Source organism: Anticarsia gemmatalis, chromosome Z (assembly GCF_050436995.1).
Source record: "Anticarsia gemmatalis isolate Benzon Research Colony breed Stoneville strain chromosome Z, ilAntGemm2 primary, whole genome shotgun sequence".
NCBI classification, from domain to species: domain Eukaryota; kingdom Metazoa; phylum Arthropoda; class Insecta; order Lepidoptera; family Erebidae; genus Anticarsia; species Anticarsia gemmatalis.
The window spans coordinates 19887899-19959987 of record NC_134776.1 but is presented as its reverse complement, the minus strand read 5'-3'; the positions used below and the strand labels follow the sequence as shown (position 1 = coordinate 19959987).

At 36.3% G+C, this 72089-nt stretch overlaps 1 protein-coding gene across 2 annotated transcripts; it reads left to right on the top strand.

Moving 5' to 3' along the window:
• The first annotated feature begins 27783 nt into the window (after window positions 1-27783).
• LOC142986282 (fatty acyl-CoA reductase wat-like) lies at window positions 27784-50618 on the top strand. Of its 2 annotated transcripts, none has more exons than XM_076134702.1 (11): window positions 27784-27813; window positions 34214-34395; window positions 37708-37798; window positions 37957-38079; window positions 38927-39051; window positions 41296-41454; window positions 42508-42617; window positions 44055-44122; window positions 46668-46854; window positions 48294-48474; window positions 48916-50618. In XM_076134702.1, the coding sequence occupies exons 2-11, from the start codon at window positions 34220-34222 to the stop codon at window positions 49283-49285; spliced, it is 1590 nt and encodes a 529-aa protein (XP_075990817.1). In that variant the 5' UTR covers window positions 27784-27813; window positions 34214-34219; the 3' UTR covers window positions 49286-50618. The 2 variants fall into 2 exon arrangements, with proteins under 2 accessions (XP_075990817.1, XP_075990816.1); XM_076134701.1 differs by lacking the exon at window positions 27784-27813 and adding an exon at window positions 29425-29613.
• Window positions 50619-72089: the final 21471 nt, after the last annotated feature.

Sequence of the window (72089 nt, the reverse complement as noted above, 5' to 3'; positions counted from 1 at the left end):
AAGAACACGTTCTTGGTGTTGATTAATGATATTCTTGCAACGAAGCGGAGAAGTTATTAACTTGCAGCTCAGCTTCTTGATACTTCAATATCTCCTTTTTCCATCTTTTAATACCCACGGGAATACGTTTTAATGGTGAATGTGTAAGGATGCTACTTACCTTTATATAATTTCTGGATGAAGATGCAACATTCAAGATGGTGAAAGATGTTCCAACGCCGAGTAGTGGGCGGCGGTCAATGAACCCACTTCAATAACAGCTAGCGGCTACCTAAAGGACTAAATACCCTTTAAAAAACCCAACGATTTTCAAGTAATTCCACACTGATTATTGCAATAATGTACGCGTGACGTCATCACGGTTTCTGTTCAACATCGCTGCAGCATTTTCATCTGTTGATAGTTGTTCAAGAACATGTTCTTGGTGTTGATTGATGACGTTCAAATTGTTATTCAGATTTATTAAATATTTCTTCTTATGAATTCAGGTTAAATGTTGACACTTATGATTGTACAAATTTCTTTTCGTGAATCGATTGCTACTTTCAACATTTCTGCTGTATTTTTATATGTTGATAGTTGTTCGAGCACACGTTCTTGGTGTTAATTCATGATATTCTTGAAACGATGCGTAGAACTCTATCAATTTGTTTTAAAATTTTCTTGAGATTTAAATATCTCAAATATTGATCACATTTTTTAACCATTTCGGTTAAATGCTGACACTTGCGCGTAATTTGTGTGTTGAGCGTGAATCGATTGTCAGCTTAAATATAGGAACTATAAGAAGAGCTGTGAAGAAACTCGTGGCCACTCTTAACATTTCTACTTCAAACTTTCTACTTCTACGGTCAGACTTTTAGTTGAAACTATGACGGGACGTACGTGTGACGTCATCACGGTTTCTGTTCAACATCGCTGATGCATTTGTATGTGTTGAACGTTGCTCAAGAACACGTTCTTGGTGTTGATTAATGATATTCTTGCAACGAAGCGGAGAAGTTATTAACTTGCAGCTCAGCTTCTTGATACTTCAATATCTCTTTTTTTCGGAAGATTTATATATTTCCAGTGTTTGCACTCAAAGCTTACTTCCCTACGGGAATACTTTAAGCCAGTGAATCTTTAAGGATGCTGTTTACCTTTGTATAATTTCTGGCAGAAGATGCAACATTCAAGATGGTGAAAGATGTTCCAACGCCGAGTAGTGGGCGGCGGTCAATGAACCCACTTCAATAACAGCTAGCGGCTACCTAAAGGACTAAATACCCTTTAGAAAACCCAACGATTTTCAAGTAATTCCACACAGATTATTGCAATAATGTACGCGCGACGTCATCACGGTTTCTCTTCAACATTTCTAGTGTATTTACAAGTTTATATCTCGTCGTTTTGTATCGTGGTAACGTCTTTTGTTTCTCTGTGAGGAGAAGATCCTGTGTCAGGTTCCCGGTTAGTTCTTGGATATCATTTTTTACTACTGACAAGTTTTTTTGAAACTGGCGTTTTAGCGTTTCAAATGTATATTTAGATGAAGGAATTCATAAATCCATTTCTATCCTGGTCAGATCTCTAGTTGAAACTATGACGGGGATGAATGCGTGACGTCATCACGGTTTCTCTTCAACTTTGCTGCATTTTCATATGTTGATAGTTGTTCTTGGTGTTAATTAATGATGTTCTTGCAACGAAGCGGAGATTTTATCAAATTATTATTATGATTTCTTAAATATTTCTACTTATGAACTCAGGTTAAATGTTGACACTTATGATTGTACAAATTGCTTTTCGTGAATCGATTGCCAGCTAAAATATACGAACAATAAGAAGAGCTGTGAAGAAACTCGGGGCCATTCTTTTTTTTTTGTCAGGAAAATGCGTTACTGCATGTCCCGTTCCAGGGAGGTAGCGGGGGTCTGTCCGGCTTTCCCGCCGGCTAGGCGTTCCGGCTTTTAAATTTGGGCATACCGACTACAAACCTGACGGTGTTCCTTCAACAGTCACCATAAAGTGGCCAGGACGCGGTACCTCCAATTGGATACTCCACGTCCCGACTCTTAACATTCCCACTGTATGTTCATATGTTGATAGTTTTTCAAGAACACGTCCCTGGTGTTGATTAATGATATTCTTGCAACGAAGCGCAGAAAAGTCAAAATCAAAGACAAACTTGCTTCAGTTCGTAAACTTTTAACTAGTATTTGAAATCTGGATAACATATTATCCATCACGGTTTTGAAAAGGCTGACGCTGGAACTGACGGCTTGGTTTTATCGACTGCCGATTTTTTCAAGGAACAATCTCAAATTAATCATTTTAAACCACTACAAAATATAAATAATAAAGATGAATAAAAATTGAAAGCAAACTAATAGCTTCCCAAATAAAAACAACATACATAAAAATTGTTAGTACATTGTTTTGAAACAGACTTGGTAGAAGCAGCACAGTTTCAAGCGAACAGTGTAAACTCCGGTTAATGAATAACGTTACTGTTGTTTCGTATCTCGCTCACATCTGTAGTGTGAACTATAACGAAGATGTCCGCGTGACGTCATCACGAAGTCTCTTCAACATTTCTAGTGTATTTACAAGTTTATACCTCGTCGTTTTGTATCGTGGTAACGTGTTTAATTTCTCTGTGAGTAGAAGATCCTGTGTCAGGTTTCCGGCTACTTGAATGTCGATCTTAACAACTGGCAAGTTTTTTTGAAACTGGCGTTTTAGCGTTTCAAATGTGTATTTAGATGAAGGAATGGTTTATGCTGTTCGTTCGTCGATTTATATTCTGGTCAGAGTTGAGATGTACGTGTGACGTCATCACGGTTTCTCTTCAACATCGCTGCAGCATTTGTGAATGTTCTTCTTCTTCTTAGCGTGTCGATGGCAAACAAATTATAATATTAATTTAAAATAGTGTATAACACTTTCTGTCTTGCTATACACTGCCAGCCCAGTATTCAGCTACGTGTATAGCGTTTTCTGTACAGCTCATAAGGTCCTGGTATGAGCAAGAGTCAGGGCACTCCGGGCATGACAACATGTGGGCCATGTCCTCTGTGGCTCCACATCTACAAGAAATATTTGACCTGTCGAGGAAACCCCACCTGGCCATGTTCTCCTTGCTGCGGCCTACCAGGGTTCGTAGCCTATTGAGGGATTTCCAGGTTGACCACGGCATATTGTGTCCTGGTGGGAGTTCCTCGGCCGGGGGGACAAAGTCTGGAGGTGGAGGGTAGTTTTCACGCCAAATTGTGAGCCTTTTTTGAGACGCAGCGCTGCCACTTAATGGTTGGACACACCTAACAAAACTGTTACGGCTTTTAAGTCGTTGAGGGACACCTTTGTGCCCATTCAAGGGGTGCCGTTGGTCTGTTTCCATTTTGTGTCGTTCTCTGAAAGCAGCAACCTGCCTGCGCACAGCAGGTGGAGCTATTCCGGCTAAAGGATATAGCATTGGTACCGGGGTCGGTTTGAGGCAGCCAGTTATAATCCGGCACGTGTCGTTTAATGCTACATCTACTTGTTTCGCATGAGCCGATCTACTCCACACTGGGGCGGCGTATTCCGCTGCTGAGTAACAAAGAGCCAGTCCTGTGGTGCGCAGAACATGGGGTGAAGCTCCCCACTTGGTGTTGGTAAGGCGTCTCAGCAGGTTATTACGTGCAGTAACCTTGTGCTTCACATGTTTGCAGTTCTCTTTGTAATTAAGTGACCTGTCTAGAATAATTCCCAGGTATTTCGGACTGGAGCAGTGTTCAATGTAAATGTTGAACGTTGTTCAAGCACACGTGCCTGGTGTTGACTCATGATATTCTTACAACCAAGCGTACAACTTATCAACTTGCAGCTCAGCTTCTTGACACTTCAATATCTCCTTTTTTCGGAAGATTTATATATTTCCAGTGTTATCCTGTTCATTAATCCACTTGTATTCTGGTGAGACTTTTAGTTGAAACTATGACAGGAATGTACGCGTGACGTCATCACGGTTTCTCTTCAACATTTCTACTGTATGTTCATATGTTGATACACACATATATATATATTGTCTCAAGAACACGTTCTTGGTGTTGATTAATGATATTCTATTTATATTAAAATGAATGAATGGTTATCATATTTGGTACTCGATCCGTATTTTGGTCAGACTTTTAGTTGAAACTATGACGGGGATGTACGCGTGAAGTCATCACGGTTTCTGTTCAACATCGCTGATGCATTTGTATGTGTTGAACGTTGCTCAAGAACACGTTCTTGGTGTTGATTAATGATATTCTTGCAACGAAGCGGAGAAGTTATCTACTTGCAGCTCAGCTTCTTGATACTTCAATATCTCCTTTTTCCATCGTTTTTAATGGTGAATGTGTAAGGATGCTACTTACCTTTATATAATTTCTGGCAGAAGATGCAACATTCAAGAGGTGAAAGATGTTCCAACGCCGAGTAGTGGGCGGCGGTCAATGAACCCACTTCAATAACAGCTAGCGGCTACCTAAAGGACTAAATACCCTTTAAAATCCCAGAGATTTTCAAGTAATTCCACACAGATTATCGCAATGATGTACGCGTGACGTCATCACGGTTTCTGTTCAACATCGCTGCAGCATTTTCATCTGTTGATAGTTGTTCAAGAACATGTTCTTGGTGTTGATTGATGACGTTCAAATTGTTATTCAGATTTATTAAATATTTCTTCTTATGAATTCAGGTTAAATGTTGACACTTATGATTGTACAAATTTCTTTTCGTGAATCGATTGCCACTCTCAACATTTCTGCTGTATTTTTATATGTTGATAGTTGTTCGAGCACACGTTCTTGGTGTTAATTCATGATATTCTTGAAACGATGCGTAGAACTCTATCAATTTGTTTTAAAATTTTCTTGAGATTTAAATATCTCAAATATTGATCACATTTTTTAACTATTTCGGTTAAATGCTGACACTTGCGCGTAATTTGTGTGTTGAGCGTGAATCGATTGTCAGCTTAAATATAGGAACTATAAGAAGAGCTGTGAAGAAACTCGTGGCCACTCTTAACATTTCTACTGTATGTTCATTATATATGTTGATAGTTTTTAAATTTTTCCTATTTTTGTAACATTTTTTACTGGTTATCTGCTCTTATTGGTCGTAGCGCGATGATATATCTTATCAACTTCTTCTATAAATGGGCTACTCAACACAAAAGGATTTTTTCAATTTGCACCAGAAGTTCCTGAGATTAGCGGGTTCAAACACACAAACAAACAAAAAAACAAACTTTTCAGCTTTATAATATTAATATAGATTTAAATGTTGGTCAGGTGTTGTCAGTAATTCTTGTGACTGTCGCTTTGGACAAGACCATCGTGAACCAATCATGTTCGAGGACAGTATCATCAGCTTCACTTTCTATCTCTTCGAGAATGATCGGTTTACTTTGATCTAACGTGAGATGTAACACATCGCTGTCTTTGTAGTCAATCGAGATTTCTATTTATTTTTATGATTTTTCTATGAATTATTCCAATTTTTTTGTGGATTTTTACGTATTCCTATGGATTGAAATACCAGCAGTATACAATAAGTGCTTATAAAGGCTACAAACGAACAAATTGTACATACTAACTACTTCATAAAAACCTTCATACGTGGATGTTAGACAATGTCCAGTTATATACAATATAGCTATATATGACCATATATAAAAAAAGAGACTAAACCCTGCAATGTAAAATTATTTTATTCATAAAATTCTCGCGTCACAATGTTCTTGTACTCCTCCGAAACGGCTTGACCGATTCTCATGAAATCTTGTGAGCATATTGAGTAGGTCTGAGAACGGCCAACATCTATAGGTATTCCATACCTCCCTGTGATGAGGGTTGCACACCAAACATTTTTTTATTTATATGGCAAAACAACATTTGCCGGGTCAGTTATTGTGTAATAAAATTGTAATAAATCTTAATATTATTTTGTGGTTGTGTGTGTGTTATTTTAAGATATGTAATATAAAAATAAATAAATAAATATAACCCATTTATGTCCCACTGCTGGGCAAGGGTCTCCTCCCGTAATGAGGGAGGGGTTAGGCCTTGAGTCCTATATGTATGTGTGTATGTATGTGTATGTAATAACTTATTGTAATAAAATAGAGTGTGATTTCTTTCTTTTATGTAATAATATGGTTTTTATGTCTGCAATTGTTTAATATTTTCTTCTGAATATTATAAGTGTGGTGTTAGGTTAAGATTTATAGAAATAAAACAATTTTATTATGTATTTAACTGCATTTTATTTTGACATAAACCTACGAGCACATCTACACATATAAAATATTTTTCTTAAACAGGTTCGATTCCTGATTAGGACTATACAAAATCCCAGTAATCACAAGTTACATTTAATTTTCACATAATAATATATTTGCTATTTTACACACATTTAGTTTAAACTTATTAACTACAAATCCCGAAGCCCAAGATTCGATTTCTGGGTCGGGAAAAAACTTACAATTCATATTTATTTTTATTTTTATTATAATTTTAATATTGCATTACAAATATATCAGCAAAAATTGATCTGAAATTCGGATTCAATTTTTTTTTGTAAATTTATTTCTTACATTACAACTGCAAAACTAGATGTGATCCACATCACAAAGAACTGGGTTCGATTCCTAGTTGGACTAGAAAAATCTCAACGGTATCACGGAGTGGGACAAGAAGTTCTTTACACTGGAAATATATCCTCTTATGAAGAGAAATGTAATAGTACAAATCTTTCTACCTATTTCTAAACTTAAACTTGTGAAATACTCACAAATATGAATTTGATATAAAATCTCAGAATTGAAATTATTGAAGCCAATTGGAAGCAACAGCGGTTATGACGTCATCGATGGAGACAGTATAGTAAGTAAGTACAAAAGTGTGTAAGTATAAGTTTATAAAAAAACTATACAATTATTTGTTCCATAGCCTATGTCTTATTTTAGTATGTAATAACACCACAAATTCGTTTAGTTGTTTGTGCGTCACAGAGTAATAATATACATCTAATGACAACAGCACTTACAAACTTTCGAATTGATTATATTATAAGTTAAATACGAATAAACATCAATGAATAGAACATCAAGACTTATGTATGCAATCATATAAAGACAAATAGTCTTGTGCTTAAAAGATATTTTACACAAAAGAAAACGTAGTCTCCTTTGTTAGGATTGATTTTCTCTTACGCTGATTAAAGGCGCTTACGTCGCTGCGTCGGTCGCTTGTTATACAAAAACATCTGCCTCTCAAATCAGTGTCACTGTGCAGTGTTCCATAAAACATTGTGTACATTATACGCTCGACCGAGCTTAACGTTGGAGAAAACCGAAATGAGAATATATTACACATATAATAATTGCTAAGTTAGAGTAAACATCTTATTTTATTAACATCAAGTCTTTATGTATATCAGTGGTCGTCGCATTGTTTTAATAAAATGCAAAGCTTTGCTGTGAAATAGTAAATTATCTATTTAAGTGAGTGGTTTCGTAGCAAAAAATTGTTTTTGTTATTGAGGGAGTGAACAAAATTATAATAGAAAACGGGAATTAGCACCCAGTGAAACTTGCGCCGATGCATCAGGCATTCCAATTTGAAATGGATTGAAAAGGGCCACGTTTGACGAAGACTGATCTATAAGAATATATTATATAACTAAATTATGTAAAGAACAATATCGGTTGAACAACGTTGACGATGCATTCGTGGCACGCTAGTGGGATTAAGGCCTTAGTTGCAATATAGTTACAGAAGAGGACCACTGAAATAAGTCAATATTTACTAACACACAGTTCACAATAGTCTTATTATAAACATTTAATATACCTCTAATAATACTTTGTAAATATGATAAAACACTCACAAATACTACAATAACGACCAGAAATATTCTGTCATATTTAAAATCGCACTTTTTGTACGAAAAATATTATATTATTTATTATTTTTACTGTTTTATTATAAGTATAGATAAAAGTTTTTTTATAGAGATAAATAGTCATTGTAAAATTACTCGGAAGTTTATAAATAGTAATAATTTCAGTATTTACATAAAAATTAATACTGTTGAAAATGTGATAGTTTGTACACAAGGTGCCTTATAGCCGTAGTCCTAAAATATTAACAATAAAGACATATTTAAAGAAGATATCAGTATACGTATTTTACTTCTGAGCTTGCTTCACACGTTGGCCCCAATATAGGCCCCAACGCTATTCGTCCAACGTGTGGATCTAGAAAATGGCATTGGTCCCAACGTTGGGGCGAGTGTTGGTAGTTGGCCGGCTCGTATCAGATTCATCAAAGGAATCTGCGCCAACGCTTGCGATCTAGCGGAACAAAACTAGTTTATTATCTGAAGTGTGTTCGCCGAGTTTGCAGTCCAACATTGGTACGAGCGTTGGGGCCAACGTGTGAAGCCAGCCAGAAGATAGTTTTTAATCTCAGAAAATAGTTTTTAATGTCAGAAGATAGTTTTTTTTCTCAGAAGATGGTTTTTCATCTCAGAAGATAGATTTAATCTGTCAGTTCAGTCGATGTGCTGGCGCACTCGTCACTGCTTGTCCCGGCGATGACTTTAATCTGCGTCAGATGTTTCATTCGAATTCTTCTTTGCTTCTGATATTTCGTTTCCCGCGGCCTTTCCAACATCTTAACTAAGAGTGGACAGATGTTCAAACTGAAAAATTTTATAAAATAAATATGGACGTACTCAATAATAATATCACCTGTTACTTTATACTCTGTACCCGATATTGGTGGCAACCTAATTTATACATATATTTTTTTCTCTTTATGGTAAATGTATTTAAAAATGTAAAATTGTATAAAGAGTATAAATCATCTGTTATACCCGAAGGTACAGGCAGTATGAAATATAACCGCGTTTTGCCATTAATGGGCAAGCTAATTGCTGTTTACCGGGCACATTACCAAACTCAAAAATGCTGTAGAGAATATATAAATTAGAAAAGACCTATAGTATCCCGACCCAGGAGTCGAACCCGAGACGTCATGATCAGCACGGTATCACTACCGACCGCGCCATAGAGGCATCGAAAGAAAAATACATTAAATTAAAAAAAAGACACCTTTCCTACGAACTGAGCTGTTTGGTTACAATACTAAACTCTCTGTTTAGTTTCTAACCCGAACACCGGGTGTTAACAAAATATATAATTTATTTATTAACTTCGGCCTATGACTTCGTTCACGTAATTATGTTGGGTCAAGGAAAAAGTCTTTGAGTTTTATGATAGTCAAGTTCTATGAACTTGTAATAAATCTCTTCAAGAATCACAAATGAGTACACGGTTCATTAGGTTTCTTTCAGTGAGCTCGAGAGGTACCCAAATATCGAGCTGTTTTGGTTTTTTGCTTTAAGGTCATACATACTATAATGCGAAAAGACTTTTTTCCCGAACTAATATTTTCCGAGATAAAATGTATCTTATCTGTTGATCCCGGCTATAAACTGTCTGTGTAATAAATTACATGAAAGTTTTGAAACCTTTAGTAGGTTACGTAATTAAATAACAATTATCCAACTAAACATGCAAGCGTATATGTATATAATAAATATTTTATATATATTACTAGCTGACCCGCGCAACTTCACTTGCATCACATAAGAGAGAATGAGTTAAAATTTTCCCCGTTTTTGTAACATTTTTCACTGGTACTCTGCTCCTTTTAGTAGTAGCGTGATGATATGTAGCCTATAACCTTCCTTGATAAATGGACTATCTAACACTGAAAGAATTTTTCAAATTGGACCAGTAGTTCCTGAGATTAGCGCGTTCAAACAAACAAACAAACAAACTCTTCAGCTTTATAATATTAGTATAGATTAGGATATACGTTATAATAGTATAAGATAAAACGTGTTTCTCACCTTTTTAAAACTAAAACCAATAACTTCTTCTTACACCCGAATGAGTAAAATATTACTACTCCTCGAAAACTATTTACAAAATTTATCCAAATATGAACATTCCATGGCATATTGGGAAAATACTCTATGAAGCATGCCATGGCCATGAATGTAAACACCTTGGCGTATATCGAAAAACTGCAAAAAAAAATTTTTTAGATCAAATCAATTATTTTTATTTCAGGTTACAAAACCCGAAGATATATATCTTAACCTAGGAATATACAATAAAAACACAATACTACTTTATCATCATAAAATAAAACCGGCCAAGTGCGAGTCGGACTCGCGCACGAAGGGTTCTGTATAAAAAATAAACACGTTTATTGTGTGGAGACATTATATTTTATTTTTCTCGAGGCCTAACCCCTCCCCTATTTCAGGATTCTTGCCCACCTATAAATGGGGTTAAAATTTATTTTTAATGCTATTTGTTATCACTCATTCCAATTTGGTATGGGTTAGGCCTTGAGTAAAAAGCAATGTACAAAATAATTTGCCGTGTAGCCGAAAGCAAAAATGAGTATGCTGTTATATACAATGTCATATTTTTAACTTTAGGGTATTCTTAAGAAAACCCCCCCTCTAAGAATCCTCTCGCTCATGTGTTGCAGGACTTTATACAAATTTCATCACAACCAGACTCGAAATAACTATTTGTGGATCGTAGTACAAATAATTGTTACGTTTGGGAATCGAACCCACGCCCTCCCTACGCAGCGGCCGTGGCGAAACAGGCAGAGGTTCCCCTTACCGAGTAAACCCAATGAAAAAAAGATAAAATCCTAGTTTAACTATCTAGCTTATATACTGTACATTGATTTTTTACTACAATAATGATGATTAATTCGTTATGTAAAAGCAGCAATGTATTGTACGGTGCCTATAGTCTGACAAGTTAATAGAGGGATTTACAATTTATCTAAAATATAAAGTAGCTGTATTGAAGAGACAGATTTTCCCTACATACATTTGTGGATCGGAGATGTCACACCTTGCATAAGAGGCTCTCTGCTAAGTTGTCAGACTATATCAAGCTGACGTGCACTAATTGTCAACTGTACACTATAAGCATACAAAAGCCCGATTCTCTACAACTATTGACTACCGACTACCGGCTAGCTATCGACATGTAGAATGTACAGCAAAAAAAGTTTCTACGACGCCCGTCTGAGGCGCTGATCGGATTTTCATACAAAATTCTAGATGGCAGGTTGATAGTAATAGAGAATTGAGCTACTGATAAGCGCCTCTAACGAAAGCCTTGAGAACTATTTTGGCTACTAAATGTCAAACTCTCGATACTCGACAGTATCGACTGGACAGAGAATCGAGCGGCTACAGTATGTTGAAAATAATTGCGACGATTACCGTAAAGTATCCATTTTTCCAAAAACATGTGAATCCTTGATGCGTCTCAGTGATTGTTTTACCGAATATATATAACCGGTGGTTAACATAAGAAAAACTAAGTTCACGAAAGTCATAAAGGCAATTGGTACAAACGCATACGATGATGGTTCTGGAAAGGTCATAAAACATGTCAGTCATATGGGTACTTGACTATAACAAAAAATTGTTAAACATGTAATTGTAAAAGGTTCATCTAAAATACTTAAGGTATATAATTTCTCTGTAAATATATGAAATTGTAAGTAAATAAATACTGAAATTTTATTAGACACTTATTTTGATACAAACAAAATTGTGACTCAGAGGTGAAAGCGTAACAAACAGACCGACAGAGTTCCTTTCGCTTCTAAAATATTATTAGCAAAGTAGGGACTAATATGGGAACTTAATTAACAAAATAAAACATCATAATTACAACTTACCTGCAAAAAAATAAGTGGCATGTTTATTGTTTAACAATGAAGGCAAGAATATGTCGATTAATACCATTGTAATGGTCGTGAGTATGGGCACGCCAAACGCTATGTAGCAATAGCGAGTAAACTTAGCTATCTCTCGTCTGCGAACGAAAGCAGGCCTCATGCGAATGTCTCTGTAGAACAAAAAGTAAATTAAATAGGGCTCTGGTTAACAGTATGTGATTTTTTTTAAACCCATTACTGTCCCACTGCAGGGCAAGGGTCTCCTCAAAAAACGAGGGGGAAGGGTTAGGCCTTGAGTGCACCCCAGCGTGGTGTGTCACCCAAGTGCGGGTTGGGGACAAATTTTTGGCATGCCAGGTTTCCTCACGATGTTTTCCTTCACCGATAGAACAAGTGATAATTATTTTTAATACACATAACTTCGAATAGTCATTGGTGTGTTGCCTCAGGTTCAAACCTGCGACCACTTGCGAGGGAGATGCCAACTTAAACCACTCGGTTATCACTGCTTTTTTACTTTTAATAAGTATCAGAGTTTGTGAATAAGTATCAGATAAATCAGACTACTAGGTGATAATAATAGATATCTATCATTGGACAACTCACACGCGGTCATATGATTCCAAACACTTGGACCTAGTACTTGGACCGGAACCACTACTGCCTATCCCCCAAGCACAAATTAAATCTTGGCTGAACAGAAACACCGAAGCGAAACACCTAAAAGAATGGAACAACAGCAAAGGTTGCAGGCAAACTAAGGCTGCAGTTCCGGTGGCACCTAAGAATCTTGCCCGCAACCTTATCAGTCTAAAAAGGGACAAAATACGCAAGGTAATAGGAATCCTAACCGGCCATTGTCCCCTAAACAAACATCTATGTACAATAGGCGTGACGGACAGCCCTCTGTGCAGAGGATGCATGGAGGCAGAGGAAACACCACAACATGTACTAGTGGAATGCAACAGCGTGGCGGACCAACGAGCGCGAACAAAAATATTGACAACAACACTCCAGGAAGCCTGCAGCAACTTGCAAAAGCTACTGAAGTTCTGGGAAGAACTAGGATGGCTGGAGTGAGGGCGAATCAACGCAACAATGAAAGAGGGTAGATACACGCACAAAGGCCCATTTAAGAGGCTAAGTGCGGAAAAAGCCCAGGAAACCTAACCTAACCTATGATTCCAAACAAACCGGAACTAAAACATATTTCGTAAGCGTTTCGTAAGCGAGATGTCCACACACATTTGAGCAAGTAAATTTTGTGATTCAATTTTCGAATGATTGTCAGTTAATTGTCTTTGACTACATTATTTGAAAATAAATTAAGTATTTAACTTAATTCGATGTATTACTTTAAAAGCCAGATACGCTTGAATAACTGTCGATATCTATAAATATATATACTGTCGATATTAGCCACCCAGTAACGCATTATTTCACGAAAGGAATAGTATGAAAATGATTCTTCTATTATAGCTTACCTTATGGTCGACCATAGGTCAAATCCCATAACGGACGTCCACAAGAAACTAGCCATTAAAAAACAATACATCAACGGATCTGAAACAAGAAGATTATTTACACCATGACTTTAATATGTACTAGAACAACATAATGATTGAACATTGTGAACATTATCATTCAATATTAATGGTTGTTTTAAAGGTGTAATGATACATTTCAACTCGGAAACGGATTGTAATCGTATCAACTCGAGTCGTTTTATTATTTTATTTACTAGCTGACCCCCCAAACTTCGAAGCCGATTTTTAATAAAAAGAATAATGATTTTATAAACTCATTTCTTTATTTTTTTTCTGTTAGAACCATCTCCGTACTTATTATACCAAAGTATTATAATAATAGTATAAATAATAATTAGTGAAATCGATCCAGCCGTTCACGCGTAATGTGACCGAGGGGAATAAGGATAAATTTTTATATACAGGGTGTGGATAATCCTTTACCAGCGGATGGACAACCACACAGCACCACCACCACCACCCGACAGTTAATCTTTATATATATAATTCTTCTGTAAGTGTGTATGTCACTGAACTTCTCTTAAATGACTGGACCGATTTTGATGAAATGTTTTGTGTGTGTTCAAGGGGATCTGAGAATGGTTTAGATTCACAATTTTGTCCGCTGGACAATGTTTTTTTATTTCATTTTTATGGCAAAACAACGTTTGCCGGGTCAGCTAGTAGTTTATAATTATAATGTTACTGCTTTCTATTGGGATAATCCTGTTAAAATAGTTACAAGCATAAATACATAAATAAATAAATAATTCTGTAGTATGCTATAGTTTTTATAACAAACATCATTGTCCTTGCACTGCTAGTCTAAATGTAGGACAATGAAGGCCAAGGATTTTGGAAAACCCTCCATATATAAAGTTATTTGAGGGGAGGGAGAACGCATGCGTGTTTTTGGGGAGGAGGGACCGCCTAAGTATGGAATCCCCATGAACCAATCACATGGCCACCATGAGTGTGAGTGAATCAGTGAGTATGTTGTCAGCCATTACCATTTCGTTCTGTTACATGATTGTTAGTTCTATGTGTTCGGAAGTAAGTCATTTTATGTATGGATGTATCTATGTTGCGGTCCTGTATGGCATGATGAAAGGATGTGAATTAAACAAGGGAAGTTTGTGAATGTCGTATTAAGTCGCGGTTTCTGTTCTCTGTCTTCCCCTATGGGCGTATTTATTTTTGTATGTTTTTGAAAAAATTGGCAATCTATACTAATTACTAATATTACTAATCTATACTATAATATTATAAAGCTGAAGAGTTTGTTTGTTTGTTTGAACGCGCTAATCTCAGGAACTACTGGGCCGATTTGAAAAAATATTTCAGTGTTAGATAGGCCATTTATCGAGGAAGGCTTTAGGCTATATATCATCACGCTACGACCAATAGGAGCAGAGTAACAGTAAAAAGTGTTACAAAAACAGGGAAAATTCTGATCCATTCTGTCTTATGTGACGCAAGCGAAGTTGCACGGGTCAGCTAGTTGATTAATAAAGTTTACAATACATAAGTCAAGCGTAAAGTCGTTTAACAACTTCATACTTTTAAAACGTGGTTTTTAATCAATTTTAATAGATATCGATGCAAAATCAGTTAGAAAAAATAAGAATTAAACATTTCAATCAACGTCAAATGTTTCGATGAAATAATATGCATACTTCAGAATTATTCGGAAATGCCGAAAGATTGATTTGTTCAGTGACTTGAGTAGCTCAACAGTAGTCATAGTGTCAATTTAGGTTAAAGTATTTTATCTAAATTCACTATATGTTATTTATATTGTGTTTTCGTGCTAGAACTACAGTACCTCGATTCTCTACCACTATCGACTACCGACAACCGGCTAGCTATCGACATTTGACATTTAGATTGTACTGCCAGAATGTTTCCTACAACACCCGTCAGAGGCGCTGATCAAATTTTCATACAAAATTTCTCGATGACAGTTCGGTTGTCGGTAGTCGATAGTAGTAGAGAATCGAGCTACTGATCGGGATGATTAAAAATCGTAAAGAAGCATGGGTGTGATTGAAGCAAAACTGTGAGGTGTGATTAAATTAATAATGTATAATTTTATGTAATATATGTATGGTTATAATTGTTTGAACTTACTCATCACTCGAACAGCCAGGTCATTGGGTATCTCGATCAGTAATTGGATCGCTTTCAAGCCGAATGTTGCCATAGTGCTGGCGACATAAGCCATGAGAACCATCCCGGCAACGTTCCGCATTTTTCTTACAATGCAGTAGGCCATAAAAACGAGGCCCATAAGCACGAAGGACGTTAATAATGCTGAAAATAAGATTTATAATTAATACCGGTTTTAGGGCTTTCAGCATGCGTACTATGTATCTCGGTTGACAACTAGCGCACGTCAATTTAATAGCGGCCAACGACCCATGCCATGATTTTAAGAATGAAAACATTGTACTGCACTGTTGGTAGAAAGTAGTTGTCAACTGAGACACACTATAGCCCTCCAGGTGGGTTATCACATATCTCAGTAGACCACCGTTGAAAGCCACTATGCTGTACATTATTTTCTCCCTTAGATTATAGTGATGATACCGTTACGTTATATAAGCAGCAAGCTTCACGGTGGCATAACTTTTGTATCAGCGCTTCCAGTCTCTATAGAGCAGTGTTAACCGAAAGACTTAAGTTGCGCCTCCCACGCAAGTGGTCGAAGGTTTGTACCCGAGGCAAAACACCAATGACTTTTCAAAGTTATGTGTGTATTAGAAATATAATAATATTATATATCACTTGTTACAACGGTGAAGGAAAACACCGTGATACAACCTTGCGTGCCTGATAGTTCTTGAAGGTATGCAAAGTTTGCAACCTGCACTTGGCCAGCGTGGTGGACTCAAGGCCAGACCCCTCCCTCATTCCGGAAGGAGACTCTTGCCCAGCAGTGGGACATTAAAAGGTTAAATTTATTATTTAGTATTATTAAATCAGAATAGTCCAAGTACTTTGAAAAAGCCTTGTGTGCAAAGTTTTTGGAATTAAGGTATACAAAATCAAGAATCTAGAACATCAGTGACCCGCAGTCTTATGTAGCTAACGGTGGTCTATTTCATATTGGTATATTAATTTGTGTAATCTAGATTTAGCGCATGCTAGGACTCCACTAACTCCCGGTTTCTAAAGTATATTTAAAGATAGTTTATCTATTCAATAGCGTTTTAACTCATGTAAAAAAACGCTATTGAATATATAAACTACCGTGAAATGTACTCAGAAACCGGGAGTTAGTGAAACCCTAGCATGCGCTAAATCTAGATTACACAAATTAATATACCAATATGAAATAGACCACCGTTAGCTACATAAGACTGCGGGTCACTGATGTTCTAGATTCATAATTTAACCGAGGGTAAGTGGTCTTAAGCTGTAGAAATATGTGGTTCAGGTTGTGAGAAGTAAGACATTTATATATTTACCAAAAGCGGTCATATAACGACCGAAATTATTGCCCTGGCCGTTGAACTCTTTCATGAATAAAGTACATTGAACCATGGTGATGTCTTTTAAGTTTGTTCTATGAATTACGAATAGTCCACACAGTAGGACTCCTGTTTATATTCCGAACAACTGACTATGATGATCCAGTCTGAAAATAAGAATACACGGTTATTATTCAGTTCTCATGATACTTTAATTAAAGAAATACTTCAAAGAAAATTTATTTATTAACGTGAATTAAGTACAAATTTTAATGTGTCTTACAATGACTAACAATAAAAGAAATACACCAAATTTACGTATAAAAAAAACAAAAGAACAGAAAATCAAAATCATTTATATGTTTGTAAGTTAATTGGTAACTATACAAGCTCTGTTTAGCTTGGTATAAGATGATCATTGTGATTTGTCTAAATTAAATTTATTTATTTAAATTATACCCAGTACTGTCCTGTATGACAAGATGTATGGATGTGAATGAGGCAAGGGAAGTTTGTAAGGTTCGTACCAAATGGCGTACTTTGGTCTCTGCCTACCCCTGTGAGAAAAAATGCGTGATATTATGTATGTATGCATGTGTGTATGTATCAATATTTCTATTTTTTATACATTATTATTTTATTAGATTATTTGTATGATAACGAGTCTTGGGACTGTGCTGCTTCCACTAAGACTATATCAAAATAATGTATTTACAGTTTGGTGGTACATGTGAACATATTAGTTTTCTTTAGATTTCTCATTATATTATTTTTATTATGTATTAATATTCTGTGCTTTTTCCTTTCTTCTCAATATATTTTTACCATTTCAAATACTTGTTAAAGTTTATGAAAGCATATTTGACTTTGTCTTAAATTGTAGATTTGATCAGTACTTAAGATTGAAATTATATTATTATATTTATGTATATTATAGTATTTTAGATTATTGTTATGTATTTGTTTAAGTATATATTTAGAAGTATATTTATAAGTATGTTTATTAGTTATTTGGTTACCATAGTACAAGCTCTGCTTAGTTTGGAATCAAATGTCTGTGTGTGGTGTGTCCTGCACGATCCTGTGTCCTGTCCAATAATATTTATTTATTTACATTAACTTATTAGCTGATCTGCAGTATATTACTAAACCTACTTATTTAATAAAAATAAAATAAAACCATACATTGTCATATTTTGGTCACTTGTTAGTATGTAAGTAGATTATAAGTTAAATGTATAAGTATTTGTGTTTTTGCTTTTGTGTTTATTATTTTATTTTTTGTTTTTAGTAAGATTAAGATTAAGCGCACTATCGAATTGGGTTTACCTTTTAATGATAGTTGTAAGTTGTAAATAAATAAATAAATACTGTTGTTTTACAGTGACTTTGCATTTATTGTTTACAAATAGAAATGATTAAATTGATATATTAGCTAACAAAAAATAAATTGAATTGAAATATTGTCTTTATATTCATATTTTGGCTACGATGTTTCTTGTATAAGCCAGAAATATAAATCTGAACAATTTGTTACTTAAAAAACTACTGGTTAAGATAGAAAAAATCTTTCAATATGTAATTGTCCACTTACTCACGAAAGTTACAAGTTATATATCATCACGCTAAGACTAATAAGAGTGGAGCAACAATAAACAATATTGTGAAAAGAAGAATATTTAATTCCACGCGGGCGAAGCCGCCGACGGCTTGATTGAATTAATTTGACACCTCAGATTTATAACCAACCCTCGTTTTTGTACTTAGATTTGAGATAGGGGTTCAAAAATGATAGCGTTTTGTATGCAAACAAGCTGTTGAAACTCTTAAGACATTATGATCAATGTAATTATATCAAACAAGTTTTTTTATTTAGATATGCTTTTGAGATTAAGAACGTTTGGTAAGCAAAATTTTATTATATGGATAATGTGATATGGGGATTATCGCAATCACTTATTTTACATTAAAATGCCACAGATTTCGGCCTAGATTTAATTGGCCGTGGTTGCAGACTGACTAATTAAACATTGATAAACACCTCATATTAAAAATCACCCCTCGTTCTTGCACTAAGATGTTGAGATAGGGGCTCAATAATTATAAAGTTCAGTTTGCAAACAAACTATCCTAAAACTTTGAGACACTAGTCATTATGATCAATGTAATTATACCAGTCAAGTCTTTCTTAGCGTGCCGTTGAATTGTTTTACTCTAAGTGATTCTTTTAGATATGCTTTTGAGATTAAGAACATTTGATGAGCAAATTGTATTATGTTGCATTTATATGATTAGCACTCATTTTACAATAAAATGTCACACGTTTCGGCTCAGATTACATTGGTCGTGGTTGCAGACTGACTAATAATTAAACATAGATAAACACCTTAAAATTGAAAGTCTCCCCTTGTTTGTGTACCGAGATGTGAGGTAGGGGTTCAAGTATGATAACGTTCAGATTGCAAACAAACGGTTCTAGAGCTTAGAAACACTTAAGGCATTATGATCAATGTAATTGTAACAAACAAGTTTTTCATTTAGATATGCTTTTGAGATTAAGAACCTTTGATGAGCAAATTGTATTTTCGGCCCATATTACATTGGCCGTTGCAGACTGACTAATAATTAAACATTAATAAACACCTCATATTAAAAATCACTCCTTGTTTTTGCACTAAGATGTTTAGATAGGGGTTCATAAATGATAATGTTTAGTTTGCAAACAAGTTATCCTAGAATTTTGAGAACTTTAGCCATAATGATCAATGTAATTATACCAGTCAAGTCTTTCTTAGCGTGCCGTTGAATTGTTTTACTGTTCAGTGATGCATTTGTAAGCTGCCTTGAGATTAAAAACGTTAAATGTATAAATTGTATTAGATATTAGGATATGGGAATGAACGAATGAAAATGAAAAACGTTTATTACAGTACAAAGTACAACAAGATACAATGAGATAAGGAAATCATGCTAATACTAGATTGTACAGTTGAGTATAAATCTGTGGTTACCGTGGTCCCCACACTAGGCATGTCTGTATCGCGGGCTCCCATCTTATTGAGTAAAATCACCCAGTGTATCCAGCACTGTTCAGTAACAATAAAGCTCATTTTTCTTTAAAATGCCAGACGTTTCGCCTCAGATTACATTGGACGTGGTCACAGATTCATAATAATTAAACATAGAACATCACCTCAAAATCACCCCTCGTTTTGGACAGAGATGTGAGATAGGGGCTCAATAATTGTAATGTTCAGTTTACAAACCAGATATCCTAGAACTTTGAGAAACTTTAGTCATAATGATCAATGTCATTATAACAAACAAGTCTTTCTTAACGTGCCTATACGTTTACTTTAAGTGATTCATTAACCCCCGGTTTCTGAGTACATTTAACGGTAGTTTATCTATACAATAGCGTTTTTTTAAGAGTTTGAACGCTATTGAATAGATAAACTGCCGCTAAATGTACCTCAGAAACCGGGGGTTAGAGCTGCTTTGAGATTAAGAACGTTTGATGAGCAAATTGTATTATATAATATTATATGATTATATAATTTGCAAACAAGCTATCCTAGAACTTTGGGACACCAGTCATTATGATAAATGTAATTGTAAGAAACAAGTCTTTCTTAAAAAGCCGTTAAATTGTTTTACTGTTCAGTGATGCATTTATAACCCCCGGTTTCTGAGGTACATTCACCGGTAGTTTATCTATTCAATAGCGGGTTTTTAATGGGAGTTTAAACGCTATTGAATAGATTAACTACCGTTAAATATACCTCAGAAACCGGGGGCTTGAGCTGCTTTGAGATAAAGAACTTTTGATGTATTATATAATAAGATATGGGACTTAAGACAAACACCCATTTTGCCCTAAAATGCCTGACGTTTCGGCCTAGATTATATTGGCCGTGGTCGCAGGCTGACTAATTAAATAAATTAATAATTTATCACCTTTCCCTATTATATAATAAACATTCAACAAGTTATGCAATCATTGTAAATACTTATAGCCTTTAAACAGTTTTATTTTACAAGTGCTCGTTTTTAAAGACATTTTAAGAACAATATAGGTACAATATCAACTGGTAGGATTAACTATTTAGTTTTTGACCTAAGTTCCTTACTTAGCCTACTTGCAGTGGTCACAAAAAAAATTCACATACAGTTGGTTCGTTTGAACTTGCTTATCTTAGGAATACTGTTCTGATAAGAAATAATACTTTTATGAGGAATCGTCCACTATCTAAAGAAGGCTGTATAGGCTATATAAGAAGGTTTTCAACATGAATATAATAATATGTTTCCTCATGTGTGCTACCTTATCTTTTATAAACCGGTGCTTCTCATATGATCTTATTGCATCCCCATGGGATGAATCGTTTATGAAATGTTATAGGTAATTTATGAAATTTAAATTACATATATTAATTCGATTTTCTTTTATAAAACAAATGTTGGTACCTAAAAATGCCTTACGTGGTCAGCATGGTCGATGAAGATAATTATGGTCACTTTAGATAGGTGATGCTAAGTTAAGACCCTCGTAGGCGTTGGCCGAGACGAAAATGACTCAGCAAATTTCACATTCACTTGAGACCAAAAAAACAAATTTCACGTTTTATTCACTTCAAAATGAATGTTACGAAAGGCTCGCAATATAAATTTGGCTAGATTTACGTTGATAAATAAATATTATGTAACCGAAAATAGAGTAGGAGTACCAAGTATTCGTAATTACATGGCCGAAAGAAGAGGGGATCATATCTTTACGATAGTCAATGTATAGTGGTAGACGATACACAATATTATACACAGATTTAATATTATTTACATTGCAAAATATTACTTACCAATAATCCAGAATTACAGGCACAATAAATCAAGCTTTCACGACAAAATCGGGCAACGAATGCACATACCTGAAAATCGTGAGGATGCTAGGTAATCAATAATACAACATGGGCGGAAACTTCATGAAGTTATGCACTGAGCGAGAAAGAGACAGCGATACGTACAACAAGGAGCAAACACGCGTTACTATAGTAAGACAACTTAGTAAAAAGCTTTATCGTGCACACTATACATTTAGAATATAATTAATTTACTCTAAAAACATTATATATCAAAAATAGAGTAATAAATATACAAACCTTGGTTGCCCGAGCTGACGACTGTCATTCAAAATTCCGTATTTTGTTTCTCCGTCCCACGCAACCACAGCTTTCTAACTAGTCGGGTTATAGAACGAATGAATGAACGAACAGGTGAATGAATGAACATGTGAGTGAATGAACATTGAATGAATGAACACAGGTTACATCACGTTATTCTAGAGAGTTCTATATATTCTTGTTTTAGAATATTGTTGAAATCATGGCGTCCATTTTACTTTGCATCTCTTAGTGCGCAGTCTCCATTGCAGTTTGAGAGAGACAGAATTATTCTTTACATGTATGCCCACGTTAATATTACTGTAAATGTCAAAGGTTGGATGCTTATATGTATAGATTTTATCTTCCCACGCAATTCTAAATGGAATTATGATTAAATAATATTTGATACACACTACATATCTATGACTTGGGATTCTAGCGCGTATCTCAGTTGACAACTATTTGAAACCCACTATGCTATACATTGTTTTCTTTCTAAAGCATTACATTTACAAACAGAAAAAGCATATTGAGTATTTTTCTTAACATATGTTTCGATAAGAAAAGGCTTAATGTAGACTTTTCAAAGCTCCCAACTCCTGGCAAAATAGCTATATTTAATATGGTCGCAGGTTCGAACCCGAGGCAACACACCAATGACTTTTCGACGTTATGTGTGTATTAGAAATAATCATAATTATGCTCCAACGGTGAAGGAAAACATCGTGCCAAACATCTGCCACTGCTAAGACCCCCCCCCCCCTTATTTAATAAATGGATTAATTCATTATTTTAAAATTCAATCTTTGTTAGAAAAACGAAAATTACTCTTAATTATATAGAAGCTGTTTGTTTTGAGTTTGTAACGGCCAGGTTTTTCAACAAAAGTAACAGCCAAAGTATAGGATTAAAGTATAAATGACAGTTAAATTAGTTTCTTTACGAATTTACTCATAGTTTTATTAAGAAACAGATTTCCCTTAGTACATAAATCTATACTAATATTACAAAGCGGAAGAGTTTGTTTGTTTGTTTGATCATTTGAACGCGCTATTCTCAGGAACTACTGGTGCAAATTGAAGAATTATTTTACTGTTGGAAAGCCTATTTATTGAGAAAGGCTTTAGGCTATATATCATCACGCTACGACCAATAGGAGCAGGGTACCAGTGAAAAATGTTAAAAAAGACCCATTCTCTCTTATGTGACGCAAGCGAACCAGTAGTTCCTGAGATTAGCGCGCTCAAACAAACAAACTTTTCAGCTTTATAATATTAGTATAGATACCCCGGCGGGATAGATAACCGATACGACCGGTGAGAGGTCAGGCACGTGTCTTACGGGGTTAACACGCTCTCCAAAACCCGGTGACTGCTTAGGACGCTTGACATAAAATCTATTTTTATCCGCTGCAAGCTGCTTTTAGATGCACATAACATTAAATTACTACGAGCAATAACATTGTAGTTTCAAATTTCCATCCAATTAATATGCGAAAAACGTGATCATTTTACCTAAGGCATCATCCACACTAAGGGCATTATTCCGGTCTAAATATATTTTTTTTAAAAGACAACTCCGGCACTAAGTACTGCTCTTGTATCGCGAGGACTTCTACAAACAACAAACACAAAGTACTATCAGACCCGAAACAATGACTTGTGGATTGCACAAATAATTGTTCCGTGTGGGAACCCAGGACCTCCCAACGCAATGGGTGCGACGTGGCAACGTCTACGTTGCGCGTTCAATTGATTCTTAGTGTTAAAATCCTATACACACAAAAGCGGTGAAGGATCTTAGAGGTTAAGCCATGCTTACCGAGAGAGTCCTGTGTTGGGTGACCATATTTTACGAATTCAACCTAGTTGGAAGAAAGGCTAGGCTGATTGATACACAAAAACGGTGAAACCACAGCGGTATATATAAACTGAGAATATTTGAATGAGAATATGCGTATGTTTGTTACTCTTTCAAGAAAATAGTACTGAAGGGATTTTAATAAAACTTGATACACAGGTACTTTATAACCTGGATAAACACATAGGGTACTTTTTATTTCAGAAAACCTTTTTATGCGGACGAAGTCGCGGGCAGATGCTAGTGAACTTTAAACACAGGCCGCCGGAACAATGTACTTGACGCCCTAACTGCTACCAATGATTTACATAAAAATAGAACAACAACTTAATTTATTCTTGTCATTAGTATGCCGACGCATTAATTTGTATTACCATATACAAATCAAAAATATATTTAGAATTCGCTGAATTTATTTTAATTAACTTATAAATAAATACATTTAAAGGCCCCTTTCACCTATTACTTGCGACATTGCCAATCTTTTTAGGCATATGTGTTTATGAGTGTTTTCAAGGAAATATATTGACCGTATTTTGGTGTGATATGCTCACATCGTTAGGGAAGGTTCATATCTGACGGAACATGCGTCGGGTATTATCGGTCGCGCAACGCCAGAACAGACAAATGTATACAAAAACACTCAACCGATGATGCGTCGTTGCGAATCCCATACTATTTAGGCTACGCCCGACGCATCTTTCCTCAGATGTGAACCGTCCCTTAGTCTGATCTTTAACACTTACTTACTTTCCTTTAACTACGGTATGAGGCGTTTGGAACCATGTCCTAAACCAGATTTCTATCCTTGCCGCACTGCTTCTGGTGCCCGGTTTTTGAGTACATATAACGGTAGTTTATCTATTCAATAGCGTTTTTTTATATGAGTTTTAATGCTATTGAATAGATAAACTACCGCTAATAATGTACCTCAGAAAGGGTAGGTCCTGTTGCGCACCTAACGTGTTTATCGTATAATTATATTTTAGAATTCTAAGCGTAAAGTAGAAAAGAAGAGTCATATAAATATCTTTGTACAAATTACTTTAGATTATAACATTAAGGGATTAGTGTCTGGAAATCTAAAACGACTGTTTAAATTCCACCCACATTCTGAGGCCTATCCTCAACAGTGGGTAAAACTGGGCTGAATAGATAAAAAGTGTTTTATCTATCCAATATATACAATATCTACTTTTATTTATATTGATAATGTTTCATCGGTGAAGGAGAGCATCGTGATGCAACCTTGCATACTTGAGAGTTCTTTAGAATAGTTCTTGAAGGTAAGTAAAGTCTTCAACCCGCACGTTACCAGCATGGGGGACTCAAGACCTAACCCCACCCTCATTACGGGACAAAACCCTTGCCCAGCAATGGGTCTTGTTTAAAAAAATCTATAATAGGAAGTGACAAACAATTTTTTCTTCGAAACTGAAAAAAATATATTTTGAGTTACAGCACTCTTTTATAATTAGTGCGTCTTTATAAACAAAAGTCATTGATATTGGGGAGTGTCCCGCAATTACGTCAAACGTTTAATTAAAAGAATAGTCTGTATATTGTCAACACGTGACGCAAGTCACCTTTCAACTGTTTTACACGAAAACATTTAAAAAGATTAAAGTACACTAGCGGACCCGACAGACGTTGTCATTTCTAAAAAATTAAAAAAAACATTGTCCAGCGGACAAAATTATGAATCTAAACCATTCTCAGATCCCCTTGAACACACACAAAAAATTTCATCAAAATCGGTCCAGTCGTTTAAGAGAAGTTCAGTGACATACACACTTACAGAAGAATTATATATATAAAGATTAGCGGACCGGCCCGACTCCATGACACTCTCTGCCTACCTCTTTATGAACAAGCCGTGATTTTATGTATGTAATGTTGAAATTAAAATTATTACATACTGTACTAATAACTAACTGCACGTTGGGCACAGTGGTTTAAGCGCTCACCTCGCCGCTACAACCGTCGCCGCGTGTGGTGGGTTCGAATCCCACCCGGGGCAAATCTTTGTGTGATGAGCACGAGTATTTGTTCTGAACCTGGATGTTAATTTATCTATATAAGTATGTATTTAGAAGTATATAAGTATGTTTATCAGTTATTTGGTTACCATAGTACAAGTTCTGCTTAGTTTGGAATCAAATGACGGTGTGTGAGTTGTCCAATGATATTTATTTTATTTATTAGGCACCCAATTCCAATTTCAAACCCAATTTCGTATCTTCGTAGATTGTGACTTCACCAAGGCGTATTTTTATACGATTTTGTTTAAGACATTTCATAAAGAGTAACTGATTTGCCTGGTCGTGCGTCGTTAATTTATCGGGCCTGCCAGACATTCTTCTACCTGAACTTATAAATATCCCAATCGTCTAAAGCGGCAATAATTATATCATAAAGTGCCTCGCTAATATGTACAAATGTACATTTTGGTTGTTTCTATAGATATATAGTTGTTGTTGATGTTTAAAATGCAATGCATGCTTTGTTACAATGAACCTTACCTGTAGACGTGACGAAATTTAACGAACAAAATTACACAGTCACGTGCAAACCTATTGCTGTGATACAATAATGTTTTTTTCAAGTTAATAAAATATTTTTTATTTTTTAATAAATAAATAAAATTATTTAACTAATCAATGTCCCATTGCTGGGCAACGGTATCCTGTCGTAATGAGGGAGGGTTTATTCTTTAAATCCACCACGCTGGCCAATCAAATTTTTCAATAGCTGTATTTATTATCCTGTTCGTATCCAAAGAATAATTAAATCTGTCATGTTTGAGTTTTTACTGATAAACACGTGACACACTAAATTGTTATGAAAGAAAAATCTCAGCCCCCATTTATAAAACTCGCTCTTAGAGGGGTGCGTAGCTAAATTAAATTTTGTGTAACAGAAGAAGTATCGAAGACAATTAATGGAAAATTTTAGGGGCGATTGCGTTTTGCTTTGGTAAATTAATTTAACAGGCTTGTGACGTCACGTGCTAGTATAAATGTATACTTAATTCTGTATAATATTTTAAGGCAAGGCAATAGGCAGAAAAATGCGGTAGTATTTTTCCTGGGTCTCCTCCCCTTAATGGGTGAGTGGTTAGGCCTTGAGTCCACCACGCTGGCCGATTGTGAGTTGGGGTCTTTGTATACCTTCAAGAACTGAATAAAGAAATAATACCTTAATATTCAACATATTTGATATATATTTTTACTTTACTTAAAGCATTTTTTTACCTATAATCAATCGCGATATTAACCGACGCAGATAGCACAATGATCTATCGTTATTTGCGAGTCCATCATGGCGGGATATGGCACAGGACAGATAGATTAAGAAAGAAAGAGGTAAGGCCTTTTTCCAGCAGTGACTGTGGGACACATAACGAGCTAACAGAGAATATAAAATCGGGATATTTAACTCTTTATTACTTCACAGCCTGTCGCAATAAATACCCTTTGACCGCCACGGTGGGCTATACTCGACAAATCATAATGTGCTCACGACGCTATATTTTTGTCGACAATTGCCGACGAAAGCGTCGCCGACCAATCACTTTCTTTTAAAATTGACTGTTAACGCACTATTTTATTGATCAAAACAAACATTATAATATGCTAATTTTATAAACTAAACTAGGTAATTGCGGCGGTTCGGCCCGTAAACCTGGCCTACGTATAAATAATTGACATCGATCATGTATATTTTGTCGCGACCAGCTATGTGATGGCAATACAAACACACTGCCAAAAAGCAAAATCTTTTTAAACATATTAATTTAAACAAGAGTAAAATTTTATTAACACGCTCAAACAGACTCGCGGAGTATCGTTAGTATGTTTAGTAAAAACGAATTTTCCGTTACTTGCTTACGACAATGGTGCATAGTAATATATAAATAAGCGAATGTTTCTTATCTTTGTTCAGTTCTGTGCCATTTTTCACGTGATTATATTGTAAAAATGTAAGTTTAAATTTTTGTAAAATATTTGCTATGCCTACTTTTCCCCGCGACTTCTTAAACGTGGACAAATCCCGGAATATAATGTGTTAAACTAGGTTATAAATATATGTGTGCTATTTAATCAAAATATTTTTTGAGTGATAGTCTAGCCAACCTTTGGCATTTATGATAATAATAGAATATGAATTTGGTTTCTGCCTACCCCAGTGGGAAAACGTTTCGTTATTATGTATGTATGTGTGTAGAAAGTATCATCAGAATTATTTTTGTTCTGTTACACTTACAAAACAAATAAAGGTGACTATCTTAAATCAACCCTTACACCCTTTTTTTACACTCCCAATATTTTAAATATCTGTATTCACCCCATCTATAAAAACAAGTGCATATTTCATTTCTATCATGCTGTGCGTTATATTATTTGGAATAAAAAAGAAATCATTTTTTTTTACAAAATATCCCTTTGGCAATAACTGTTAGAAGAGTACATGCATTAAGACTAGAAACTTTAGGATTTTGAATAGTTCAACTTCTGTATGACAAGATGTATGGATGTGAATGGAGCAAGGGAAGTTTGTAGAGACCTTAGCAAGTGACGATTTTGTGAAACAAAGAAAGTTTGTAAGAATCGTACTGTGCGTTTTTTGGTCTCTGCCTACCCTTTTGGTAAAAATGCATCATGTTATGTATGTGTGTTGAATAGTTAAACTTTTTAATAGCTTTTATTTTTTATAAGTATACTAGTATTTTATCAAAATATATTAGCCACGTGTTTTTTTTCGTTACGTAATCAAATTATGACAAAACATTTTTGCGTAATGTCACAAATGACGACGCATCGTGGCTTAGCTTAGATCAAAGTACGGCGAAATTGTTTCTTAATCGCTAACTTTAATGGGCATGTCCTATTTTTTTCAAAACATATCATATATTTTTTGGGTCTAATAACACAGTTATGCAGTTATTTTTGGTAATATTTTATGAAATCTGATAGAATATTGATTGTTAATTATATTTATAGTAGAAAATAATGATCTTAATTATAATCTTTACATCAATGCCACAACCGTAATTTTTACAAAACAACCACATAGCAGACAGAAAAACTATAGTTTTATATGTACTAAAATCTTATACTAAACTAACTCTCTCTAAAAGTCTCTACCTAATACTAAAAGTATGGCTACAAACAGTATCTCAACTCCCGCAATCGATTCCTGGTATAACTTATTTACAAAATCTTATTTTGTTCCACTCGCAATCTTAAAAATAACATTATTAGTTATTTAAAAACAAACTATCTACTTTTAAAAAACTTGTACTAGGTTATGACGTCACTAATGTAGTGTTTTAGTAACAATCAAATTATTGACTAACAAGTGGCTTCTGTTTATAACATACTAACAATTCAATATTTTGATTTAAATTATTGAACAAAGCTTTATTAGGCTGTATATTTTATTCACATAAGACTTAGAAATATTTGTTAAGTCATAAATAGGTCCTAGGTATTCTCGTAAACTAACGGATAACGTCACGGGATCGATGAACGAATGACATCGTAAAGACCGAGAAGTGAGCGGAAACATTGCGTTGCAAAATTGATGTCGTCATAGGTCTGAAAATTGTATTCACGATTGGTATTTTAATATTGAAATTGGTTATAACACATAAAAAGATCTAGTTGGAAGTGAAGTACATAAGCGAAGTTGTATTTTCCCGACGGCGACTGGTAACTGTAAAAGGCTGTGGGGGAGGCTAGGCTAGGAGGCCTACTCAGCGATGAGGCGAGATCGACTGGTAATATATATTTCAAATTACGAATAATTAAGACGATATTCTAATCTGAAATAACTTTGATTGAGTTTAGAATCGAGTGGTATTATTTCTAAATTTAAAGAAAAAAATATTTTTAAATTTAATATTAAATTGATTTAGTTTTCCACCATGACAGTTTATTCAATTATATAATAAAATATTGTTTTTCAAGTAAAGCCGATTTTACAGTATGCACATTACATGCTTAATGGCTAAAAAGAAAATGGTGAAAAATATCGTTTTAAAAAATAAATACATACATATTATATAATTCTTATATAAATGTTCAAGCCTGTTAATATCGCATGATAATTATTCGGTGAAAAAATAAAATTATGCATATTATTCAAAGGAATTATTTTTTAATTTTTTTATAAAGTGGACTTAAATTTTATTACAATTACATATTTCAATAGATTATGAAATGCTCTGTCTAATTTCGATTGATATAACGTATTGTCAAACTTGTTACCATTTTATAGGCATTCTCAATAAAAAATATAAAGCTATGTAAATTGCCATTGAATCTTATGAAACACCAGTTGCTATTCTACTATTTAGTCAAAGATGTAAAACAAAACTATTTCTAACAACTCTCAGGAATGAAAGGATTCTAAGTCTTTTACTGGCAGTTGGCCAATGTGATGACACACTTAACTCTTCTCTAGGTGGGAGGGAGAAACTTTGAATAGCAAATTATGGTACTAGAGTTTGCTTGAAAAGTCCTTTTCGTTATAATAGATGTTTGTTTGTCGTATGGTTAGTGATCAACCTTGTGTCAAAGTTTTTCAAGCCGCCCAAGAGGCCTTTGACATGGCTTAACGACTGTTATCTTAGTAGACAACAGCCGGGACCGACTTTTTACGTGCCCTCCGAAGCACGGAGATGCCTAGCTCAAATACCACTATGCGGTCACCCATCTATGGAATGACCGCGTCAACGGTTGCTTAACCCACAGATCGCTTACCGACCGGTGAGCGCAACTGGCTATGGGCGCCTCTGTTATAATAGATTATTTGCGTAAAATATGGTAACAAAACATGATGAATAAGATTAATAAGTAGGTGTGTACAGTCAGGTCCAAAAGTCCCTAAACATATTTAATCTTTCGAAACCCTATATTTGTAGTATTGCATATTATTCCATCGAGAAAACATCTGACGGTGATGGAAATGATTAATTCGAATTCTACCTGATTTTGTCCATGTATTTATTAACATTTGGTGATAAAGAGGTTTTGAAAATATGAAGGTGTAAGCGACTTATGTGGCTGACTGTGCAAGACATATTTCGCCATTTACAAATATGTTATAATAATTTACGAATAACATGCAAATATACAAAAGGTTCTTTGAAACAGGGTGATAGCATTGTCATTACTCCCAAGGATCTCCTCCCGAACGAGGGAAGAGATCCCATCATCATTCATCATTATACAATAGAAATTACCCACTCATAAACGTGTTTTATAAATAAAATTTAACCACTATCTTATGTCAAAAGAAAAGAAAATGAAGTTATTTAATAATTTAGGTCAAATATTAACACATAAGATTCGTTATGATTACTTCCACGACAAGCTCGGAAAGGGGAGTATAGCCTTATGAGAAGAGCTACCAAGATACTCACGGCCACTCTTTTCAATCGCCAAAAGATAATACTATATAATACCGTTAATTATTTGATACTAGCTGACCCGCGCAACTTCGCTTGCGTCACATAAGAGAGAATAGGTCATAAATTTCCCCGTTTTTGGAACATTTTTCGTTACTTTTTCGCTCCTAATAGCCCTAGCGTGATGTTATATAACCTCTAGCTTTCCTCGATAAATGGGCTATCTAACACTAAAAGAATTTTTCAAATCGGACCAGTCGATTCTGAGATAAGTGCGTTCAAACAAACAAACAAACAGACAATCAAACAAACAAACTCTTCAGCTTTGTAATATTAGTATAGATAATTATCTGTTATCGAGGTTGCTAAGATGAAATAGAGTCGATAAGAACCCACTATTACCCTTTCCTGACTCCAAACGAGTAGGGTATCTTTCAAAGATTACCCCCTGGTTAAATAGAGGGTTAAAATTATAAACAGCGGTAGGACAGTAAAGAGTTAAAATTAATTAAATACTAACTAAATATTTTGCATTTAACAACAATGAGTTGCGATACATAATGTTAATTGTGAACAACATTTTACGCCTATTGTACTACAAACTGTGACTACATACATTATTTAAATTTACCTAGGGTCTACTAGCTGACCCGAAAAACGTTATTTTTGCCATATAATTAAAAAAAAACCGGTGTCGCTTAGGGGTATGAAAATTAGATGTAGGCTGATTCTCAGACCTACTTACTATATGCTGATAAAATTTCATGAGAATCGGTCAAGCCATTTCGGAGGAGTTCGGTAACTAACATTGTGACATGGTATACTTTAGATTACAATGTTTCACACGATTATTTCAATACGGGTATTTCCACGAATAACTAAAGTTCCCTCCCTATTTCTTCCTACTCACGTGTTTTAGCCCACCAAAACATATATAAAATTTTATAATCCAGACAAAACGTGATAATTATTTATTCTAATTTTCATTGGAATAAAAAGTTTAATAACATGACCAGTAGTTGACAAATCTTGCCTACTATAATAGTAGGCAAGATTTGTCAACTACTGGTCACCGATATATCTACCGACACCTTTTGTCATAATAGGCGTAATCTTAGCACTTGGCCGGTTATAAAAAACTAGCCAAGTGCGAATTACCCTCGCTCGCAAAGGCTTCCAAACCATCCATATTAACTCGTATAAATGTAATATCAACATAAAAATAACATATATTTTGGTGTATAGGAGCCCTCTTAAATATCTATTAGATTATATTTTTAGTATATTCGCTGTTATAGCAGTAAAACAATACAAAATGTGTAACAATTTCAACCGTCAAATTATCACGGTTCATTTTATACACCCTGGTGACAAACAGATAGTGAAGACTCAGTAATTAGGTCCCGTTATTACCTTTTAGGAATGGAACAATCATGGTTCATGAGATATAATATAGCCTGGCGACAGACTGACAGCGAAGCTTAAGAGGTAGGGTTTATTGCTCTTTAGGTAAACCTTGAAAATAATATGAAGTTTCAACTACATTAGCCTAGCCTTTGGTGGAACCAAAGATACATATGATTGGTACAGGCTGATGGCAATGTTGCATAGTAACTGAGTAAAATATGAGATAGCGACAAACAGACAAACTAATTTTATGACATCATTCGCTTAGACTTTCTTCCTTTCGTTGGAGTCGGCTTCCAGTCTCACCTGATGCAGCTGCATACCAGTAGTTTACATGGAGCAACTGCCTATAAAACCTTCACAACCCATGGCTGTGCAAGTCCACAACCTGGGTAGGCAATGTTGTCTGTTTAAATTGTTGTAGTGAAATTCCAACTAACTGTAACAATCTAAACAAATTTATTCAGGTCGAAAGGCAACCTGAATAACACATTGTGAATAACATGCAATATTCATGTTAATTTACTTAACTTAATCGTTACAAAATTATAAAGTAGGTACGCATTTAAATATACTTGAGGCCGCCTATTGAAATTCGACTTTAATTAATTTAAATTATAAGTTATTTAATCTATGCCTATGTCAGTGCTCTATGTATATATTATAGGCAAATGTCAAATGCGTGGTAGTGTGTGTAATGTTTTATTTATTGATTTAATGGACTTTATAAGCATTATTATTAAAAATATCCTACCTATCCTATCCTCCTACACATAAACTGTAAGTGTACCAAATTTCATACTTCTGGGTTCGTTCGTTTTTCGTAAAAAGGGGTCCAAAGTTTTTGCTTCACGTATTAATATATAAATTACTTTGTTGTACAGTTATTTTATTCGCTCATCAATAATGTTGAAATTTTAATTCTAAATAGTAGTCGCTCGGAGTAAGGTAGTGTGCTCAGTAGTTCAAAGTCTCTGTAATATAAGGTAAATAAAACTTAGAAAATCCTGACTTAAAACAAGTACCTATAACCCATTTATGTCCCACTATTAGGGAAGGGTCTCGTTCCGTAATGAGGGAGAGGTTAGATCCTGAGTTCACCAATACATAAATCTATAATAATAATGTTTTTCTTTGCCTACCTATCGGAACAAGGCGAGATTTAATGCATGTATAAATAATGGTTAGATAAAACTAAAAATTGAGGACCAACGTGCTTAAAATAATTCAAATAATAAAATCACACTGTTTGTTTGTCGTATGGTTAGTGGTCAACCTAGTATCAAAGTTGTTCAAGCCGAGAGGCCTTTGACATGTCTTAACGACTGTTATCTTAGTAGACAACAGCCGAGACCAACTTTTTACGTACCCTCCGAAGCGCGGGGATGCCCAGATCAAAAACCACTATGCGGTCACCTATCTATAGAATGACCGCGCCAAGGGTTGCTTAACCAAGAGATCGTTTACCGACCGGTGAGAGCAACTGGCTATGAGTGCTTTTAGTCACCGATATCAAATACATATTTAATATAATCACACTTTTATTAATTGTTTGTTACAGTTCAGGATGAGCTTGGATCCAGCGCAAGTGGTGGAGCAGAGAGGTCTTCGTTACCAGAGGCATATTAACGATGCGATAGAATTCGGAGACTCGGACATCCAGATGTTCTATAAGGACACCACCGTCTTTGTGACTGGCGGCTCCGGCTTCATCGGGAAACAACTCATTGAGAAACTGTTTAGGTAAGGATTTTCACTATGTGTCTATCCGGTCAATAGAACATGAGACAACTAGTGTACGTCAAATTGATGATCACTATTCAGTACATTGCTGCTTCGACGTAACGTGTTAATCACTATATTCTAAAGAAGAAAACAAAGTACGGCATAGTGGCTTTCAAATAATTCCTCAACTGAGATGGCTTAGATAGTCAGCAACCGACCGCGCTACATACACACCCAGTAGTTGTCCTGGGTCTGAAAGTACTTTGTTGTTTGTATGTTTGTAAAATTTCAATAAGACTCGACTAGTACTCAGAGTTTTTAGGAAAACATGTTCTGTTCAACAAAATACTGCGAAGCGGATTTAAAAAAGGTCTTTTATTTCGAAGAAAGGTTTTTATTTAAATATCTTATACTCAATGCGTAAAAATCGGTGTACTGAATTTTATTGAATAGCGACCATTTTAGATATTATTATGAACGTCCTAACGGCTTTGCGTCCCTTGCCTATAACATGTATCTCCATACACAAATGGTCACCTTGAAAGACCCCCTAAATAGACCCTTATGTATTCGAACAAAGAGTAAATAAAGGCCATCCCGAAATCTCTTTAAGGGTTGTTTGTACATAAGGCATGTTTCGGAGGGGATCAAATTTCCACATCAGAGGGTAGAGGGTATCACACAAACAAATATTTCTTCTAATTTATTTGCAAAACCCGTATTAATATTATGAACGCGAATACCTGTCTGTGTAATTTTATTTATCGATGTACTACTACTAGGCTTTTGAAAAAATGTAGGCGGCAGGGTGCAGTATTAGATTTATTGCAATCTGATAATAATATGTTCCTATTTAATTTATACGTGAGATTTTTTAACCCATTGCTATCCCACTGCTTGGCAAGAGTCTCCTATCAAACGAGGGAGGAGGACTATATTTCAAATAATTTATACAAACATTCTAATTTTGATAATGTCTAAAAGATAAGTTCTAGAAGTGTTAAAACTAGGGCTTAGGATGTAAAGCCTAGGTACTTTTTTGTCCTCAAAATGTGGAAATAAACACAATAAATTTCATAAAATAGTTATTAGTAGTAAACCTAGTCTCAAAAGTTCTAATCAACTTTCATTTCAATTGTCAACTAACACGGAGACGTTTACCTCAAATATCAATATGCGATCACCTATCTATAGCATGTCCGCACTAAGGTTGCTTAGCTCGTAGATCATTTACCTACCGGTGAATGCAACTGGCTAGTGAATCCGTAGAGCTAAGTAAAATAAAAACGCAAGTAGATCCGCAAGTGTTTGCTAGTCTTACCATACAGCTCTTCGTATAAACATCACGCAAATTTATTCGTCGCTATATTAAATTCCTGTCTATCTGCAAATTGAATTCATCCCTTCGATCTTGGGGGTGAATTTAAGTATATGAAATTTCACCCCAAATTCGACAAATCTATGATTTGTATAGCATCCGTCTAGACGTGGAGGCACGGGGGTCGTGTTTGGTTTCATCAAAGGCACAAAGGATCGGGAAATTAATTGGCATCAGATTTACCTGTACAAATATTTCTATAGGACTGTGTTGGGGTGGAACTGTCTGGACAAACATGGTTTCCAATCGATGATAGATACTCTCTTTAATCTGTAGTATACAGGGTGTAAACATTATGGGCCTGCCAACTCAAGGAATGATTTTTTTAATAACAATCTTTATGAAAAAGGTCCATTCTTACATTACAAAGAATTCGTGTTGTTATTAAAACTAGGTTAAGATTTGAATAGAATGCCCAAAATCCTCAAGACCAGCAATCGTTAACAATAGTCAGAAGCTTGAAAGTCTGACAACCAGTCTTGCCGAAGGGTATCGTGTTATAACCCAGGTAACTGGGGTGTGGAGGTCGGATAGGCAGTCGCTCCATGTAAAATACTAATTTTTAACTGCATCTGGTGAGACTGGAAGCCTACTCCAGCACAGTTTGGAAGAAAGGTTTAACTAATGATGTAATAAAATCAGTTAGTCAGTTTGTCACTATCTCTTATTTTACTCAGTTACTATGCAACATTACCATCAGCCTGTACCAATCACATCTACCTACCAACAGTGAGACTCTGCCTGTCCATAACAACGAGGGTCCATTAGCTACCCCTCTGATCACATCAACGAAACACAAATAAATCTATAGAACTTCGAATTGGGGTGGAATCGTCTCGAACATCATGGCAGCCAAATATTAGAGCGAGAGATCCGATCGCCCATCTCTTTCTGCCAACAGGGTTTTATGCCCTTCGTTGCTAGGGCAGGTAAGGGAGGCTGTGGACCCTTCGGTATAAATTAACGCTACAGATGTAGTCTGGCGATATTGATTTATGAAGCCACGCCCATGTTTTAGGGGAGCTTAAATAGGGCCCTTTGATGTCTTCCTCTTAATATTTAATGAAAAAATAATCCTTATGAAAACATCGCAGACAAATAACCAGAGTGACTTAATTGAAATAACTTTGCAAAGACATATTGAAATAATATTAACATAACAATAAACAAACATTTAATAATTTAAATTTATTGTACAATGTAATTAAAATAAACAATATTAACGAAGAAAGTATTAAATGTTAAATGCATTTAAATTGAAACTTTGTATTTTCATAATGAATTCACATGTCTATATTAATAATAATTTATTACGATGATACGACTCTACTTATGTATTTACAACTCAAATCAACATACAATATAATTTTGTATAATGACCTAATCAAAAACCTAATCTATACTAATATTATAAAGTTGAAGAGTTTGTTTGTTTGAACGCGCTAATCTCAGGAACTACGGGTTCGAATTAAAAAAATATTTTACTGTTGGATAGCTTATTTATCGAGGAAGGTTATAGGCTATAATTATAAATATAGATTTTTTTCGGTAAAAAAATACATAATAAATATGTATATAATACTAGCTGACCAGCGCACATATACTTGCGTCACATGAGAGCGAATGAGCCATAATTTCGCCCATTTTTGTAACATTTTTTACTGGTACTTTGCTCCTGTTGGTTGTAGCGTGATGTTATATAGCCTATAACCTTCCTCAATAAATAGGCTATCCAACAGTAAAATATATTTTTTAATACGCACCTGTAGTTCCTGAGAAAAAGCAAGTTCTACAATTTTATAATATTAGTATAAATATGCTTATATAATATAGGGTTATATAGAATATAGGTTTTAAAAATAATAAATATATTCAACGACTTACAGAGCGATTGTTCATACATTATTGTAACGAACCTCTCTCTAATTAAAAATATATAATTTCTTTTACAGAGCATGTGACATCGCAAAAGTATATTTACTCATGAGACCGAAGAAAGGAAAGACAGTGGAAGAGAGACTCAAAGTTATTTTGGAAGATCCTGTAAGTAAAATTAAACTATTACCCTCTTATTCATAAACACACTATAAACCTATTTTAGTAAAAAACTGCGACAATACGTTTTTTCTTTCTCATTTCGCTAAAGAGACCCCTGCCCAGCAGTGGGAAAATCTATTCAAACCCATTTTGTCATTTTTCAGGTTTTCGATTCGTTACGATCGAAAAAGCCAAAGTTCGCAGAACGCATAGTGCCCGTGACCGGCGACGTGGCCGATCTTAAACTGGGCCTCAGTGACAATGACTGGAATTTGCTTATGCAAGAGGTACCTACTACTTATTTCTAAAGCCGCACTTAGAAGATCAGAGGGTCGGTTCAAATCTGACAGAAAATGCCTCCCGTATTGTCGGTCGGGTAACATTTGAACAGAAAAATACATATAATACTATAATGCAACGGGCTGACTCTCAGCCCGTGACCACGGTCTATGTAATTCGATCAAAACGTCGGGTAAACAAATAAGGTCAAATTCAAATTCAAATCCAAATTATTTCTATTTGCCGAAAATATGGTACTAGAGGTTTCCTAACCATTAATTTTCAACTGTGTTTAAGACCCGTTGCATAATAATATTATGTGTACAAGTCGCAAGAGCTTAAAAACGAAAAAAATAAAAAAATACATATATATTAGTTCAACCTTACACATTTAACTGATTTTGTGTTGATGCAAAGACCCTACGAAAACGCGTCGACAGACGCGTCTTCCGTTAGATATGAACCGATTGGTATATCGCACAAAATAACGTATAAGTATTATATTATAGACCGTCACAGACAAACGTAATGACTTTCCGAACAACCTAATATTAGGGTACTTGCCTACCATTAAAATCAGCTTCTCTTTATAAAATGTCAAAAACACATTTTAGTACAGAAATACGACGTAGTGACGTCACTATGTCTTATTTTCGTTGGTATCAAATCATTGTCAGTGTCTCATTAAATATTTCAGTCTGTAATAATTACAATTTCAACATTATTTACGAAAAAATAATTAAGTCTGAGCATTTGAGATTAACCTTTTACGAGAACGATTTTAATAATTTTTCATTAACCCAGTCACCCATTTAGAAATGAATAAACCGGGTCTTTATCTTTTTAAACTTTCAGGTGAATGTAATATTCCACGTGGCTGCCACAACTCGGTTTGACGAGTGCCTCCGAGTGACAACGTTGATCAATGTCCGCGGTACGAGAGAGGCTCTCACACTTGCTCAGGCTTGCAAGAACCTGAGGTTAGTAGTCACTGCTGCTTGCTTGTTGTTTGTCGTAAGGTTAGTGGTCAACCTAGTGTCAAAGTTGTCCAAGCCGTCCGAGAGGCCTTTAACATGGCTTAACGACTGTTATCTTAGTAGACAACTGCCGGCTTTTTACGTGCCCTCCGAAGCACGGAGACGCTCTCAAATACCACTATGCGGTCACCCATCTATGGAATGACCGCGCCAAGGGTTGCTTAACCCACAAATCGTTTACCGACCGGTGAGCGCAACTGGCTATGGGTGCCTCAGGTAGTCACTATAATTATCGTATCATTATCAAGAACTAAAAGGACGATAAGTCGTGTGGTTTAAGCATTTGTTTTTCATACAAGTGTTTGTGTCTTTGAACCCGAGGCAAAACGTCATATAACGTGTGTTAGAATTAATTATTACTTGCTCTAACGGTGAAAGAAAATATCGTAATTTAGGCAATATTACTAGCTGACTAACTTTGCTCGCGTCACATAAGAGAGAACGGGTCATACAATTTTTCCCCGTTTTTGTAACATTTTTTACTGGTACCCTGCACCTGTTGGTCGTAGCGTGATGTTATATAGCCTTCCTCAATAAATAGGCTATACAACAGTAAAATTACTTACCTAATTATTTAAATCAATCAAGCGCGTTCAAACAAAAAAACAAATTCTTCAGCTTTATAATATTAGTATAGATTATACAAAGCCCTCGGACTTGGCTATTGCCCGGTTTCTGAGGAACATTTAGCGGTAGTTTATCTTTTCAATAGCGTTTAAAAGCGTCTGAAATAAACGCTATTGAATAGATAAACTACCGCTAAATGTACTCAGAAACCGGGGGTTAGAGCTAGCTCTCATGCGAGAGCAATTGCCCGGCAGTGGGAGAATACCTATTAGGTATTGTAAATGATCTTTATTTAGTAAAGTCTATCGAAATATAAAATTTGCAACGCCAGTAGCCCGATAACTCGTGCAGCGGACGGTCGCTTATTTACAGCGTCTGGATTGCTTGCACGTATGCGGAATTATAGTACAAGTTTACCGCCCGCGACTTCGTCCACGTGAAATGGTTTCCCGAAGCAAAAGTATTGAGTGAATCTAGCTTAATTTCAGATTAATCAGTCGAAAATTTAAGAAGATTTATACCAACTTTAGCCCTCTTATGGGTGGAATTTATCAAAATCTTTTCTTAGGTAATGCTTGCACCATAGTAGCTTTATACATGCAAAGTCTCAGCCCGATCAGTTTGAAATTAACAAAGTTTCATACGAACTCCATCCCCTATTTTATCCCATCAGGGATGAAAATTTATCAAAGTCCTTTCTTAAGGGCAGTTTACGTTAAAATAGCTTAGTACATGCAAAGTTTCAGCCCGATCGGTCAAGAATTGACATAGTTTCAAACTTTCATTAAAAAAATATACAAACTTTCATTCCCTTTAGGGCTATTCATATTTGCCGTATTTCTCTAAAAACAACTACCTTTTTTAGTATTTTATTCCGAAAAATGTACGCTAACTTGGCTATTGTCCGGTTTCTGAAGTACATTAAGCGGTAGTTTATCTATTAAATAGCGTTTAAAATCATATAAAATAAACGCTATTGAATAGATAAACTACCGCTAAATGTATTCAGAAACCGAGGGTTAGACCTAGCTCTCATGCGAGAGCACTTGCCCGGCAATGGGAGAGTATTGTACTTATTAGGTATTGTAAATGTTCTTTATTTAGTAAATCTATCAAAATATAAAATTTGCATCGCCAGTAGCCCGATAACTCGTGTCTCCTACACATTTAATTGTAGCTGTCCATCACTATCGACAACCAAAACCAAATTAAAATGTTACATAAAAATATGATAAGCGTCTTTAGTAACCCCCGAAATAACTATTTTTGCAGTAAATTTTAAATGGCTAATCTCATAAACTACTTGTGCGAATCGAAAAAATGTTTTTGTGTTGAATAGAACATTTATTGAGGAAGGCTTTTGACTTTATAACATCACGCTACGACCAAAAGGAGCAGAGTACCAGTAAAAAATATTACAAAAACGGGGAAAATTATCCAATTCTCTCTAATGCGGTGCAAGCGAAGTTACGCGGGGCAGTTAGTATTATAAAATTGTAGAGTTTGTTTGTTTGAACGCGCTAATCTCAGAAACTACTGGTGCGAATTGAAAAAATATTTTACTATTTATAAAAAAATGTTTCATCCTTGATATAAAACTAACTTCCTAATGTTTCACAGATCTTTTGTGCACGTGTCATCAGCGTACGCCAACGCGAACAGTAAGAACCTGGATAAGGAAGTGATGGAGCAGTTCTACCCAAGTCCTGTGCCTCCAGATGTGCTGATAGGTCTTGTGGAGAACGTTGATGAAGAGAGGATCAAGGAGTTTGAGGATACGTAAGTACAATTAATACCTATGCATTTTTTTTGGTTTTTTTGTATAGTTACATTCTTCTTCTTCTTATCGTATGGTTAGTGGTCAACCTAGTGTCAAAGTTGTTCAAGCCGCCCGAAGGCTTTTGACGTGGCTTAACGACTGTTATCTTAATTGCCAACAACCGGGACCGACTTTTTACGTGCCCTCCAATGTACGGAGACGCCCTGTTCAAATACCACTATGCGGTCACCCATCTATAGAATGACCGCGCTAAGGTTTGCTTAACCCAAGGATCGTTTACCGACCGGTGAGCGCAACTAGCCTCATTGTTATAATATTGGAGGGCTAGAGTGCGAGTGGATTCGGTGGTGTGATAGCAGCGTGTTGTCCGTCTTACCATTAAGGTTGACGAGTTTTCAAATCTAGTTCGGTAATTGGTTGCTAAATGATATGAAGTCTTCTACCACCAATGATATGATAAATATAAAATATAAATTCATAAATATAAAAATGAAATCCGTTTTCCTTGGTCACGGCATCACGCGTGAATGGCTGGTAATTATTAGGAGAAGGTTTTTACGGTTAAAAATATTAAGAATATCTCTCAGAAACATTGAAAAATAGACATTTAATTTTGTATATTTTAGGCGGTACGAAGTTCGCCGGGTCAGCTATAAAGGAGTAAAAAGGGGGCTTTTTATAAGTCTTATAAAAAGCTATGTAACTGGCAAAGAAATAGTAAGCAAAAGTTTCTCTCCACTTTTCGTACTAACGATAAATTTGCTTATTGTTACTATGTCAGCCATTAGTGTCGAAATTTGACTTGGATCATCTTTTATCACTAGGTACTTCTAATTTCTCGACATCAACATAAAAAACGTAGATTTCCTTAAACTTTCGAGTTGGCAGCAAATTCACTAACTAGGTGTAACTTGTAAGATACAAGTGCAAATGTTTGGTCTAAATTAAAAAAAATGTTTTTAATTATTTTTCATCTTTAGGTACTCCTAATGCTTTTAAACCACCTTTGCTCTGTTAGAAACCCATTAATTTTACAATATATACAATTTCAGCTTCATCAAGGGGTACCCTAACACGTACACCTTCGCCAAGGCCGTAGCTGAGGAGGAAGTGAAACGATGGGCTGAACGAGTACCTGTCTGCATCGTACGACCAGCGATAGGTAAATCTATACTAATATTATAAAGCTGAAAAGTTTGTTTGTTTGTTTGTTTGTTTGTTGGTTTGAACGCGCTAATCTCAGGAACTACTGATCCGATTTGAAAAATTCTTTCAGTGTTAGATAGTCCATTTATCGAGGAAGGTTATAGGCTATATATATCATCACGCTACTACTAAAAGGAGCAGAGTACCAGTGAAAAATGTTACAAAAACGGGGAAAATTTTGAACCATTCTCTCTTATGTGACGCAAGCGAAGTTGCGCGGGTCAGCTAGTATTTTATAATTACGCAACTGTTAAGACCGGTGGTTCCCAACCAGTGGTCCGCGGAAGTTAAAATATGGCCCGCAATTGATTATAAAATTTAAAATTTTCAGGATGATTATTACACTTTATTTAATTGGAATTAATCCAAAAAAACATCTAGTACAATTAAAACAAAAGTTTAAAATCTATCCAAAAATAATGTAAACAAGCAAAATTGTGTGGATTACGTCATTTTTAGATTCTTTTTTGTGCAAATCACTATTCACAAACAACACGAATAATTAAAAAAAAAAATACCAGTATCAATTTTATACCAGTATACATAAATACTAATTACACCTTAATTAGTTCAAATTCTATTTAAATTGTAGTCTTTACATATAACATTATTTGCTGTTTATAAAATACTAACGTCACACATTTGCAATTGTTTTTAAAACAGGTTCAGCGGGCTTATCACGTATCTCAGTTGACAGCTAGTATACGTCAAATCTATGGTCATTATTCAGTACATTGCTGCTTTGATGTAACGTATTAATCACTATAATCTAAGGGAGAAAACAATGTACATCATAGTGGCTTTCAAATGTTTGACAACTGAGATACGTGATAGTCCCCCAGGCTACTTTTCCTTCTATTCTAATACTATGTTCATTGCTTACATACGAAAATGCTTTAGCAGAAATTTCTATATTTTTCAGTATCAATGTTATACCAGTATACAGAAATACAAATTACTCCTTAATTAGTTCAAATTTTATTTAAATTGTAGTCTTTACATATAACACTAGCTGACCCGCGCGACTTCGCTTGCGTCAAATATGAGAGAATGCGTCGTAATTTTCCCTGTTTTTGTAACATTTCTCGTTGCTACTCCGCTCCTATTGGTCGTAGCGTGATGATATATAACCTATAGCCTTCCTCAATAAATAGGCTATCTAACACTGGAATTTTTCAAATCGAATCAGTAGTTCCTGAGATTAGCGCGTTCAAACAAACAAACAAACTCTTCAGCTTCATAAATGGATTACTTGCTGTTTATGAAATACTTACGTCACACATTTGCAATTGTTTTTAAAACAGATTCAGGCCTCTTTCGTTCTATTGTAGCTAATATTATGTTCATTGCTTAAGTCCGATAATGCTTTAGCAAAATTTTATATGATTTTCAGTAATATCATCGTACAAGGAACCTTCACCCGGCTGGGCCGACATGAGCTGCGCACACGGAGCGAGTGGTGTAAGTATCTATATATACTAGCTGACCCGGCAAACGTTGTTGTGCACTAAAAATTAAAAAAGAAATGGTGTCACTTAGGGATATGAAAAAAAGATGTTGACCGATTCTCAGTCCTACTCAATATGCTCACAAAATTTCATAAGAATCGGTCAAGCCGTTTCGGAGGAGCATGGCAACGAAAACTGTGACGCGAGAATGTTATATATTAGATAAATAGGTAATAGGCTATTAGAAAGTGAGATAAGAGATGAGATGAAGATGAGCTAGTTCTTGTTGCCCAGGCTGCCCGAAACGCTTTTTCTTCTTCTCGTATGGTTAGTGGTCAACCTAGTGTCAAAGTTGTTCAAGCCGCCCGAAGTGCTTAACGACTGTTATCTTAATTGAACAACTTTTTACGTGGCCCCAGAAGCACGGAGACGTCCCGTTCAAATACCACTATGCGGTCACCCATCCATTGAATGACCCGCCAGCAGAATCTGCTATCCACCCCATAAATAAGACGCGCTGCCTAATAACCCACAATAATGTCTTTGTCGCATTTATTAGGGTATTTACGAAGGGGTCGTGGGTTACATTCCCTTACGACAAGAATATTTGTGACCCATAAATTCTTGATTCAGAACTGGTTTCTTTCCAGTCACATTTGTACTCGTATCTTTATAAATGTCTCGTTGTGACCCAAACCTCATTTCCAACGCAGAAATATTCTTTAAAATCTTCATTCTGACCGTAATTCCTTCCATTCCATATTATTTGAAACCATCCTTACATGAAATAAGCATTAGGATCAAATCATACGGAAGAGGGTGCGGATAAAGAAACGAGAAAGATATTAACTACATTTTCTATTATAACTAAGTTTACAAAAGACCTTTGAAATCATGTTTCTATGAATATCAATGATGTATTTTTTTCGTAAGATTTTTATCTTATGCCGGATTTATGTTGCTGTTAAGCCGCTTTAAGCCAAATTCAACCTTATATTGTTATAATAAGGTTCAAAATGCTAAGATAAAGAAAAATACTTTGTTGCTATTTGCCGCTTAAAGCAAAATTTTATGTATTATACACGTATACAAGGTTCATAATGCTATAACAAAACAAAATTCTTTAAAAGGAAATTTGATTCTAAAGATACTGGTCTTTGTTCAGCGATTTTCAGCTCAATGGATTCTTTTATTCATACAAACAGTCATTGTAGCAGATAATCCTGTGATTATTTAAAATTGAATAGTAAAGTAAGGCTCAAGGAGGGTTGGTTTAAGTAGTTTCTTTTATTTTGATTTCAATAGAAGATTGCTAAGGTCCGCACCCAAAGGGCAATACGCCTATGGCTAAGACTCCGCTGTCCGTCTGTTTGTCATCAAACTGTATCTCATGATAACTAGACAGTTGAATCTCGTAGCACGATTCTCTACAGTCATAACAGCTGTTGAGTATCGATAATTTGGCATTTAACAATAAGTCGGTACGGCACCCTCTAGGGCGTTGATAGGTTTTTATTCAAAATTTCTCGATAAGTAGCCGGTGGTCAAGGGCTCCTGTGTTGTCGCTATTACAATTAGTAATAAAATAAATTTAAATCCCGCCATGCAGCTCACACGCAACTTTTGTTAAACCATTTTTTATAGCTGATAGTACGAAAGTCTTCGTGTGCGAGTCCGACTCGCACCTGGCCGGTTAGCGTTGCTAATGCCTCCGATATCTCTACCTAGCATCTTGATATTTATTTTGTCTTTATTTAAAAACTATTTAATTGCACGTAAATAACACACACGAGATTTTTATTTTACCTATTTTATTCTAAACGTACATACATAAAATCACGCTTTTTCCCATAGGGATAGACAAAGACCAACGAACGTCATTTAGTGCGATACTTACAAACTTCCCTTGCCTCACTCACATCCAAACATCTTGTCATACAAGACCGCCGGTTACGAGTATTATGCACCTGTAGCGCTACCATTAGTTGGTAACCATAGTCTCCCGGAGACACTGTAGTTCTCGTAAAACTCGAACAGCGCCTCTAGCGGATAGTTAAGGTACCAAAATTGCTACCATGGGTCGCCATATTTAATAACGTGTAGTTAAATTAAACAACAGTGAATGTAGATTGGCTTTGTCGTTCATTTTTTCCCTATTTGAGCCCACTATTGTAGTTGCGTTCTCACGTTAACTACTCTAGTTTTTAACTACGCCAACTCATGGTACTGCTCTTTTTTATAGACATTGCCAATATGATCAATTCCTTGTGATACTTATCAAAAAATTATAACATTAACTGCATTTCGTGCATAGTTATAGATCCTCCAGTTGTCTACAATCAGCAAAATTACATACATTTGTATAAGCTAATTATCCAGGTAATAACAAGTAACGCGGCAAAAACGTCAGGCATCCTAAAGTAAACTGCCTGTTCTCTTTATTTATTTATATATAACAAACATGCAATGGTTACGGCTAAGCTGGCACCAGTATAAGTGCTTCCATTTTCCTTCCGCTCATGTAGACACGTCTAAAACATAATTTATTTTCCTTTCAGCTGGTCTTAGGTCCAGGCACGGGTCTAGTACACGTGCTCTACATTCAAGACGATATTCGTTGGAGCTTCGTGCCCGTAGACTACGTGAACAACGGGCTTATAGCCGCGGGGTACGAGACCGGCACCAATCCGCCAGGAGACGTCAAGATATATTCCTTGTCTAGTGCCAGGAATTTGTGCTCTTATAGTAAGTGAATTTGTTTTCATCTATACTAATATTATAAAGCTGAAGAGTTTGTTTGTTTGAACGCGCTACTCTCAGGAACTACTAGTATAATATAATAAGCTTTATAGTATACTAGAGGCCGCCCGCGACTTCGCGTGGAAACCCTTCCCGTGTAAATCCCGATACCTCGGGAACTCCGGGATAAAAAGCCTATGTGCTATTCTACGTCTTCGGCTACCTATATTCCAAATTTCATCGTAATAGGTTTGGTAGTATTTGTGTGAAAGAGTAACAAACATACATACATAATATACATTTTCAAAAATTTTCGCATTTATAATATTAGTGTGGATTACGATTACATAGAGTATTTAAAAGGTTTAGCAAAGGAAAACAAATAGTTAATAAAATTATATTAACTGCACATTTGGCGCAGTGGTTTAAGCGGTCACCTCGCCGCGACAACCGTAGCGCCACGTGTGGTGGGTTCGAATCCCACCCGGGACATATCTTTGTGTGATGAGCACGAGTATTTGTTCTGAGCCTGGTTAAGTATATAAGTATGTTTATCAGTTATTTGGTTACCATAGTACAAGCTCTGCTTAGTTTGGAACCAAATGACCGTGTGTGAATTGTCCCACTATATTTATTTATATTAATGTAGCCCCAAATAATTAAGCCATATTAAATTCCTCGTTCATAGCGCAAGATATCGATAGCTTAATAATTCATCTGATCCCTAGAAATTTACTATAAATACTTATCTACTTGTGATGTCTTTATAAACCAGTACCTTCTATATAAAGAATTTTTGTAATTTCAAGAAGAGTAGCTCCTATTTGAAGGGTAGTTTAATACCCTATTGTTATCGATTTAATCTCAAAAGCCCACCCTAAGCGACCACTACCTGAGAACGTCTTTTGTAAAATGAAATAACTAAGACAGAATGCATTATCGAACATATGCCTCTTAAAAATCAATGACATACCCAAGTAGGGTAGCTAAAGCATTCAATTCTACGCAAGAAACTCAACGTTTACGCAAAAGTCGGACTAATATTTATTTAATAAAAAATATGCAATACTTGGCTCATGTTTTTGACAGTCGGGAATCAAATTTGCATTCAGTGCCTCGATTCTCTACCACTATCGACTACCGACAACCGGCTAGCTATCGAAATGTTGACATTTAGAATGTACTGCCAAAATGTTTCCTACGACACCCGTCAGAGGCGCTGATCAGATTTTCATACAAAATTTCTCGATGACAGGTCGGTTGTCGGTGGTCGATAGTAATAGAGAATCGAGGCACAGCTAGTACCATAGAGGATGTTAATTGAGGTATCCAAGTGTGTAATAAATTATTTATTACATTAACGATTAACGGTTTAGTCTTAGAGCCCACTAGTGGGACAGTAGTGAACTAAATCTTATAACTATTAATACAATAAAAGTTTTCAGAACTGGTAAACACGGGAGTGAAGACTGCGGGTGTGAATGAGCCAACGCCAGTCGCGGTATGGTACATGTATGCGATCAACACATCTAACAAACTGCTGTTTTGGCTCCTCACGTGGCTTTATCATTACATTCCCGGCTATCTACTGGACGGCGTCTGTGTGCTGCTAAGGAGAAAACCAATGTAAGTTAAAATTTTAAGTTGTCGTTTTTTTACTTAGGTTCGAAGATGTTGAGGAAAGTATTTGTTATTTTATTGCTCCCATGTAATATGGGTCCAATCCAGTTTTTAAAATAAATACCGGGTATGTAACTAAACGGACTCCTACTTAGATCATTTTGTTAGTTTTTAACATTTTGCCGAAAACGAATATTTGTTAAAATTTTGTTTACTTCTTGTCAAAATTATTTTTGTTATAAATTCAGATTATTCCCTCATTAAAAAAAAACTAAAATAATTCTCTCTCTTCCTATATTTTTTTGAATTGAGAGTTTCTGAGTACATTTAACGATAGTTTATCTATTCAATAGCGTTAAAACTCATATAAAAAACGCTATTGAACAGATAAATTACCGTCAAATGTACTCAGAAATAACTCATCAATAAATATCATTTAATTTCCAGGTTCATAAAACTCTTCAAGAAGATCTACAAGATGTCTCTCGCGCTATCGTACTTCACAACTCGTAGCTGGATATTTGACGACAGGAATGCTGACAAACTGTACAAAAGTCTCTCACCAGTCGACCAAGTTATCTTCGACTTTGACACCACACAGATCGACTTTGAAGAATACGTCTCATATTGGTGTATGGGCTTACGAAAGTATATCATCAAAGATGGTATCAATTCCACCGAGTATGCGATAAAGAAACAGTTTTGGCTGCATAAATTACATCTTATAGTCTCCTTACTATACGTCTATGGTATCGCTAAATTGTTAATGTTTGCTCTTAGTGGTTTACTATATGTTTTTAATCTAGTCTTTGTGTAAATTAACTGTTAAATGCCAGTTTATAATTAAGTGTTAGAAAAGCTATCTGCACCTCGATTCTCTACCACTATCGACTACCCACAACCGGCTAGCTATCGAAATGTTGACATTTAGAATGTACTGCCAATACAGTTTCAACGACGCCCGTCAGAGGCGCTGATCAGATTTTCATACAAAATTTATCGATGACAGCGGGCTTATCACGTATCTCATTTGACAACTAGTGTGCGTCAAATTGATGGTCACTATTCAGTACATTGCTGCTTTGATGTACCGTGTTAATCACTTTAATCTGAGGAAGAAAGCAATGTACAGCATAGTGGCTTTCAAATAGTTATCAACTGAGTTACGTGATAGCCCCCCAGGCCGGTTGTCGGTACTCGATAGTAATAGAGAATTGAGCTACCGTTTATTGATATCGAATGTTTCAAAACGATTATCATTTTTTTATCTGATAGGTAATTATAAGTAGTTAAACGGGACCTTAATACGTCCACAACTTCTCAATAAGAATCGATTAGATTGTCAGTCGAAATTTTTCACAGTTGTTTTTTACTATCTGTCGTTTACTACTTTTCTGATGTGAAACTGGCTATGAATGATGAAAGAAATTCGTCTGTTTATAAAGATAAGTTAAGTGATGGTAGATTCTCAAACCCGTAGGAATCCTTTGCAAACAAGAGGAGGCGCGGTGAATATACTGAGAATAAATCAATTTTAAATTAACTTTAATTTTTATGACATGTGTAATAAAACGTTAGGAATAAAGGCTTATTCTAAACTAGCTATTCCTTGCGACTTCGTTATCTAATTTATAAACTATCTCTGTTTTAAATCTCATCAGAATCGGTTTAGTAGTTTTAGTGTGAAAGAGCAACGAGCATACATATGTACATCGAATCTCAGAAACTTTCGCATTTAAAATATTAGTAGGATTGATTTATTAATAGTGAATTCGCCGCGTCTCGGCTCGTTTCGTATGGGCTTTATATAGGGTGTAACAACTGCAAGAGAGCAATTTTTTAAATAATATATTTAGTATGGTTTCCTCAATACAGGTTCGCCTAGTGAGTAATCCAATAGATAGTAAGTTTTAAGTTATAACTAGTTTTATATAAAGTTATTTTGCTAAGTGATTCGTTTCTCATCCTACAGTTTGTTTAAATATTCTAAACATTGTGATTTATTTTATGTAAAATAAATATTTGATTTCTTCTTTCTTTTTAATAAGCTTTATGTTTTTTCTCGTGGATTTTACATCAATGTTATACTGCTGTTTTAAATTAATTGTTTTACCGTCTAATTTAGATTTAAGGTAATCTATTGAAAATATACTATTAAATATAATATATTTAGCTATTTATTTGACACGTACACATAATAATATAACACCATGTTATGCACGAAGTTGTAGGCAGAAGTGAATAAAATACACTCACGTTTTGTAGAGCGAGTGAGTCTATACTGTTCTTATCTTATCTTCTCTTAGGGGTGGGGGTGCCAGTTAATACCTGGCTGACACTTCGACCATTCCTGATCCTTTGTGTCACCCCCTCCTTTGCTACTCTAGACGTTGGGGGGCAGGGCAAAACTTATCAGTTTTGCTATGCACCCCACCGGAAGCAGCCTGTAGTCTTCTGGTTTAGGGTAACCGCATCCTAGAAGATCCATTCTTTTCCTTCCTAAAGCATCACACTCGCACAGTATGTGTTTCATGGTTTCTGCTTCTTCATTGCAGTGCCTGCATTTAGGGTCATCTATGGCTCCTATTTTATTTAACATGTAGTTCGTGCCGTAGTGTCCTGTGAAAGCACCAAGTATTTTTTTGATGCTGTCTTGGCTGAGGTTTATTAGTCTTTACTGTTACTCTAGGCTATTAGAAAAGCTATTGAGAAATGTCCCAACAGATGCTAAATTTATCCTAAATAGATTTTGCTCGATCCAGGAATATTGAAACTAAGAATTTGTAAGGTGTCAGAGTTATGTATGTGTTTGTGTAGGGTCATCTCACTGGAGATGAGAGCAAAAGTAAGATTACTAAATACATTAATCAGAATAATATCCCGTTTAAATATTCTTATGTGCGTAATACTGTACCTCGATTCTCTACCACTATCGACTACCGACAACCGGCTAGCTATCGAAATTTTGACATTTAGAATGTACTGCCAAAATATTTCCTACGATACCCGTCTGAGGCGCTGATCAGTAGCTCAATTCTCTTTTACTATCGACTACCGACAACCGACCTGTCATCGAGAAATTTTGTATGAATATCTGATCAGCGCCTCTGACGGGCGTCCTAGAAACTTGCTTGGCAGTACATTCTAAATGTCAAAATTTCGATAGCTAGCCGGTTGTCGGTAGTCGATAGTGGTAGAGAATCGGGGTACAGATTTGCATACAAAAGGAGATCGGCAGATTTCGTACAGCTTAAAGTTTGTGTTGTTTCGTAACAGAATTTGTACCACTTATTAAGGGGACTAAGTCACCTATTTTTATTTGGGAGTATTATTTTTAGAAGTCCGGATTAATTAGAAAGTATTTGTTTATTTAAATAATAATTTTTGGTCTATGGCTTATATTTGTTGACAACTAAAGAAAAAGAAAATCTCATGAGACGTCACTTTTCGTCTGACGTCTACGCATCCGCTAATTTGCTGTTGTTTTGGATTGTTGTTTTGACAGCATCTGAGCAATTTAGCGAACTATCGGGGCTTCTAAAAATGGACATAACTTTTACCTCCCAACTTTTAAAAATATAAGAATTTTAAAATAAGCTTGTCTATCATATTAGCTACCAATTAAAACAAAAAGTAAACCTAAACATGACATTTTATAAGCTGTACGAATTCTTCATATAAACCTGCCGTTCGCCTTTCTCGATGACAGATCGGTTGTCGGTAGTCGATAGAAGTAGAGAATCGAGCTATGTACTGATGTTTGGTTTCAATGTGATCTTCTTTCTTTCGAGTGCTTCAATGATTTGAATAACTATTCCATTAGAGGAATCATTTTTATGTATCTAACAGTCAGTCAGTAAAGACAATATTTTACAGTGAAATAATTGGCCCATGGTACAGGCACCAAATCTTAAACCTGGTTCTTGAAATGTTTTGGGTACTGTATAGCAGAAATGAAAAACAGGATTAATTTTATATTTTTATTGACGCTAAAGAGGATGGCTGAGTCGTATAAGTTGGAACCTCCCACGCAATTGGTCGCATTTTTGAACCCAAGGCAACACACAAGGAAAAAATCGTGAGGAAACCTTGCATGCCTAAAATTTGTTTAATACATTATTGAGGGTATGCAAAGTCCCCAACCCGCACTTGGCCAGCGTGGTGGACTCAAGGCCTAACCCCTCCCTCATTACGGGAGGAGACCCTTGCCCAGCAGTGGGACAGTAATGGGTTATTTTTTTTTATTGACATTATTAAATAATATAAAAAGGCATATTGTAACGAGCAAGCATGACTTTTCTAAATCTTGCGTTTCGACAATACCTGGGTATCATATCTCAGTTGACAAGTAATGTACGTTGATTGATGGTCACTATACATAACTGCTTTAACGTAACGTGTTAATCACTGTAACCTGAGGGAGAAAACAATGTACACTGTGAATAAGTAGTGGCTTTCAAAGAGTTGTCAACTGAGGTGCCTGTAATGTCTTTAATTTCTCTGTGGGGACATAGTACTCTAATACAATACACACACACACACACATAGACTTATTAACATATGTACATAAAATGTTCGTCGAGTTTACAAAGGGTCTGGTAAAGACCCCTGGTAATTTCTTGTATATCTCAGTTCCGTGAATATCTTCCCCCTCCCCCTTAGTATTGCTATGTGTAGTATAAATATGAGAAAAACATATATTATTACGACATGTTTGTGACACTTCATAAACGGTGGCTTATTGAATGCTAATCAACTACACATGGCGTTTAAACGATCATGGAGGTTAAAAACAAGCATAGAAAGCTGTTGCGAATCGTGGCGACAAATATGTTTCTATTGTTTGTTTCTATGTCATTAATACAGTTGATCAGGGGATGAGATGAGGCTGGGGGAGGGATTCACTGAGCTTCCCAAGGACTGGAAAATAACCCTGACACTGCCTTTGTATCTAGCGAGCTTAACTTTTCTAAATCTAGCCTTTCGACGCCGGGGGGGCTATCATATGCCTCAGTTGATGACTACCGTACGTCTAATCGATGGTCACTATACATTACTGCTTTGATGTAATGTGTTTATCACTGTAATGCAATGGAAAAAACAATGTACAGCGTATTGGCTTTCAAAGAGTTGTCAACTGAGGTTCGAGATGAGATAGCCCCCCTGTATTGTCATTTTGTATTGTGGCAAAGTCTTTAATTTCTCTGTGGGGACATGATACTATAATACAATACACACATACATAAACTATTATACACATATAATATATAAAATATTCCTCGAGTTTTCCAAGGGTCTGAAAGAACCCTGGACATTTCCTGTAACGCGATGTCTTGTAGTACCGGATAACTTATCTTGAACAATGTCTATTTTTTCTCGAAACCACTTTATCTTGTCTAACGCAATTTGTATTCGGCTTAAGGAAAAATACTTATGATGTGAATAAACTAACATGATATGTTTGCGTTTTTCCTGAAGAGTTGCTTATTTGACTGGTGGTCAGCCTACAGTAGGTTTTAAGACTAGGTTTTAAACAAATAAAGAGGAGATATTGAAAGGGAATCGCGCCAGCACCGCGCATCTTCATACATATCAGCAAGTACCAGATGCTTGAGCACTTTTTTTCACGAATCATACGAATCTAAAGACACCACTCGACGATGCCGACAGAAAACTAGATTTCGAAAAGTTATGCTTGCTTGATGCAAGGTTCGGGGTTTTTTACCAGATCCTTGGAAAATTCACTCACACGCTTAATCAACGAAGAAATGGCATTTCACCAGATTTTTGAAGTAAATTACTCGATTGCAAGAAATCTATAAATAACAAGATTACCTAGTCTAAGTAAATCTATCAGCAATAAGCAGATGTTGAAGTACCAACACTATGTGAAGCTATTGACACCGTCGAGTCGACTCGTCGAGCTTCCCAAGGGTCTGGTAAAGAACCCTGATCATTCCTTGTATCAAGCAAGCATAACTCTTCTGATTCTTTCTTTGACAGCATCGACACTCTTTGTTTAGGATCTGTTGTCGTGTGTTGCGCGATGTCTTGTGGTTCCGTGAATCTGTTATTGTTAAACTTCATCTTGTCTAACGCCATCATGAATTTGGCTCCTCCCATGTTTTATTACCACTCGCGTAATCAGCGAAGAAATAGCATTTCACCAGCTCCTCGAAGTAAATTACTCTTCTGAATAAAAACACGCCGCAGCGGAGCCAATGGCGAAAGATTAGATAAAGTACACAATTCATACGATCAGTAAGAACGTTAAAGACATCGTGCTACACACTACAGACCCCCTTGGGAAGCTTGACGAGATGCCCACACGCATAATCAACGAAGAAATGGCATTTTACTAGCTTTTTGAAGTGAAATACTCGATTGCAAGGAATTTATAAAACACAAGATTACTTAGTCAAAGTGAATCTATCAGCAAGTACTGTTTGAACAGTTTTGTTGCATGAATAGTGCAAAACTAACGACAATGATCTTCACGCTAAATGTGGAACAGTCATGCTTGCTAAATACAAGAAATATAGGCTTCTTTTCCAGACCCTTAGCAAGCTAGACGAGATGCCCAAACGCATAATCAACGAAGAAACAGCATTTCACCTGCTTGTATAGGAAAATACTCTTCTTAATAAAAACATGGAAAGAGCCGGATATAAAATGGCGTTCGACAAGATGAAGTTTTACAATAACAGATTCACGGAACCACAAGGCATCGCGCAACACACGACAACCAGTCTTAACAAAGGCTGTGGATGCTGTCGAAACACTAGATCCAGAAAAGTTATGCTTGCTTGATACAAGGAATGACCAGGGTTCTTTACCAGACCCTTTGGAAGCTCGACGAGATGCCCACTCGCGTAATCAGCGAAGAAATAGCATTTCACCAGCTCCTCGAAGTAAATTAACTCTTCTCAATAAAAAACTGAAAAAAGAATCAGACGAGTCATGCTTGCTTGATACAAGGAATGATCAGGGTTCTTTACCAGACCCTTGGGAAGCTCGACGAGATGCCCACTCGCGTAATCAGCGAAGAAATAGCATTTCATCAGAGTCTCCTAGTAAATTACTCTTCTGAATAAAACATGGGAGGAGCCAAATTCATGATGGCGTTAGACAAGATGAAGTTTAACAATAATAGATTCACGGAACCACAAGACATCGCGCAACACACGACAACCAGTCTTAACAAAGGCTGTGGATGCTGTCGAAACACTAGATCCAGAAAAGTTATGCTTGCTTGATACAAGGAATGACCAGGGTTCTTTACCAGACCCTTTGGAAGCTCGACGAGATGCCCACTCGCGTAATCAGCGAAGAAATAGCATTTCACCAGCTCCTCGAAGTAAATTACTCTTCTCAATAAAACATGGGAGGAGCCAAATTCATGATGGCGTTAGACAAGATGAAGTTTAACAATAACGCGGAAAACATGACAAGAGATCCTAACCAAAGAGTGTCGATGCTGTCAAAGAAAGAATCAGAAGAGTTATGCTTGCTTGATACAAGGAATGATCAGGGTTCTTTACCAGACCCTTGGGAAGCTCGACGAGATGCCCACTCGCGTAATCAGCGAAGAAATAGCATTTCACCAGCTCCTCGAAGTAAATTACTCTTCTGAATAAAAACACGCCGCAGCGGAGCCAATGGCGAAAGATTAGATAAAGTACACAATTCATACGATCAGTAAGAACGTTAAAGACATCGTGCTACACACTACAGACCCCCTTGGGAAGCTTGACGAGATGCCCACACGCATAATCAACGAAGAAATGGCATTTTACTAGCTTTTTGAAGTGAAATACTCGATTGCAAGGAGTTTATAAAACACAAGATTACTTAGTCAAAGTGAATCTATCAGCAAGTACTGTTTGAACAGTTTTGTTGCATGAATAGTGCAAAACTAACGACAATGATCTTCACGCTAAATGTGGAACAGTCATGCTTGCTAAATACAAGAAATATAGGCTTCTTTTCCAGACCCTTAGCAAGCTAGACGAGATGCCCAAACGCATAATCAACGAAGAAATAGCATTTCACCTGCTTGTATAGGAAAATACTCTTCTTAATAAAAACATGGAAAGAGCCGGATATAAAATGGCGTTCGACAAGATGAAGTTTTACAATAACAGATTCACGGAACCACAAGACATCGCGCAACACACGACAACCAGTCTTAACAAAGGCTGTGGATGCTGTCGAAACACTAGATCCAGAAAAGTTATGCTTGCTTGATACAAGGAATGACCAGGGTTCTTTACCAGACCCTTTGGAAGCTCGACGAGATGCCCACTCGCGTAATCAACGAAGAAATAGCATTTCATCAGAGTCTCCCAGTAAATTACTCTTCTCAATAAAACATGGGAGGAGCCAAATTCATGATGGCGTTAGACAAGATGAAGTTTAACAATAACAGATTCACGGAACCACAAGACATCGCGCAAAACATGACAACAGATCCTAACCAAAGAGTGTCGATGCTGTCAAAGAAAGAATCAGAAGAGTTATGCTTGCTTGATACAAGGAATGACCAGGGTTCTTTACCAGACCCTTGGGAAGCTCGACGAGATGCCCACTCGCGTAATCAGCGAAGAAATAGCATTTCATCAGAGTCTCCCAGTAAATTACTCTTCTGAATAAAACCACGCCGCAGCGGAGCCAATGGCGAAAGATTAGATAAAGTTCACAATCCTTACGATCTGTTAGAACTTAAAGGCATCGTGCTACACACTACAGACCCCCTTGGGAAGCTTGACGAGATGCCCACACGTATAATCAACGACGAAATGGCATTTCACCGGCTTTTTGAAGAAAATTACTCGATTGCAAGGAGTTTATAAAACACAAGATTACTTAGTCGAAGTGAATCTATCAGCAAATACTGTTTGAACAGTTTTGTTGCATGAATAGTACAAAGCCAACGACAATGATCTTCAAAGCTAAATGTGGAACAGTCATGCTTGCTAAATGCAAGAAAAATAGGCTTCTTTTCCAGACCCTTGGGAAGCTCAGCGAGACGCCCACACGCATAATCAACAAAGAAATGGCATTTCACCAGCTTGCATAAGAAATGTAGGCTGTCGATGCTGTTGAAACACTAGATCCAGAAAAGTTATGCTTGCGTGATACAAGGAATGATCAGGGTTCTTTACCAGACCCTTGGAAAGCTCGACGAGATGCCCACTCGCGTAATCAGCGAAGAAATAGCATTTCACCTGCTTCTCGAAGTAAATTACTCTTCTCAATAAAAAACTGGAAAAAGAAACAGACGAGTCATGCTTGCTTGATACAAGGAATGATCAGGGTTCTTAACCAGACCCTTGGGAAGCTCGACGAGATGCCCACTCGCGTAATCAGCGAAGAAATAGCATTTCATCAGAGTCTCCTAGTAAATTACTCTTCGGAATAAAACAGTGCCGCAGCAGAGCCAATGGCGAAAGATTAGATAAAGTTCCCAATTCATACGCTCCGTAAGAACTTAAAGACATCGTGCTACACATTACAGACCCCCTTGGGAAGCTTGACGAGATGCTTACACGCATAATCAACGAAGAAATGGCATTTTACCAGCTTGTATAGGAAAATACTCTTCTTAATAAAAACATGGAAAGAGCCGGACATAAAATGGCGTTCGACAAGATGAAGTTTTACAATAATAGATTCACGGAACCACAAGAAATCGCGCAACACACGACAACCAGTCTTAACAAAGGCTGTGGATGCTGTCGAAACACTAGATCCAGAAAAGTTATGCTTGCTTGATACAAGGAATGACCAGGATTCTTTACCAGACCCTATGGAAGCTCGACGAGATGCCCACTCGCGTAATCAGCGAAGAAATAGCATTTCATCAGAGTCTCCTAGTAAATTACTCTTCTGAATAAAACCACGCCGCAGCAGAGCCAATGGCGAAAGATTAGATAAAGTTCCCGATTCATACGATCTGTGAGAACGTTAAAGACATCGTGCTACACATTACAGACCCCCTTGGGAAGCTTGACGAGATGGCATTTTACTAGCTTTTTTAAATGAATTACTCGATTGCAAGGAATTTATAAAACACAAGATTACCTATTCTAAGTAAATCTATCAGCAATTAGCAGATGTTGAAGTACCAACACTATGTGAAGCTATCGAGACCACACGATGATGCCGTCGAAAAACTAGATTTAGAAAAGTTATGCTTGATACAAGGAATGACCAGGGTTCTTTGCCAGACCCTTGGGAAGCTCGACGAGATGCCCACTCGCGTAATCAACGAAGAAATAGCATTTCACCAGCTCCTCGAAGTAAATTACTCTTCTCAATAAAAATCATGGCCGCAGTCGAACACAAAATGGCGTTAGACAAGATGCAGTGTACTCTGTAGCGCGATTCTACAGTGAGCAATTCAGAAGGTACAATCAAGTACCGAGAGTTTGACATTTAAAATGTACTGCCAAATTAGTTCCTAAGGCTCACACTGGAGGCGCTGATTAGGTTCATACAAAATTTCTCCATAGCTAGCCGGACAGTTGTATAGAATCGCGCTACCGTACATATTCTGTTTGCTATGTCATACAGCAACTTTTGTCAATCCGTTTAGTGACACCTTACAATGACAGTACCTTACAAATACAGTATACAATGAAACTTAAACCTAATTACATTTATTCCTAAAGCTATACAATACAAAAATGCTATATACAAAGCAGAAAGCGATATGTGCCGGCCGGTGTTTCAAGATCAGAAGGATCTTGTGAAAGAGAAGAATTCCAGCACACGTTCTTGGAGTTGATTAATGATATTCTTGCAGCGAAGCGGCTGTGATCCGGTCTTGTACTCGCGCAGCCTTTTCTTTCTTCATCCTGAGAACAATTAAAATGTTTAATTACTGTTGTCAAAATGCATAATTTGTGAGAATTTCAGCTTTCTAGCCATAACGGTTCATGAGATACAGCCTGGTGACAGACGGACAGATAGAAGAGGTTTAGAAATGGGGTTCCGTTTTTACCTTTTACCTGGAAAACTAATAACTGCATGAAAAGAGCGGGCTTTGTATTTCGATGTTCCTATTCAGTTGTATCATCATGTTCGTATAATTTCGTTGTTCAAATATTTAGTAAAGCTACGTTATACTATTTGTAATATCAGTCGCATGTGATAAAAGCCTACTGTCAAATACTAATAAAATTAATATTAAAAAGTAAAGCTGGGTCTGGGCTGCGGTAGATCACTTTGTCAGTCAGTCCAATAAGTCACCTTTAAGTTATATAATATATTTAGCTAAAATAGTATATAGTATATAGGTACCGGTGGGTCTACAGCAGGAGTTCCGATATTTAGTGCAGCCACTTTTCTTCCTTCCAGTTGGCCAGCTTGAGAAAGACTGCCCGTCGGCCTGTCAACAAAAAATATAAGTTAGAACTTCGACCTTTATTTTTGCAAATATTTTATCTTCTGTAATATAAAAACGAATCGCTAATCGTTGCTAAGCGCAAATCTTGTGAACGGTTTAACCGATTTCGCAAATTCTTTTTTTATAATATTCCTTGGAGTACGAGTGTGGTTTTTAGAGAGTTTTTTTTTAAGAAATAGCAGAATATTAAAGAATCGATTGTTATGCGGTATGAGGTTTGTCGGTTCAGCTAGTTTTTTTTTATATTCTTCTTAAGTCACTTAGCTGTTGCTTAAATTGTGAAGAACACGCACAAGCTAAGTCTTATATTACTGGCTTAAGTTAAAATTGAGGGAATCGAACCCACGACCTGTGCGTGGAATAATAAACTGCTAGTATAAGCTGAAGATGGCACCCGCTCACATTTTTAAATTGCATATTTAATATCGAATACAATACTCCTAATTCTATTTCATGAAAAAAAAAATCGCTCGCAGCAAATAATTTTAATGTTTTAGCACGATGTATCGCTAGCAGCTTTGCAAACATACAAACAAGAGCACAGCTAGCAAAACACAAGATGGGAATTGAACCCAAATATATTAACTTCGCAATCGGCTTAAACGGGAAACGCGAACTGCAATATTGTAGACTGAAAATCCTAAATATAATAAATCCTCCAGTCTCGGAAACCTGTACTTAGCTCCGAAATTCGTGTCTTAGATGGGATTCGAACCCACGACGCAAGACATTTATTCTCAGAGCTTAACTTTGAATAAGTCTTACCGTTCTCAATATGAGAAAAGCACAGCAGTTTTCGAGACAAAGTAGATAAAAAAAGAAATAAATATTTACCTGTATCCTGGACACAATTTCACTTGAAACTCGCACATATTCACTTGAACTTTATTATTGGACTTTTTTAACGAAAATGTATTAATCCCGGAATATTTTATTGCATCCCGAACGCGCTTCATAGATGCTTTTCCGCGGCGCGGCTTGTTTCGTAATTTTGATTTTACATTAATAGATGATTTACCGCGGCTCGGTCCGTTTTTTAATTTAGTTTTTTCATTACTTGGTTTAGATGTTAGATTAATTTTGCGCGACGCATTTTTAACGTGAAACATTATTTGAGACTGTCCGATGTTTTAAAACAACACTTATACTGAAGAACTAAAAGTTCTCAAATTGTCTTGTAGTATAAGAACACTTTCACTGAAGCAAAGTCTGAATACAATCAAAGTATTTGGCAAAAATCGTGGATCGTAACGTAGCGAAGATAGCCGTCGTTGTGAACACCCCTCGTGCCAAATTCCCTAAATATACTCAAAGCCCCCTCCACATTCTCCCTAACGGTTTTTACCCCTCGGCCCTTAAAACCCACCCATTATTATTATTATTCACCCTCTTCTGTCTCCCTTCCCCACCCTATTCACCCCAAAATCTTTTCATACTTTGTGTCTCATCGATTTTTTTAATACTCGAAAGCCTTTGTAATATTAGTATTTACTGAGTTTAATTATGATAAAATTTGAGGTGATTTGAATAGAAAAAAGGGTTTTGTATAATATATAAAAACTGGTTTTGAAATAAAAAGTAACCCGTTTCTTTTGTCACTGTGAGATGTTAAAGGCCACTTTTAAAAGTGAATTGTAGTAGTCTATAAAAGAATCGGAGGGTCAAATATTCTATTATTGTAGCTGAATGACGGTTAACCTAAATTTGAATGAATTGAAACAAGTATAACTCACACACTTGTGAATATCATGAGTCTTGTACGACCAGTTTCTTTAGTCGTGCGTGGGAATTAAATCTATAAAGTAACTTAGTTGAATGCGAATTTTCTTCGCATTATTCTTATATTTTTCTTTCAATGTTAATCTTCCCCGTGTCTTAAAGACAATTTTACAAAATTAATAAGTAATTCAACAGAAATTATAGGATTAGTTGAATCGGTTGATCCGGTCTTAAAAGCATCGCTCAAGAATGGCCCAACCGAGTCGCCTAATCTTTTTTGCGAGATAGATGTTTTTTTGAAAGACTCGAAAAATAAACATTTCACTAAATTTACCTAATATCCAATGAATAATACGTGATAATTAGCTTGATGACAAATCGACGGACAGCGAAATTTTAGTAATAGGTTTCCGTTTTTACTCATTGGATACGGAACTCCAAAAGCATGCATCGAAAATTGCGTACAGCTACAAATATTTTGCAATCCGTCTAGACGGGAGAAGGGTGGTTTACGCTCCCTTTCATATTTTCCCCTCGCAGAGATTAATTTTATATAAAGGGATGAAGAAAGCCGAACGTCCACCGCCAGCTAAAATAAGTTAGTTTAGTTTAGCTCGCATAGTTGAGCCAGTTTTTCATACATGTGCGTCCATCGCAAACTATGCCAACTAAGCTAACTAAAATATCCCAAATAAGTCAAACTAACTTATTTGTGTAGGCCGATTCGAAGCTACGCGAACTAAGCTAAGCCTCTCTCACCCCCTTGCGTTACCCCTCTGGCGCCTTTCGCTAGTGTTGTTTTGTAGTACAAAAAGACACTCCAGCACAAACTGATCATCACTAACGTAGTTATAGCCTATTTTTCGGTGGACGAACAATTATTTCCTAGTTTAGCTTAGCTTAGTTCAGTGAGCTTAGTTCCTTATTATTTTAGCTGGCGGTGGACGTTCGGCTGAAGGGTGACTGCGTTAATGTGTGCGTCTGTAAGTATATCAAACTAGTGTGCAGGAAAGGGTGCACGAGGAATCTGTCCCGAAATATTAGGGTGCGTTTCCATGGCAACGGAGTATAGCGGCTCGTGAATAACGGTATATTGCTTCTACTGTTGGAGAAAAAATTTCAAGCACTGTGATTGGTCCATTCCTGAGCCGTTTGAATCCGTTCTGCCGAGCTCCGCTTCATTGCAAACGCACCCTAAGTTACAGCGGTGAGGGCCCAAGCTGCGTTCTGCAACAATCTACATTGATATCAACAAAAGTGAAAGTTCCTTTTCATTTAAATAATACACAAAAGGTTAGATTAAAAATTGCATATAATTACGTCGGCTAAGTAATAACAATGAGAACAAGTTTGTAATGCGTGTGTATGCAACTAAATACTTATTTTGAACTTGTATTTACGACCACTCATGCGTTTTTTAATTCCTTGTAAAAGGATATGGGAAATAATATTTAAATTAAATCCAGTATTATATTCTACGCAGCTAAGTTACAAACTTGCACTGAGTTATAACTGTGAACCATAATAAGGGCAATCAAGTAACTATTTGAAACTTAAAAAAGTATAATATATTTTTCAAGAATATTGAAACTATGATAAAAAAACTTAATAGGAAGCATCAAATTCTTACGGTCTGCACGCTCCGATTCCGACCCAGTTGCACGCGTAGCCTATGAGCGTCTCACCCTCTGAAACCATCCAATGTAGCTTACATCGTCAGGGGGACATCCTCGGGACAAGGTTTGTATAGAATCGGTGGGATCAAAACTTCCACAGGAATAGGGAATATTTTTCACACATTTCCGATTCCGATTTAAGGAATTACATACAATTCACGATGACCGTACATACAATTTCAATTTTATACAATGACCGATTAAATACATTACCGTTAAATTGAGCTACAAGAGCCCTTTCTAAAGAAAAATTGCGTATTATTACGCATCAGCTACGTATAGACACAGGGAACAATTTTCTAAAACATCTGACTGTCTGGTATAATCAAAGGGTCTGATAAAAAGTCGTATACACATTCGTCTAGACCACAGTTGTAGCTCGATTCTCTACTACTATCGACTACTACCTACTACCGACAACCGGCTTGTCGTCGAGAATTTTTGTATGAAAATCTGGGGGCTATCACGTATCTCAGTTGTCAAAAATTTGAAATCCACTATGCTGTACATTGTTTTCTCTCTTAGGATATGGTGATTAACACGTTACGACAAAGCAGCAATGTGCTGAATAGTGACCATCAATTTGACGTACACTAGCTGTCAAATGAGATATGTGATAAGCCCGCTGATCAGCGCCTTAGCCTTGTGATTAGCGCCGAACAATTTTGGCAGTACATTCTAAATGTCAAATTCTCGATACTCGACCGTACAGATTATACAGAATTGCGCTACTGAGGCGCTCATTTTCGTAAGAAAATTTTGATATAAATTGCGAATTATGTTTCAAACTTATCGCGTGAATTTATCGCGAGAGTCATCGTGTATGTCTCATCATGTAACCCTCTGTACATCGTTTGTACATAAATAATCCTTACATAGTAATAAAGGGTTTTGTACCCCATCCGATTACACATAGCTTAATAATATTTCTATAGGGAAATGAAGGGAGTCGGTGTATGTGTGTATGCCCATACTATGGTGTGCAGGACGGATCGATGCAGCTAAATCTGGGCTCTTGCAAGGGCTGCGTTTTACAAGCCCCTCTTATAAGTAATTATGTTCACAGTGGAGTTCCTTATGTTAAATATTGCGTATTATTACGCGTCGACTAAGTAACTACAGTGGGAATAAGTTTCAGAAGGGAGTCCGTTATTTGGACAAAAATACTTGGTTTTGGAATACATTGTGTAAATGTTTATGTATATATTTTATTTATTTATGTAACTTTATAGTCCTACAAGTGTCAGATGTGATCAGTGTCTTTTTGTCAAGGTGGAAGTATATAAGATTGCTGATCATGGGGTTTTAGGTTTGATTCCCAGATTGGGCAAGTGTTTTTGGTTATATGACAAAAATAAAAAGCCGAAGTCGAGCTGTTCTCAGGTTTGGCGCTTAGCAACACATTTAGTTATTTATTTTTATTCCTGTACAAAAACTTATATTATGACTACATTACTCGCAATAGCTACTAGAATATCACGTTCTCTTAAACAAGCGGAATAATGGTTCTAAAGAGCTCTTCCCATAGTATTAGAATTAGTGTACACATGTGCGTCATTCAAAATCAATCAAGTGTTCAAGCTAAAGGGGAATCGAGAACATGACTATGACTCATGCTGCTGTAACTAAAATATAGTAAACAGTCATGAGACTTTATGTACATTTTTTTTGACACAGCTACGAAGATATCCTTTTGAGGAAGATGAGAGGGGATGTTGTGGTATGTAAGAAGTCTAAAGTGACCGTGCAAGCGGTCAAAGGTTCGATTCAAAGCAGTACACTCATGACTTTTCGAAGTTATGTGTGTTGCTTATGCGTCGAGTTATAAGTTATTACGACTTGTCTTAACGGTGAAACCTTGCGCGCGCAAAATTTACAACCCTCACTTGGCCAGCGTGGTGGACTCAAGGCCCAAACCCTCATACGAGAAGAAGACCTATGCCCAGCTGCAGTATGGCAATAGTGGGTTCGTATCATGTAAGACAATTGTAGCGCAATAAAGTAAAACTTCTTCACACCTGTTATACTTTATGTTGTGGTAAAATTAAATGTTGTTGAATTGAGCTTGTCAAAAAATACCGGCCATTTCAATCAATTCAATATAAGTACTTTGTCTTACTTAAGGATCGAATCTCGTAAAACGGCACATGTAGAGAGAGAAAGAAAAAAACTTCACAACTCGTAGGATGGATATTTGACGACAGGAATGCTGACAAACTGTACAAAAGTCTCTCACCAGTCGACCAAGTTATCTTCGACTTTGACACCACTCAGATCGACTTTGAAGAATACGTGTCATATTGGTGTATGGGCTTACGAAAGTATATCATCAAAGATGGTATCAACTCCACCGAGTATGCGATAAAGAAACAGTTTTGGCTTCATAAATTACATCTTATAGTCTCCTTACTATACGTCTATGGGATTGCTAAATTGTTAATGTTTGCTCTTAGTGGTTTACTATATGTTTTTAATCTAGTCTTTGTGTAAATTAACTGTTAAATGCCAGTTTATAATTAAGTGTTAGAAAAGCTATCGGTAGCTCAATTCTCTTTTACTATCGACTACCGACAACCGACCTGTCATCGAGAAATTTTGTATGAATATTTGATCAGCGCCTCTGACGGGCGTCCTAGAAACTTGCTTGGCAGTACATTCTAAATGTCAAAATTTCGATAGCTAGCCGGTTGTCGGTAGTCGATAGTGGTAGAGAATCGGGGTACTGCACCTCGATTCTCTACCACTATCGACTACCGACAACCGGCCAGCTATCGAAATGTTGACATTTAGAATGTACTGCCAAAAAAGTTTCTACGACGCCCGTCAGAGGCGCTGATCAGATTTTCATACAAAATTTCTCGATGACAGGTCGGACGTCGGTAGGAATAGAGAATTGAGCTACTTTTTATTGATATCAAAAGTTTTAAAAGGATTATCATTTTTTTATCTGATAGGTTATAAGTAGTTAAACGGGACTTTAATACGTCCACAACTTCTCAATAAGAATAGATTAGATTATCAGCCGAAATTTTTCACAGTTGTTTTTTACTATCTGTCGTTTACTACTTTTCTGATGTGAAACTGACTATGAATGATGAAAGAAATTCGTCTGTTTATAAAGATAAGTTAAGTGATGGTAGATTCTCAAACCCGTAGGAATCCTTAGGTCTAATGCAAACAAGAGGAGGCGCGACGAAAATACTGAGAATAAATCAATTTAAAATAAACGTAATTCCTATGGCACTTGGATTAAAACATGGCAGCTTATTGACATACTACGCGCTAGGCGCTATAATCTTTATTATGCCGTTAGGAATTTAAGCTCTTTCTAAATTAGATATTCCTCGCGACTTCGTTCGCGTTCGTCGTCGAAAGAATCCTATTTGTAAATCTAGATTATAAACTATCTCTGTTTTAAATCTTATCTAAATCGGTTCAGTAGTTTTAGTGTGAAAGAGCAACGAACAAACACAAATCCATTTTAAGAAACTTTCGCATTTAAAATAATAGCAGGATTGATTTATCTTAGAATATTGGCCGCGCGTCTGCTCATTTCGAATGGTCCTTATATAGGCTGTATCAATACGAGTGGACTTTTTAAATAGGCTCTTAATTTTACTTAAAAGTTAAGCTGCTGTTTTAAGTTGTAGTTTTACCGTCTAATTTAGATTTAAGCTAATCTATTGAAAATATACTATCAAACATATATTAAGCTATTTATTTGATACACACACATATCACGACCGCCGCGCGGATCGATCTCTGAAGTTAAGCCACGCTTGCCGAGGTTGATCTGTAGATGGGTGACCATCTTATACATATTGAGTTCCTCCGTGTTTGGGAAGGTACGTTAAATTGTGGGTCCTGGCTGTCATTTTCGAAGATCTTTGACAGTCGTAAACAGTAGTCAGAAGCTTGAAAGTCTGACAACCAGTCTTACAGAAGGGTATCGTGTTATATCCCAGGTAACTGGGTTGTGGAGGTCAGATAGGCAGTCGCTCCATGTTAAACACTGGTATTCGACTGTATCGTGTGAGACTGAAAGCCGATTCCAACTTTGGAAGAAAGGCTAAGCTGTTATAATACATATACCACCATGTTATGCACGAAGTTGTAGGCAGAGGTAAATGAAATACACTCACGTTTTGTAGAGCGAGTGAGTCTATACTGTTACTAAACTCTGGGCTATTATTGAGAAATGTTCCAACATATGCTAAAATCCCAAATAGATTTTGCTCGATCCAGGAATATTGAAACTAAGAATTTGTGAGGTGTCAGAGTTATGTATGTGTTTGTATAGGGTCATCTCACTGGAGATGAGAGCAAAAGTAAGATTACTAAATACATTAATCAGAATAATATCCCTTTTAAATATTCTTATGTGCGTAATACTGTACCTCGATTCTCTACCACTATCGACTACCGACAACCGGCTAGCTATCGAAATTTTGACATTTAGAATGTACTGCCAAAATATTTCCTACGATACCCGTCAGAGGCGCTGATCAGATTTTCATACAAAATTTCTCGATGACAGATCGGTTGTCGGGAGTCGATAGAAGTAGAGAATCGAGCTATGTACTGATATTTGGTTTAAATGTGATCTTCTTTCTTTCTTTTCTTCAATGATTTGAATAACTATTCCATTAGAAGAATCATTTTTATGTATCTAACACACATCTAACAGTCAGTCAGTAATGACAATATTTTACAGTGAGAAAATTGGCCTATGGTATAGGCACAAAATCTTTAACCTGGTTCTTGAAATGTTTTGGGTACTGTATAGCAGAAATGAAAAACAGGAGTAATTTTATATTTTTATTGACGCTAAAGAGGATGGCTGAGTCGTATAAGTAGGAACTTCCCACGCAAGTGGTCGCATTTTTGAACCCAAGGCAACACACAAGGAAAAAATCGTGAGGAAACCTTGCATGCCTAAAATTTTTTTAATACATTATTGAGGGTATGCAAAGTCCCCAACCCGCACTTGGCCAGCGTGGTGGACTCAAGACCTAACCCCTCCCTTATTACGGGAGGAGACCCTTGCCCAGCAGTGGGACAGTAATGGGTTAATTTTTTTGTTGTCATTGAATTGACATTATCAAATAATATAAAAAAGCATATTGTAACGAGCAAGCATGACTTTTCTAAATCTTGCGTTTCGACAGTACCTGGGTATCATATCTCAGTTGACAAGTAATGTACGTCGATTGATGGTCACTATACATTACTGCTTTAATGTAACGTGTTAATCACTGTAATCTGAGGGAGAAAACAATGTACACTGTGAATAAGTAGTGGCTTTCAAAGAGTTGTCAACTGAGGTGCCTGTAATGTCTTTAATTTCTCTGTGGGGACATAGTACTCTAATACAATACACACACACACACACACACACACACACACACATAGACTTATTAACATATGTACATAAAATGTTCGTCGAGTTTACAAAGGGTCTGGTAAAGACCCCTGGTCATTTCTTGTATATCTCAGTTCCGTGAATATCTTCCCCCTCCCCCTTAGTATTGCCATGTGTAGTATAAATATGAGAAAAACATATATTATTACGACATGTTTGTGACACTTCATAAACGGTGGCTTATTGAATGCTAATCAACTACACATGGCGTTTAAACGATCATGGAGGTTAAAAACAAGCATAGAAAGCTGTTGCGAATCGTGGCGACAAATATGTTTCTATTGTTTGTTTCTATGTCATTAATACAGTTGATCAGGGGATGAGATGAGGCTGGGGGAGGGATTCACTGAGCTTCCCAAGGACTGGAAAATAACCCTGACACTGCCTTTGTATCTAGCGAGCTTAACTTTTCTAAATCTAGCCTTTCGACGCCGGGGGGGCTATCATATGCCTCAGTTGATGACTACTGTACGTCTAATCGATGGTCACTATACATTACTGCTTTGATGTAATGTGTTTATCACTGTAATGCAATGGAAAAAACAATGTACAGCGTATTGACTTTCAAAGAGTTGTCAACTGAGGTTCGAGATGAGATAGCCCCCCTGTATTGTCATTTTGTATTGTGGCAAAGTCTTTAATTTCTCTGTGGGGACATGATACTATAATACAATACACACATACATAAACTATTATACACATATAATATAATAATATATAAAATATTCCTCGAGTTTTCCAAGGGTCTGAAAGAACCCTGGACATTTCCTGTAACGCGATGTCTTGTAGTACCGGATAACTTATCTTGAACAATGTCTATTTTTTCTCGAAACCACTTTATCTTGTCTAACGCAATTTGTATTCGGCTTAAGGAAAAATACTTATGATGTGAATAAACTAACATGATATGTTTGCGTTTTTCCTGAAGAGTTGCTTATTTGACTGGTGGTCAGCCTACAGTAGGTTTTAAGACTAGGTTTTAAACAAATAAAGAGGAGATATTGAAAGGGAATCGCGCCAGCACCGCGCATCTTCATACATATCAGCAAGTACCAGATGCTTGAGCACTTTTTTTCACGAATCATACGAATCTAAAGACACCACTCGACGATGCCGACAGAAAACTAGATTTCGAAAAGTTATGCTTGCTTGATGCAAGGTTCGGGGTTTTTTACCAGATCCTTGGAAAATTCACTCACACGCTTAATCAACGAAGAAATGGCATTTCACCAGATTTTTGAAGTAAATTACTCGATTGCAAGAAATCTATAAATAACAAGATTACCTAGTCTAAGTAAATCTATCAGCAATAAGCAGATGTTGAAGTACCAACACTATGTGAAGCTATTGACACCGTCGAGTCGACTCGTCGAGCTTCCCAAGGGTCTGGTAAAGAACCCTGATCATTCCTTGTATCAAGCAAGCATAACTCTTCTGATTCTTTCTTTGACAGCATCGACACTGTTTGTTTAGGACCTGTTGTCGTGTGTTGCGCGATGTCTTGTGGTTCCGTGAATCTGTTATTGTTAAACTTCATCTTGTCTAACGCCATCATGAATTTGGCTCCTCCCATGTTTTATTACCACTCGCGTAATCAGCGAAGAAATAGCATTTCGTCAGAGTCTCCTAGTAAATTACTCTTCTGAATAAAACCACGCCGCAGCGAAGCCAATGGCGAAAGATTAGATAAAGTACACAATTCATACGATCAGTAAGAACGTTAAAGACATCGTGCTACACACTACAGACCCCCTTGGGAAGCTTGACGAGATGCCCACACGCATAATCAACGAAGAAATGGCATTTTACTAGCTTTTTGAAGTGAATTACTCGATTGCAAGGAGTTTATAAAACACAAGATTACTTAGTCAAAGTGAATCTATCAGCAAGTACTGTTTGAACAGTTTTGTTGCATGAATAGTGCAAAACTAACGACAATGATCTTCACGCTAAATGTGGAACAGTCATGCTTGCTAAATACAAGAAATATAGGCTTCTTTTCCAGACCCTTAGCAAGCTAGACGAGATGCCCACACGCGTAATCAACGAAGAAATAGCATTTCATCAGAGTCTCCTAGTAAATTACTCTTTTAAATAAAACAGTGCCGCAGCAGAGCCAATGCCGAAGACAAGATAAATTGGTGAAAAAATATTTACTTGTACCACAAGACATCGTGTTACACACGACAGCTACCCTTGGGAAGCTTGACGAGAAGCTCACACGTTTTATCAACAAAGAAATGGCAATTCACCAGCTTTTCAAAGAAATTCTTTCTTATAAATAAAACTATGCCGCAGCGGAACCAATGGCGAAAGACAAGACTAACACTTTACGCCACCAACGGGAACACGCGACGACACCGGCGTAACACTTGCTATTCACTAAAAGAGGAAGGCAATACGCAGCTGACAAAGATAATTCTTATCCAGACCCTTAGGAAGCTCGGCGAGACGCCCACACGCATAATCAACAAAGAAATGGCATTTCACCAGCTTGCATAAGAAATGTAGGCTGTCGATGATGTCGAAACACTAGATCCAGAAAAGTTATGCTTGCTTGATACAAGGAATGATCAGAGTTCTTTACCAGACCCTTGGGAAGCTCGACGAGATGCCCACTCGCGTAATCAGCGAAGAAATAGCATTTCGTCAGAGTCTCCTAGTAAATTACTCTTCTGAATAAAACCACGCCGCAGCGGAGCCAATGGCGAAAGATTAGATAAAGTACACGATTCATACGATCTGTGAGAACTTAAAGACATCGTGCTACACATTACAGACCCCCTTGGGAAGCTTGACGAGATGCCCACACGCATAATCAACGAAGAAATGGCATTTCACCGGCTTTTTGAAGTGAATTACTCGATTGCAAGGAATTTATAAAACACAAGATTACTTAGTCAAAGTGAATCTATCAGCAAGTACTGTTTGAACAGTTTTGTTGCATGAATAGTGCAAAACTAACGACAATGATCTTCACGCTAAATGTGGAACAGTCATGCTTGCTAAATACAAGAAATATAGGCTTCTTTTCCAGACCCTTAGCAAGCTAGACGAGATGCCCAAACGCATAATCAACGAAGAAATAGCATTTCACCTGCTTGTATAGGAAAATACTCTTCTTAACAAAAACATGGAAAGAGCCGGATATAAAATGGCGTTCGACAAGATGAAGTTTTACAATAATAGATTCACGGAACCACAAGACATCGCGCAACACACGACAACCAGTCTTAACAAAGGCTGTGGATGCTGTCGAAACACTAGATCCAGAAAAGTTATGCTTGCTTGATACAAGGAATGACCAGGGTTCTTTACCAGACCCTTGGGAAGCTCGACGAGATGCCCACTCGCGTAATCAGCGAAGAAATAGCATTTCATCAGAGTCTCCTAG

Coding starts and splice junctions, on each gene's coding strand:
- LOC142986282 (XM_076134701.1), top strand. Junction 37,799..37,956: donor AAGTTATTTTGGAAGATCCT/GTAAGTAAAATT, acceptor GTCATTTTTCAG/GTTTTCGATTCGTTACGATC. Junction 42,618..44,054: donor CATCGTACGACCAGCGATAG/GTAAATCTATAC, acceptor TATGATTTTCAG/TAATATCATCGTACAAGGAA.